General features: G+C 38.4%; 2 protein-coding genes and 1 long non-coding RNA gene across 6 annotated transcripts; 2 read left to right on the forward strand and 1 right to left on the reverse strand.

The window, feature by feature from the left end:
• Positions 1-6034: 6034 nt before the first annotated feature.
• Positions 6035-58265, reverse strand: LOC122642211 (DNA-directed RNA polymerase V subunit 5A-like). 4 transcript variants are annotated; one of them, XM_043835646.1, is made up of 7 exons: positions 58258-58265; positions 48639-48643; positions 28646-28910; positions 22278-22463; positions 12168-12281; positions 6677-6807; positions 6035-6100 (listed from the first exon to the last, which is right to left on the reverse strand). In XM_043835646.1, the coding sequence occupies exons 3-6, from the start codon at positions 28898-28900 to the stop codon at positions 6682-6684; spliced, it is 681 nt and encodes a 226-aa protein (XP_043691581.1). In that variant the 5' UTR covers positions 28901-28910; positions 48639-48643; positions 58258-58265; the 3' UTR covers positions 6035-6100; positions 6677-6681. The 4 variants fall into 4 exon arrangements, with proteins under 4 accessions (XP_043691581.1, XP_043691579.1, XP_043691580.1 ...); XM_043835644.1 differs by lacking the exons at positions 48639-48643; positions 58258-58265 and adding an exon at positions 44245-44262; XM_043835645.1 differs by lacking the exons at positions 48639-48643; positions 58258-58265 and adding an exon at positions 44245-44262 and having other exon boundaries at positions 6035-6097; positions 6674-6807.
• LOC122642210 (F-box protein SKIP5) lies at positions 38299-47230 on the forward strand. The gene is made up of 5 exons (XM_043835643.1): positions 38299-38470; positions 44902-45046; positions 45127-45205; positions 46625-46683; positions 46758-47230. Exons 1-5 carry the CDS (start codon positions 38332-38334, stop codon positions 47086-47088), a joined length of 753 nt encoding a protein of 250 aa, XP_043691578.1. The 5' UTR covers positions 38299-38331; the 3' UTR covers positions 47089-47230.
• On the forward strand, positions 41858-42517 carry LOC122642212. The gene is made up of 2 exons (XR_006330024.1): positions 41858-42177; positions 42211-42517. It is a non-coding gene; the product is annotated as an uncharacterized LOC122642212 (long non-coding RNA).
• Positions 58266-62213: the final 3948 nt, after the last annotated feature.

The following is a 62213-nucleotide window of genomic DNA, read 5'->3' on the forward strand; positions in this document are numbered from 1 at the left end:
ACCTTGAACGCAAAAGGAAGTAAAATTGAAGCTAAACATGGCAAGTTTGGGTGTCTCGGATTTGCACAGAATCAACATTAAAATAGGGTCGAGTCGACATCGAGATAGGGTGAGGTCGACATCGAGCTGAAATCGATGAATAGTTGACATCGATGAAGGTATTTTTGAGTGTCGGTGAGAAAGGTCTAAGTGTCGAGTGTAAATAGACATTCAAAAGGATCTATTCAACATTCATAGGGGGTGTCGATATCGGTGGGAGGCAGGCTTGATGTCAACTCGGGGTCTCTAAGTGTCAGCTCTAGGTTTGAGTATCAACAATGGCTTTTGGGCTGGTTCTGTGCTAGACCAGGCTGGTTCCATAGAGGACTGGGTTGGGTTTAGCCCTTCCAGGGGTAATTTGGAGTGCTCAAGGGCTCTAGTTTTGGCTCTGATAAGGGTTTGCAGGGTTTTCCCTTTCAAAGGTATTGTAGGTAAACGATTTGGGAACGAAGTCGTAAAGTGCACACTTGCATTACATCTACAGATACATCGATTCTATGCTTTAAAGAATGTTCATTATTGTCACGGGAAGCCTCTGGGGGGAAACGACAAAATGAGCTATCTATATATAGAAAATTAATTCTAAGTTGGACTTGAAAGAGGGGAAATCATACGTTGGTGGGAGTTGAACCCACAAGCCCAAACCCGAAGCTAGAAACTTATCAGCAATTGAGATACAGATGCTTCGGCTCCATTTGATAACGTTTCTATTATGGGAAAGTTGTTTTTTGGCAGAATCATCTTTTTCAGATTCTGTGCTGGAAAACTGTTCTTTTGGTGTTTAATGACGTTTGATAAACTTGTTATGGAAATACTCTCAGAACATCAATGGTGTTTGGTAAAACCTGTTCCAAAACACAATTAGAACAATAGTTTCTCCTCCCTTGTTCTTCTCCCTCTGTTCGAGTCTAAGATATGAACAAAGAAATCTGTCTGTCGACGTCTTCTTGTTCGAGCTCTATGAAAGAACCAGTCTTTGTTCAGGCAAGAAGAGAGCCATCCGAGCATGGACTCCTTGGAACCGAATTCTGTAAATGGAACCGAATTAAATTTAGATACTAGTGTATTACAACAAAACAACAACCATTATCCCAACTAAATGGGGTCGGCTACATGGATCCGATAGAGACTATAACAGTAAAAGAAATAAGAGAAGTAAAAGGCAGAAGAATAGAAAATAATAAAAAAAAAAGTCAAGCAATAGTCAAAGCAACATCCCAGGAACATTCCCCTACAAGGGGTCGATTACACAAGTCATTGTCTTCCAAACAATTCTATATGCGGTCATACTAGGATCGAGCCATACCACATGTATATCATTTCTTACCACTTCTCCAATAATCATTTTAGGCATGCCCCTACTTCTTTTAGATACTAGTGTATTATTTTATTGTAATACTAATATATTATAGTATCTTAATACATTATAATACAAATATATTATGGTATATATTACTAATATTAGTATTAAATTTTATAATACTACTATACCATACTATAATATTATAGTATATATATTATAATATATGGACCGAGTAGAGGATTTGGAACCAAACCGTGTAATAGCTTAATAGAATCAAATTTCAGAATCAAAACCGAGCAAGTTCGGTTTGAGTATCGAATTTTAGAACTGGTATAGTTCTTATTTTGGTTCTGGGCCATACCAATACTCCTGGAACCAAATCGAATTTTATAATACTATTGTACTACTATAGTATTCTAGTATACTACTATGATACTATACTATTACTATAATAACAGATTCCTAACCGAATTTTATAATAACGGATTGACAGCATTATCTATACTATAATCACCGATTCCTAAACGAATTTTACCGAATACTATAACAACCGATTCCTAACCGAATTTTAGAATAACGGATTGACAACATTACCTATACTATAATTACCGCTTCCCAACCAAATTTTATCGAATTTTATAATAACCTATTGACAGCATTACGTCATTACCCATTCCAAACCGCGATTGACACTCGCTGGAAGCAAACCGATTGTCCATGTTTCTGTCCTTGCATGCTTCAACGGGTTCAAATGGATTAAATTTGAATAAAAAATTCTAAATTGGATTTGAGAGAGGGAAACCTTGTGTCAAAAAAGGTGCTACACCCTTAGTTAGTAAAGTCGCGTATCATACGCGTATTATACGCGTTCTCGTATTTTTAAACGTATAATACTCCCGTCCCCATATTTTCCCGTATTTTTATAAAAAAAACGCGTTTTTTAAGCAAGCACGTATTATACTCGAATAATACACGTATTATACGTTTTTTTTATAAAAAAAAAATTATCCAAAAGATTAGAATTTAGGGAAACGATTTCACTTTCCCTTTCGTCCCTTTCGATTTGCGTTGAACATCCAACCGTAGCAGGCAAAAGTAGCCGCCCTCCATCTCCAATCATCCTCGCCATCTCCGTTCAACAAAGCGGCACTTAAGTCTTGTACTCTCCTCTTGTTTCTCTGGTCTTTCAATTTGCTCATGTCATTTTCAGACAATCTACATTCATTTCTTGTAGATTATTGATATTTTGGTATGTTAAATGATAATCTTAGAGATGTTATATAGCATATTATATTATTGTGTTTATTTTAGTTAATAAAATCATGATATTATTTTGTTTATTAGGTGGTGACTGCATGTTATATAATGAATATATGTCCGTTTTTTTTAAAGTATTATTGCCGTCTATGCCGTATTATATCCGTATTAAACGCGTACCGTATTATTACCGTATGCATTTTATGAAGCCGGATTTTTGAAAAGTATTATTACCGTCTAATCCGTTTAACTGCCGTACGTATCCGTTCCCGTTCAATTGCCGTTCCCGAACTTACTAACTAAGGCTACACCTGGTGGGAGTCGGACCCACAGAACCAAGGCCGAAGCCTTTAATTGATATAATAAATAAAGATTTTTGCCAAATGCCTCCCTCAAAATGCCCATTTGTACAAATACACCTCTGCAATTTTTCATTTTCAAAACTCCCTCTTATTATCAAAACATTGTACCACTTTAGTTCAGTCCATTAGTTTAGATCGTTAGGCGTTAGTTTTAAGGAATCTAATGACCAAAATGCTCTTATGATAAAAACCCACTAAAATATCAGCTCAATTGGCAAAAGACCAACTCCTCAAAGAAGAGGTCATGAGTTCAAACCACCTTCGGGCATATCCCCATCCCCTATCTTCCCCCCCCCCCCCTTATTAAAGCTCTCTAATTACCAAAAAAAATAAAATAAAGAGTAAGCAGATCAAATTGCCCTCATCTTCCCCAAATCGTTTAGGGTTTGAAATTGGAAATCGAAGGGGTTGTGGAGATCTATTGATATTCCAGAACAAAATCAAAACAAAAAACAATATTCCAGAACAAGGAAAAAACTTTGGAACACTTTCTGGAACAAAAAAAGTGTTCCAAAATTGTTTTGGGAACAAGAGCAGATTCCTAGAACAATTCCAGAATAGAAACAATTGAGTCTGTTCCCAAGATTTCCCCCCCCCCCTTTTTATCTCGATCAACACTAAAAACTCCCACCGCCGGCAACTAGATTCCGGCGGGTCTTAGCCAACCCGACGGGCAAAATTTGGTTTTCGATTCTGGTCTGTGTCAAGGAACCGGGTCACGTTGTCGGGTCAATGAATCAGGCTTTCGATCGCTATTGAGTCGGGTCAGATACACATGTGCGACCCGCACGTGTGTTATATCTGGGTTAAACCGGTTGGGTCACGGTGGGTCAATTGAGTTGATTTGTAAACCCTATCGAGTCACTGTTGACACCTTTTTTTTTTTTTAAAATAAACCACTCGCCACTTTGGCCGACACATTCAGCCGCCGTTGGTGGCAATTCACCCACCGATCTGATTGTCTCTCCGAGCTCTTTTGAGCGGTATATGGAACATAAAATTTCATTGGTGGAAAACTCCAGCAGAGGGCAAAATCTATACCCGTTACCCTAAAAAACCCGATAAAAATTGATTTTCATCGTTCAAAAACTCAATTCAATTGTTCAAACTTGCATACAAGTGGTCGACTTCAGCATCATTCCCCTATGGGTTGCTTTCCCTAGTCTCCCTCTCCATCTCTGGTGTGAAGATGGTCTAAGCATCACCGGTTCAGCCATTGGCAAGCCCCTCTGTTCAGGTCGTAGGCTAATCACTTCCAGTCATTCTAAAAGTATAGAGACGAAAGGTTTCTATAAACAAAACAGATGCAGGCTATCCACAGGAAGTCATTCTGAAATACACAGACAAAGGTTTCAATAAAAAAAACACAATGCGTACCGACAAAAAACATACAAATCTATGGGGAAAGGATTAGACCGATGATGCTATTCCATCTTCACACCAGAGATGGGGAGAGAGGGAGGTGGGGCAGATCATAGGAGAGGAGTCGGACGCAAAATCCTCCCCCACACCAACAGGGACCAAGGAATCCTCCCCTATGCCAACACGAATGACTATAGCCTTGTATTATAAACGTTGTTGTAGGGTGGTGGTGGTGGTAGTGGGGGCAAGGTTGGGAAGGATGAAGGTGGTGGTGGCAGCAGCAACAGTGGTGGTGATGGTGAGACCATCAGGAGGACAATGTTTCATTTTTAACTTGAAATTACTACTTTTCTCATTTAATTAACTATGTATTCATTAAAGAGAAAGAGTAAATACAATTTCAATTTCAAACTAAAATAATTTCTCACCTATTTCAAACTTTCAATGAAATTTGATTTCTATTGCAATGAAATAAGACGCAGAAATGACACCAAACAACTTCCAAAATAAAAATCAGACTTCTCAAAGAAAATTTCTAAAGCTAGGAACATCTTTCCCTTAAGAATCTCTCAATACACCTCTGTCTTCATAAAATAGGGGTATCGAGGATTGGATGTAGCAAAAATAGAGCTACAATGATCAGCAAAGATTTTAAAGATTATAGCAATAGGAGTCAGAAACATAATTACCCTGAGGGTCTTTAACAAAATCTGACAGCCCTAACCCACTGACCACTAGTTCAATTTTATTATTTTTTTTTTTTGTTGTGGACCACTAGTTCATTTCAGTATGGCATATATTGTGTAAAATAAGCATTTATTGCCCATATGTGGGTCCCACTGGAGAGTTAATTACCTAACTGACCCGAAAAGTAGGATGGACCAAGGAAAATTATCACCTCCAGTTTGCTGACCGGCCCAGCCCAGTTCCCCAGTTCCTCTAATAAGGGGATGGTGGACCCCACCCGGGCAAGGTGTTTGGGCATGGGTAGAGAGGTCATTTCAATCCCCCTTTGTTAGAGGAACTGGGGAACTGGGCCGGTCAACAAACTGGAGGTTATAAAGATCCTGGACCAACGTTGGTTAACAAATGTTTGAGAAATCGCCAGCCGGAATCGATCAATTCCAATTCCAGTTGGAAAGCCTCATTGTGAAAGCAGGGGTTAAGCTGCATACATTACGCCCCTCCCCAAACCCCGCAGTGACGGAAGCCTCGTGCACTGAGTATGTCTTTTTTTTTAATAAAACCAATTCCCGATCGACTCCGGCTGAATCAGAATTGGAAACCAAGGAGGCCGATTCCACTTCACTTGAACCATGGCTATGCAAATAGTTCATTTAACTCGGAAAATAACATACCTCATTAATCCATGCAAAACACCGGATATTAACAAAACAGAAAGTGTCAAAAGTACAGAAATATTTCTTGGCACACCGCACATACCAGAGAAAAAACTAACTGGCCAAGTCTCTTTCCCCCCCCCCCCCCTCCCCCCCCTCCCCTTCCCCCTTCTAAAAAAAACCAGAATTATTCAAGTCTTTCCTGGCTCTATTAGCTAATACATATGCACACACATTTAATTATATATACTAAAACTCAAAAGATCCACAAAACATCACTTGAGATATAAGACATCTATCATAGGGGATTAATGTCCAGTAGGAAGGCTGCCCAGTTCCTTGACAATTATATCTTCAATAACCTGTGCTCCATCTCAAAATTATCCCTGCACTTTCTCCTTCCTGTGGTCCTCGTCATTTGCACCACCTCCGAGCTCCTGCAATAAACTGAGTTAGTATCAAAATAATACAGCAATGGCACCACAAATTATCCTGGTAATTGAAGGATACATCACTGTAATATTAATCCAATCCTTATTTCCGTGTCACCCAAAAAGATTTGTGCATATGGACTCTGCAAGATCACGGTTTTGGCAAAGTAGAAGAGTGAAACCAATCCTAATGTAGGTGATGTATTGTTTGGTCTGAAACAGGTAATGTGGATGTTCTGCACTGTTTCAAGGCCACAACACCACCATTGGGTCATCCCTTGCAAAGCATACACAATTATTGAAATACGAAAGTATCATCCTCTATATTCCTAAAATTTCATGCACCAGATTATGGTCACCATAGCTGGAATGTTCCTAGCAATTGTTGATCTCACTTCTGGTCAGATTTACTTTACAGAAAAAAATATATAAAACTGAGTTTCTCCCAAGCAACTAATATAGTGATATGGTGAAGAGACTTGGTAATTTAGGAGTTCATGGATCTACTAGGTGTCATGTAAGTTTATTGTTGAAGACAAATTTGCATAAGAAGAATACCAGGTTCCACAACGTGATTCTTACCAGCATCAAACAACACAACGGTAAGTAACATGAAATCCAGTAATTTCACCACTGTATGAGATTTTCACCACCTGCCCCTTCTCAAGTCCATAATACCGAGCTATAGCATCATTCACCAACATCCGAGGCATCTGGAGGAAAACAACAGTTTTAGTGACTCTGCAAATGATATCACAAATGTGTTGATAGGAAGGACCGAATACACTTTTCTTGGTATCTGAATCTTACAATTGGTCTGACAGATGGGTTTCTGAGCAGAACCTAGGAGCGGATTGGGTCAGCAGTTGATAAATCCCCATATCTTATAATGTGGGGATTCAATTAAAACGTATGTAACAACAGGATTTAAATGAATATGGAAGCCATAATTATCAAGTCTGGATAGGGGCTTAAGAAAGCAAGAAAGCCACATCTTTTTTTTTTTTTTTTTTGGGTCAATAAGAAAGCCACATCTTAATAACCTAGATGCATTCATTATGGGTATCGAATTAAAAAAAAAATATTAAGGGGCAAGAGAATATTACCATGGTGTGCAACATGGCATTGAGAATTTTGAAGATGTAGCAAAAATCCATAATAAATAAAGAATAAAGTGGCATGGCTTAATTGGTCAGGCATTGCATACATTCAAGGTTTTTCTGTTGTCACATTGTCCTACAAGTTCATAGCTTATTCTGGGTGTGTGCCCAAATAAAGATCACATATATCCAATCCAAGAAACACAGAATCAACTATGTCCAAAATGGCAGTGATGATTTATCCAAAAAATAAGTATTTAATGTAAAATGAAGTCCCACCTGTCACAGAATTCAATTAACATAAGAATCTTGCTTTCTGAACAAGTACTCTTATACTGGCTTACATTAATGGTTTCTTAGAACCATAACAACTGTCCCCATTTCTCTTCTCTTCGTCTTTCCTTTGAAAACTGAGCAAATGGAAGCGCTTATGGATCAAGTGAGCCAAAGCTCCAAGTAGAAAAAGGAAAAGAAACAAGACAAGAAGAAAAAAAAAGAGGGGGAGTAGAAGAAAATGAAGAAAGAAGGAATAGCTGACCAACCGAAATCCAACAACCATGCAGCAGTGCCACCACCCCGCCCCAGCCCCAGGAAACACCCCCCTTTGAGGACAAGAGAACATCAGGAAGGAAGCCATCATCAAAAGCACATTCCCTTTCCTCCCTTGATGGCTTGACCAGCATCTTTCAGTAAATGGTTCGTAAACCCTAGTGTTGCAATACCGGCTCATCACCTAGTGGTGCGATCCCAGGGTTTGGAAACCTGTTTGGGTTCACTATGGGACCACCCAAGTAATAGAAGACTCAAACAAAGAGCATAGTGGCAAAGCAGTCAATATTTTGAAGTTTATAAGAGAATGGCAGCTTGGTAAATAGATGGAATCTTAGGTATATTTAGGTAGACAAAAGAGAAAGGATAAGGGATTATAAAATAAATAAAAGGGGTGATCATGGATATTAGAAACAAAATAAGGATGAAGTAGAATAATGAGACAAGGGGGAGGGTAATATGGGAAATCAACATTTATAAGATATTGTTGGGGTGTGATATCTGTTGAGACATGATATAATTTTCGACACCCTGCCCGAAGATCAAGAATCCTTGTTTGGAGATCACAAAGTTCTATTTGCATATAGATTTCATCCATAATCGAACGGAGTAAATCAAAGATCAACTTCCACGATGTAGTAGCCTCAGGTTCAGTTCTGATACTAAATTGGTGCAATCCTGAGGTTTGGAAACCCTGTTTGGGTTCGCTATAGGCTCACCCAAGTAATAGAAGACTCAAATCAAGAGCTTCGTAGCAAAACAGTAAATATTTTGAAGTTTATAAGAAAATGGCAGCTTGGTAAATAGATGGAATCTCAAAGGGGTACTTAGGCAAACAAAAGAGAAAATAGGACGGGATGATAAATAAAGAGAAGGGGTAGCCCTGGAATTAGAAATAAAATAAGGATAAACTAGAATAATGAGACAAGAGGGAGGGTAGTTTAGGAAATCAACATTTAAAAGATAATATCGTTTGGGAGGGGGGGGATCGTCTCCTAGCTCCAGCCGAAAACCAGTGAAACTTGGAGAAAAAGAACTCTCTTCGACACTCCACCGTTCAACCTGAGATTTGAGGTGAGGAATTCCAACGCACAGATTCCTAAGAGGGGTCCAACGAGAGGTTCAAAAGTCAGGTAAATAAACAGCAAGAAATTCCTGCAAATTAGGTTTGACAGGAAAGCAACTTCAGACCAGCAACTGGGTTTCAAACTCACGATGGAAGGGAGTTTAGGAGCACAGGTTTGGGGGGTTTGGGTCGCCCAGGAGAAAGGAGCCTTCAACCCAAATACGAGAGAATAGAGAGAGGTATAGAGATTGATGACCAGCAAATGGGTACTACTGGTACCGTTAGGGAAGAACAGTAACAGGAAAAGAGAAGGAAAGGAAGAGAAACAGAATATAAAGGAGGAAGGAGAAGGGATCTCGCAGGGGGAAGGGGAGAGAGGGGAGGGCACACAAGCACAGGCCAACTCAATATTCCATTCTTCACTGTCCTACGTATTGCATTACATGCCTATTTATAAAAACCAACAAAAGAGACTTCTAATTACTTCCTAAAACATAACTAGCAAAATAGAAACTCAATAGAACCCAAACTGGAAATTTCCCACATGTCTAATAGCTATCCCAAAATAAAAGATAATACCTTTTCCAAATAGAACAAATTCAAATATCCTACTGAAACAGAACAAGGTTGGGAGTTCATCTTGGTCTGGATGCCAGACTGATCAAGCCTGTTCGACCACAAATCTGCATCACTTAGGCTGCCTCCTTGACTGGGATAGAATCTTCAAGAGAAACTAAAGGAATCTTTTTCAGATGTGCAAACAAATTTATTGATTCCGTATGCATTCCATTCCTCCAAACTTTTGAAGTATCAAATTGCTATTTTCTCCTCAACCAGACAAGACCCACTTTCTTACTTATCTCAAAGGCTTGGCTAGGGACACCATCGGGGAGGAGTGAGGGGGAATCAATATCAATGAGGACTGCTTAATACTTATCAATGCCATAATGATACCATGACCAAAATACACTCCACCTCCTCATCTTGGCTACAAGTAACCTAACCATCAGAATTAAAAAAAAAATGCATCGATCTGATTTCGAGGATTTTAGTATAATATTGGCCCAAAACCAGTGTTGTTGCCTTTATCTCTTAAAGATAGGGATTCTGGACTTCAAGTAATGCATCAGAAATATTTACCTGTTTAACATTTTATTCCAAATAGTCGTTTATAGTAACACCATAGCTATTATGATTGTATGGTGCACTCTAGGTAGTGGTGGTCCTTGAGATTGTCTCCTCAACAAAGAGGCCTGTATCTTAGCACCCCAGAGTCGGGTCGAAAAGAAAATAAAGTTCTTCGTGTCCTAATTTACACTCAGAAAGCTTGAACTTGACTCGATCAGGGTAAGCATCTTGTCTCAATGAATACCAGTGTTTGCTGATTTTTGCGGACAAGTAGCAAAACGACTTCAGAAACTCTGTATCCCAAATGCAATAATTGACACAGAAACTGGTAGATTTCTCATTTTTAGGTCCCAGTAGGATCTCATGCCTTTCAGTATACTAATTTATCAGTTTTATGCAAGAAAACAGTTGTTATCTACCAAAAGAATGTTTTACTTGCGCCTTTTCTTCCTTTATTCATTACTGAATTCATTCATGTTTCCTATGATACCCATGACACTGTAGCAGATACAAGAATTCACCATGTCTCAAAAAAATTTCAAAATTTTAAAGTGGATATTTTGGGAATTGTATTAAAAAGTTCTGAGCATGACTTCCAGACATGAAGTTCAACAGCAACAGTTTAAACCTCTTAAGGCGAAAGAACAGAAGTTTCTGAGCAAGAGATAATCAAAAGAGAATAGACTTTCAAACTGGAACAGGAAATATATATACACATATATATATTTGGTGGAGGAGGGACAGTGGTCAACTTTACCACTATATAGTACATTTCACGGTTTCTTTCCATTTAAATTTCATTAGACAATGATATATTATATATCTTATTAGGAAAATTAACAACCTGACATTCATATGTGATACTATACGAAAAAGATCAGAATAACGGCTTGGGAAAATGGTAAATAGACAATGGTTATCTTAGAGTGTCATTAACCTGTCTACTATAATCAAGGTGGCAAGTATCGGTCTTGGGTAGCATATCTGAATGTTGGTTTTAAGAGACATCTCAGAGAAGTATCAAAGAGAGGTGTCGGAGACGTATCAGAGATACGAAGAGACACTAGATACGCTTTGACACGCATGGATAAGCTTATGATATATGCAAAACAAGTCTTTTAAGCATTGTGCACCATAAATAAGCAATAAATAATGATGTCCAACCAATGTCAGGTTATCTCTGTCTTCACAGCATCTATGTGATTCAAATTTTCATTAGCAAATGTAATATCAAACCCTACTAATAAAAAGAAGCAATTAAGCACGAGATTTGAAAAGAAAAATATATTTGCGTATTAGGATACTAGTCTAAAGTAACCCTTAAGGATCCAAACCAAGCAAGCAATATGTAAATATATACATACTACTAGGTATTAAGTAACATACATTTAGTTTATACACAATAAGCATATTACTACTCTATTAGTAACATATTAAACAAATCTGAAGTAGTATGTACTATTGATATAAGTACTTTGCAACAAACATACTTCAACTTGTGGCTTTGATGTTTGATCTCCACTTTAATTAGCTTTAATGAAAGTTTTTGCATGTTAAATCACTTCTCTGTCGTTTTTTAAGTGTAGATGAAATACACTTAGGTTTTGGCAAAAAAATCAAAGTAGGAAGAAATTTTCTTTCAAAACTGGGATTTTTGTGTTTTGGCAGCCAGCCAGCCAGTGTATCAAGTGTGTTGGTCCATATCTATACTGTATCACCCCGTATTGGTTCGGCACAAAAAAAAATTTATGTATCGGTTTTGTATCTTATCAACAGGGCAATCTCGATATGTATCGTACTGATATGGAAAATACGTATCGATTCTTGATACCATTACCAATACTACGCTAAGTGAATGTTAATATCAATCTTACTTTACTAGTCATTCTTTGGAAAGAGATGCCTTGCTACTAAAATTTGAAACGCATCCACATTCAAAAGGTTCTTGAAAATGAAAAACAAATAGTTGTTGCATGTCATGATCTTGAAAATTTGGTATAATGGAATGAATGAGTCAAATTGAACATTGTCAACTGTCTCCATTTTAAAAACGAAGTAGCATACCTCAGATGATTTCACAAAGTTGCACGTTCTAGTCCAGCAGTAATTTTCATAATGCACTCAGTACATTGGAAGAAATAAACAAATATTGTCATCTTTATCCATTTTAAAACCAAAGAGACATAGCTACTAACTTGTATAACAGTGAGGGTAGAACTGGAAAATAAACCTGTTTGTCTTCTAAACTGTACTTCTTCATTAGCTTCTCTTTCTCTGCCGGAGTCAATATTTCGTGTTTCGGCTTTAACACATGTTTTGTGATGTTGATCAACAAGTCGTGAATCTGGAAGAAACAAGCCACAATGAGATTTAGAAACAAGAGATCGAAAAGAAAAACATAAATTCCTCATCATGAACTTGGTTTACATAGAAAAAAGGCTGGACAACCTTAAATTTTAAAAGATATAAAAGCTAAACATAAATATTCCCAATTTAAAAAGAAACATTAGGGATTGTACAAATATCACTAAAGGAGAGGGGGGAAAGAAAGGTTAATTCATAAATTAAAAGAGCCAGCCATAGATATGCAAAATGAAATAGTTGAGACTCAGATAGCCAGTTTTTCTTTTCCATTTGGTAAATAAAATCAGACAAACAGCTTTAATGCAGTTTTAACTCAAGTCAGATGATTTCTTGTTACACCAGTGACCAGACTGAAATGAAACACAACATACCCTATATCATATGATGACCTAGATTTCATTAAGATGAAAATGAAACTTACATTGCAAAGAAGGGGGGGTGGGGGGTGGGGGGTGGGGGGGGGGGGGAAGCAGTCTTTTACATCTAGCAAAAAAAAAAAAAAAAAAAGAAGTCTTTCACTAACTAGCAGCTGTTCTTTATTATGCAATTTTACAATGCAAGTGGTAAGCATAATACATATTTTTAACAAGAAGCTTATATAAAAAGAACATGTAAATATAAACAAGTATTTTCAGTGTTGTCAAGGCAAGGCCGAGGCAATTAGGTTGTCCCGGCGGGTTATGGTGACACACAACCTTGCAAAGTCTGATCAGGCAGTGGTCTAGTCAAAAATATGTACCTAGATACACTTTTATTATTCTCTATTTGTTTTCCTGTATAACTATCACATCTGTGTGATCCATTGTCAGCACATTCAATGTACAAATGTACAAATGTACAATATGTAAGGAAAAGGAGGTGGTTGGTGCATTAGTATTTTATGTTGCCAGTCCCAGGCCCGGATAATGGAGGAGGGTTGGTGCGTCATGTTGGCAGCCAGCATTGTAATTATTTTAGCCAAACCCTTTTGCCTAGATCCAAGAACTTTATATTTTCAACCTTATGCTAGGAGGTTCCTGCGCTGCACTATGACCCAGGTCTAATGAATAGTGAGCAAGGGTTAGCTAGGGCGTCTCCCATAAGCAACGCACCGCGTCAGCGCCCGGCTATGGTGACAAGTGGGCAAGGGTTCTCACACCGTGGATGAGTGCAAATAAAGAATATAGTCCAAAAGCGTAGGATTAGATTAGCATCTTGGAAATTGAAACTTTAATGCGAAAAGTTTAGAATTGAAGGATATAATGAGGAGAAGAAGAAGAAGAAGAATTAACATAAGTTGTTTACAAGAGTTTAGATGGAAGAGTAAAAAGCTAAAGAATTAGATGTATATAAACTTTGGTATGCTGGGGATAAAAATAATAGAAGTGGTGTGGGAATACTAGTGGATAAATATCTAAAAAAAAAAAAGATGTCACAGATGTTAAAAGAATCGGAGTTAGGATAATATCCATCAAACTTGTGTTAAAAAAAGAGATAATCAATATAATTAGAGCTTACACACTCCAAATAGGATTGGATGAAAATACTATGAAACAATTTTGGGAACACATGGATTATGTATAGATTAGTTCAAGGAATTAATCAAGGAGAAAAGAATATTGAAGGGGGAGATCTAAATGGACATGCTGGAAGAGATTGTAAAGGTTATGAAAGAATTTGTGGGGGTTATGGTTTGGAGATAGGAATGAGGGGACTTCAATTTAGAATTTGCTTTGGCTTATGATTTGTCAATAGTAAACACATGCTTTGAAAAGAAAGAAGAATAATTAATAAACTTTCAAAAGTGGGCAAAATAGTAGCCAAATACATTTCTTTCTAACTAGAAGGACCGAAAGTAAAGACTGTAAGGTTATACCCATAGTTCGATCTGGTAATCCATCCACCTTCGTCCTTTGAGCTGATGCCATCTTACACTTCCCTTGATCTTGCAGTTTTAAGCCAGTCTCCCCTGGCCTTTTCTGCACTTTGCCTCTTTGCTTTGCGCTTTGAGTACCTTATCAGGTTCAAATCAGCAGGTACCATCACACACACACACCTTCAGCACAAAGCTTGAATATCTGGTTTTTACTAAATGAGATATTTGCTGGTCTTGCTTGCAGCTCACATAAACTTCGTATACAAGACTCTGTAGCACCAAGAAAATCTTGACAGTCAATGGGCAATTTCCAGGACCAGTTATACATGTCCGCAGAGGAGATGTAGTGTTTATCAATGTTGCCAACCATGGAACTTATAATATCACTCTACACTGGTATGACTCTCTTTGCTTCTCCCATTTAGAATTTAGATTCATAGTTGTCACGGCGATCCAAGTCGGTGGAGGGGTGTCACGTCGATATATCGACATGGCGAGCATGTCGACCATGTTTTATTTTTTATTTTCTTTATTTTTAATGTGTTAATAGATGTATACTCAAGCCATGTTTTATTTTTTCTCTATTGTTTCTCAAGTTTTAAGAAGAAAATTCAGAAATTGAAGAAGAAATCGAAGAGGGAAAGAAGAAATCGAAAGAAATCGAAGAGGGAAAGAAGACAGGAAGAAGAAATCAAAGAAGAAATCGAAGAGGGAAAGAAGAAATCGAAAGAAATTGAAGAGGGAAAGAAGAAATCGAAGAGGGAAGAAGAAATCGAAGACAGGAAGAAGAAATCGAAGAGGGAAAGAGAGACAGGAAGAAGAAATCAAAGAGGGACGCCATGGCGTAGGTCGCCATGCAACCCTCTCCAGCGCCAGGACGCCATGACAACTATGTTTAGATTTGCTAATTTTATGCAACTCTCAGCTCTTTCTGCAACTAGTAACTACTGTTTCGTGATAAGGGCATTTATGGCTCTATCTTAGTAACTAAAGGGTGCAACAAGGACTGCCATTGGAGGTTAAGAACTACTTCACATCAATTAGTGAAAAAAGTCAAAAAGGAAACAGTTAGAAGTTTAGAGGGTTAAGAAAAAGTTGATCAGATGTGTATATTATTGTCATTATTGTTGTGGTGAAACTGTGAAATAATGGTGGCACTGGCAGGCATGGGGTGAAGCAGCCGAGGAATCCATGATCGGATGGTCCAGACTCCAGAATACCCCCGCCCCCCAAATGCTGATTTTTTTACCAAAATCTAACACAACCAAGCTTGGAACAAGTGGATTTTTAAAAAACTAAGGGTTTTACTTGAATATAAAATTTTCATTCCTATTGCTTATTTAAGCTGTTTTACTTGAATTATATGTGTTCTAATACTAAAGATTGGGAGGAATTGCTGAATTGATCATATCAGTATATATATACAGCGTATACTAGCAACCTAGGGTCCTAAGTCAAACTACTATTTTGGGTGTGATTTTAAAAAAACTAACGGTTCCACCATGTTTATAGGGCCTAAAATAGGTTGTCCTGCAAGTTTTATGACCTAACTAAGTCATATGGTCACTAAAACCAAGGGCCGAAATTTGACATAAAAAAAATACACCAACTCGGCCGAGATCTAGCTGAGTTACCGAGACAACTCGGTTTTTTGGCTGACCAAAACCAGCCGAGATACCGAGACCTCGAACCTTGTTGGGCAGCGAAGAAGTAATATATAAACAAACTTAGTGTAGCTGAAATGAGGATATTTATATGGATGAGTGGAAAAACTAGAAAAGATAAAATAAGGAACAAACAAATTAGAACTAATTTAGTAGCAGTCCGATACATGATAAGTTGCAAGAAAATCGTTTGAGGTAGCATGGACATGTGCAACTAAGGCCTTTGAATGCTCCAGTACGAAGGGGTGATCTAACTCAGATTGAAGGAGGTAAAAGAGCCCAAGGTAGGCCTAAAATAACTCTAGGAGAAGTGGTGAGAAAAGACACTCCTAACTTAGGACTAGTAACAAGTATGGCTTTGAATAGAGAAGAATGGAGAAAAAGGATCCATGTAGCTGACCCCATTTAGATGGGATAAAACTGAGTTAGAATTGAATTGAGTTCAGTTTGTACAATATGTTAGGAAGGCACTAGAGATTGGTGCGCTAGCAACTGCCTAGACTACCTATGATCCCATCACCCAGGTCCACCTAGGTGTAGCTTGCCGATTTCCATGTTCCATCTCTTAATGTGAGTACATAACAACCAATGAAAAACCAACTGTCACATACAATTGACATAATACTTACCTCTTACACTTGTTATTTTTGTCCTTCTTCCCCTTTAATTTGTTTCAATGGAAAATATTTTCATGGAAACTCAATTTGTAATATAAAATATAAATCATATGCCTTTTTCATGGAAACTCAATTTATAGTTATAAGATATGCTTCATATGTCTTTTTTCATTTGTCCTTTTTTAAACTGTACATGACAAGGAAGCATGTTTGATAGTAAATCCTGGAGCTAGCTAAGATTGCTTGCTGTTATAGGCTCATCTATTATGAGATGGGTGCTAGATACAAAACAATTTTTTTGGGTGGTGGTGGGAGGAATAAGTAGATGGCTGCAAAGGAGTTTCCAGACTTGAAAGGATCTCCGAAGATGATCAGTGGTTGGAGATATCCATGACATCTCTTTCCTTACGACCATGGTTCAAGATTTCGCGAAATATCGCCGATATATCGGCATATTTAGGAAATCTCGACACTACAGAGACGAAATGGCCATACGAAATGAAAAAAGTACAAATTTCGGCGAAATTTCGTGATATTTTGGGATTTACATGGCAGTTGTGGATGACTACACTCATTTCTTCTCCGAAACTATACCATGGTCCACGTATGTCCTTCAGACAGAGAGCAATGGACGTCGACTCTAGCGGAGCATGAGTGGGGTCGATCTAGGAAGGCATAGCAATTATTACTAAAATTTGTTTTCTGACAGTTGTGAGTTGTGACTTTGTGATTGACTATTGAGTATTGAACTAATGACTTTTATGGAGTTTCTTTTATGGAGTTTATGAGTTATGACTTATGAACTTATGCACTTATGACCTATGAGTTTAAAGTTTAAACTAAAGGCGACTATTGACTTTATTTTTGTTTCATTACTTTGTTTAAATTTGTTATTATGTCTTTTAGTACTTATACAATGTGTATTTAACTATTTATACATCAAGGTCCGACCGTATACTGTCAATTAAGGGTGCAAACCCAAAACACCACTTTGAGTTCACTTTTTTGCAATATGAAGGTTTAAATGTGTTTATTTAGCTTAAATAAGGGTGTACATGAAGTATCAGACCTTAATATGGTCAAAAACCCTGGACTGCTGAAATATGGTAGAAAAAATACCATATTTCGGCAAAATTTTGGATATTTCGGAAATCTCGACCTGCCCGAAATGGCGAGACGAGACGAGATCTTGAACCTTGCTTACAACACAATTGTACATTTCTCTTTTCCCTATATTATGTAAATAAAAATTCTTCTTGTTTTGCCTACCCACCCTCCCGCCCCCCAAAAAAAAAAGAAAAGATTCCTCAAGGTTAGTGAAGGAACACAGACTGGCTCAGTGAACCACTCAACATAAAAGGCCCCATAGACACGTATGATCCCTACCTAAACCTGAAGATCTATCTATCAAATAGTGAGTCCTGCACCAGCACAATTCAGTGGGTGTACTGCCCTTGCATTTATATATTCAACATCCTTACATAGCCAAATATTGATTACCTCCGGACTCTTCTCAGTTCCACCCATTAATATACACTTCACAATCATAATATCAGACATAAGCTGGAACTATTGTTTCCCTAGCAGAAAGCCATAAAATGAAGGGAGAGAGCTATTGTTTTCCAAGCAGAAAACCATAACCGAAGGGAGAGAGTGGATACAACTTAAATTTAGAAAAGCTTCTACATAAAAAAACTAAAAAGGCAAATATCTAAAATGGAATGCCTCCATGCACTGTTTGTATACATTATTACATTTAAGTCAATTTTACAACAAAAAACTGAAATTGTTACTATTACTAAAAAATGGAAGATCTATGCTATCCTGGATGGCCCATCAAGAAAGTACATCCTAAATGGCCCAAATATATACCACGCAGCAGCTCCAATGGCCCCACATTGTGGACAGGTCCACTCCAAGGCCCCTTGATCTGTCAAATTTCAGCCTAAACAGAGAAGACCATACATCTACGAGGCAAAATAAAGCTTTGAAAATCCAGGACAACCAAGAGGGTCCACAATAATGTATGCACTACAAGAGGATGCATGCCAATGCATGGCAGGATATACGATTAAATTAATTTGTGAAATATTCCACATGGCCAATCAAAACCATGCCCTAGTCTATGACTATCCAATGGTCGGAACTGCCACATCACCCTTCCATGCGGCACAACTAGGAGGGCCAGCTAGGAGCCCTTACTACTTGGATTGTGCAGAGAACCTTTTACCTAATTTAAATGGCTCCTTTTTAAAATTTAAAATATGACAACATCCTAAGACTTCAAAATCAGTCGTGGCGGTGGCAGTGGGGTGGCAGGAGAGAAGTAGTGGGGTGGAAGCAGTGGTAGCAACTGATTATTTGTGAAGCAAAATCAATGGATTTTAGATTTTTTGAAGAATCTGTTCCATCCAAGACATACAGGCAACCCCTGGTCTACTTCCTCCACAAATTTAAGTGCTCAAATTCAGCATTTTATAATTTGTGGTCAAGCTTAACGCTAAAAATTTCTCAAGACTAAGTATATGCATCTCAATCCAAAGATCCAACAACCAAATGGCGAAAATTCATGAAAAAACTAACCCTTGCAAACAGGCATTTATGCAAGCATGCAAAATCCCGACTCTTTAGTTTTTTAGTTCCTTTCATGAGGCGTTCATAGAAGAACAATATATAATGTGGTAATTCAAATATAAATGAGGATCTGAACTGTGATGTGACGAAATATACAGCTAAAAAGAAGAGGAAGAAAAGACTTTCCTGCAGTTAGGATTGGCCTGGTTCAAACCTGGCTTAGGTTATTATTCATGGATTAGTTCACATGCTACCGTTCATGTGTTACTGTTCATACTAGATTTTATTTTTTATTTTAATTGTTATTAAGTGTTAGTACTTAGATTAGGGACTTTAAGTTCAGCTTTATTTCAGGGCCGATTTAGTAGGATTTCGATTTCAATTTTGGATTGATTTCATGAAATAGCCAACAAATAGATTTTTGGTCAAGAAATTGATATTGTTGTGGTTGCATCAATCTAAAATATTTCAAGAATAAGAAATCCATTTGGTAGTTTAATTTCTGAGAATAGATTCTCTATATTTCTTTGGGAAAGGGTGGTGGTGGTGGTGGTGGTGGAAGCGGAGGAGGGACGAGGCGGGGCTGGGAAGGAGGGTTAGTGGTGACGGCGGTGGTGGTAGCATGGTGATGGTGGTGGTGGTGGTGGTGGTGGCGGCAAAATAGAGTGATTTTGCTTTTGTTTCTTTTTAAGCATGTCAAATGACACATTTACCCCTGTTATTAACATATGCTCATTAAAATGGAGCACAGAATGGACTTGAAATTGATTTCAATTTCAATATTGATGCAGACACATCACCAAAAGAGGCTTATTTTGATAGGAATAAGTCTAGAGTTGGGTTCTATACATGTTGGGCCTTTGACCCCATGGGTTTTCTATGTAATAGGTCACTTTTATGGACCTAAAGTGTGGGTAAAAGGGTTGCTTACGAGATTAGTTGTTTTAGTTCCATACTTAGTTTTATTTTGGTGTTTTTGTTCATAAATTGAACCAGTTCAACCAATGGTTCAATGTAAGTAATTTTAGTAGTTTTCTTTTTAGTGTTTAGTGGGGCCAGATTAGGACTCTATTTTGAGTTTATTTCAGTTTGCTAGTCAATTTAAGTTACCTAATACGTTAAGGATTGGGTTATGCCTTTCCTTTTTAGTGTAAGAGTCTATTTTTGAATCTTTTATATAAGGTTGTAAGGGGGGCAAGCATTGAACACGAATTTTGATATTAATGAAAAGCTTTTGCTGCTCTACTTCTCCATTGAAGATTTTTGTCTTGTGTTTGATCAAGGCTGGTAGGATTGGTGTTTGATTCGATTGAGACCTTACGGTGGGAAGCCCGGGTGGTTCATTGGGGGGATTGTTGTTTGATCCAATCGACATCTTGCTATATGAAACCCAGGTGGTTCTTTTGAAGCTTTCCTTCAAGTTCTTTGAAGATCTCCTTCAAGTTCTAGTTAAAGATTCAATTTTTATTCAAGTTTCTCAATCAAACAAGTTGCTGCCAAGGGAATTCTGCAACAATAGTGAGTTTGATTCATCCCAACCCTAAACTTTCTTCTTCTAATCCTCTAAACCACCAAACCCTAACATCCTCTCCATCTATGAACATCATCCCACAACCCAAATTCTGCACAAACCAAACCAGCCATCAAATACCTGCATATTTGGTTCAAATTTCCCTCTCACCCTAAGGAGAACTCAATCCAAACCCCTGCCCTAATTTCCCATCCTAAACCCTAGATTCCACCATTATTCTCTTTTCAAAAACCCAAACCTAACCCTAACCCTAAATTGCTGCAATTCCATTCCAGCTCACTTTCAACCATTAAAACTTAACAAGGCCTTCACTGATAGACTCCCCTACATCAACTTGACATAACCCACTCATCAAACCATAACCCTAATTTCACAAAAAAAAGTCTATTTTGACCTAGACGAAGTACCCAGTTCATAGCAGATCCTGGTTAACTGGCTTCTAGTCGGTCTCCTACCAATCTAGAACTACATTAAATATTGAAACAGGTTTTCAGCTATTTCACTGTTTCAGATGAAATTGATTTCAATTTCTCATAATAAGGTGAAAAAATCGTACCAAACACCATAACTTCAATTTATGACCCCATGAATTTGAAATAGAAATCATACCAAAACAGCCCATAGTTTCTTTTATTATTTCAGATTACTAGTTAGTTACTTAGTTAAAGTTACCTTATCAGCTCAGGATTTACTTAGGGCCTTCCTTTTTTGAATAAGAATCTTTTTTAAAGTTGTCTATATAAGTTTGTAAAGGGCTACAGCCTTGGACACGAATTCGATGAATGAGATTATGGCTTCAGCATTTGGTTCTCTGGTAATTCAGTACCTCCCTGTTGTGGTAATTCCAAGGTTGGGTTTCAGGTGGTGATTCCTGAACAAACATCTTCTTCTTATTTTATTTTTATCCTTCCATCAATTCAAACAACTCAGAACTTCTCTATCCTATCCTGCGCATACTTTCCTACTCTGTTAATTAGTTAATTATTGATTTGTTAGTTGCGTTTCTTATTCTAGATTTCAACTCTGTACATCATTGTTAAACTCTGTTTCCAGAATCAGTCTTCAAAATTTGAAATTTTCTTTTGATTTCTAGAATCCTATTTGTACTATGCTTCTTCAAAATCTCTGATTCTAGAACTGGTTCTTCAAATCTGATTTCAGAATACCTGTCTGGATCTGTTGCTGAACATTCTTTCGTTATTCTTGTTCAGATCCAATCAGTGTTTGCCATCGAAATGAACAATCCTACTACAAGTTGGTTTTGTTTAAATTGATCTTTTATGAATTTAATTTTCCAGATTTGACTTCAGGACTTTGTTAAGATTTCATTTTGCTGTCAATTCATTAAATTAGATCAACATTGACTACTCTTTTGCATTCTGAAATTTCCTGAAATCGAATTCTGCTCTGCTCCTGGTTTTTAGTTTCATTGTTCCACTAAGAAACTTCATTAACTTGAAATCTAGTCATTGGATTGGTTCCAAATTTTGATGTTTAATTCTGCTACATAAATTGAACAACCTGATTTTCTGTTTTTTGATTCTCCTAATTCTGGTTTTCTCGGGGATTTCTGAACCTAAACCTTAGGTGACTTGGATTCTCCATCATGATGTCTCCACAAAAATCATTATGTAGGAAAATTACTTATAACTCTCAAACATTTCCAAAAGAAGTGAGATGAATCCAACATCTAGAAGGGTAAGATGTCATGACCTAACAATTACTGGTCATTTACCTTAAAGATCTCAACTTTAAATGGAAACTCAGATAAAGCTTTACGTGCTAGGCTTGTTATTTCATCTTGTAATACCAATATCACCCGGGAGGGCCGCAATGAAATTTCTTTGCTCATTATCTGGGTGTAAATACCACGAATAATTGCAACCCGGACCTTATCAATTCCACAAAAGATCACTAGAATCTGCAAATAAAAAGACAGCACCATTACAGAAAATGTGAAGGATTGCCATGATGGATGTTGTGTAATAGAAACTTCAAAAAGAACTGCTAAAAAGGAACCTCAATGTCATGAGAAACAAGAATCCAGAATCAAGTACATAAAATAAAAAATACTTAAATCACACAATATATAATTTTTTCTGTTCAGAATGAACTGGGCCATTTGGCCCTATGTTATAACTGCCATGAGTCTAAGAACTCACTGGTTAGAGGACCAGCCAGTTGGAACAGAATGTTTGCGGCAGCTGAACCAGATGGTCTGATCATTAGACTGCAAAGCATTATTACTGAGTTCAACATGGAAAACATGTATGCAATAGACTTGAACCAATAGCTCTTATTCAAATGCCAAAACTCTTACCCTACTCCAGCTTCTTATTCACCTCATGAAAAGTATTCTTCCACATACCGTGAACAGCTTTCATATCATTCCGCCATCAAACAAACAAGATCTTTCAAATCGGGATTGTAGGATGAACATATCATTGACCACCAAGTCAGAATGACTCTGTTCTAATCCAGTTTGAAAAAATATTGGCAAATATCACTTTGTTTCAGACTTCATATGCATATAGTATTACTGAACCAGTGAACCCAGTACTTATGCAAACCGCGAACACTCTTAACACTAAACTAGCTGCATCTTCACCTTATAGAAATGATTGTTTTATATATAATTATTGGTGTTTCCTATTCTGATACCAATTAATACAATCCAGGGTTCAGGAAAAAAAAAAACCCCGATTTGGATCCTCCAAATCAACTGAGGTTCTGGAGATGGATTTTCGATCCCTAATCCTCTTATATACAAGAATAATCCCATAAAACAATGATTATTGAAATACTATTTAACTGAAACTAGAACTGGCAGAAACAAGGAGCCAGCAGTAATGTAAGACTAAACCTAGGTCAGATTTAGTCTCAAAATAAACCCACAATAACCAATACATAGCCTCAGGTATAGGGTGTTAACCAACACTGGTTTAGCAATATGGGTTGGTGCTGGAACTGAGGTTTCAGCCAATAGAATGGACCAATATCAAGGTCGAGTTCAAGTAGGAACCACTACAGAATACTCTCAAAGTTTGGGACAGTTTGGATGACCAGAAACAGTCAAACAGGAAATTCACCAAAATCGAAGGTAAGAGAACTTAGCGGTAGAAACCAAACCAGCCGTGGGATTGCTTCAAAGTTTGGATCGAGGGGAGATGAGGGTGAAAGGATCCCTTGCAGAAAATATGAACTAGAACTGATGTTTCAATTGGAAGTTATGAAGGAAACACTAAAATAGAAGCTTAAGGTGCACACCAGATCCAGCCAGTGGAATGGAGTGAAAGTGGGATCGAGTGGAGTGGATGGTGGGATGGTGTGGTGTTCAAAACCCAGCAGGGCTTGGTGGAGGGATATGGAGATATCACACTCAGAAGTTGCAGCAGATATCCAAGTACAGGAACACAGCAGCCTGCACTCGATTGAGAGAAAACAGCAACAGCAGCAGCTTCAGTCAAAGGAGCAATCAGTAGCAGCAGCAGCTGAATGGAAGAGTGCCTTCTGCCCACGATTGATCTTCTCCAGTAACAGCAACACTCACAGCACAGCAGAGGACTCGAACAGATAGAAGAGAAGATGAGATAAAAAGAGGAAAAGGCTAATGTGAATCGGTTTCTCCCAGACAGGCTCCTAACAGCCCTTCAAGTCTTGTTCATACTTGACAAAGGAAGCCAAATTTTGCGGCAAAGCAATCTTCATTAATCTGATAAATCATGGGGGAGGCTTGAAATCCTTGAATAGCCCTTACAATAAGTAGAGAGCAATAACTTGCTTCTCAAGTAAAACAGACAATAGAAACTGACTTAATAACTTAACTGAAAAATCAGAAACTACCTTAATAACTCACTGACTAACTTAGGAATATAAATTACTAACTGACTACACAAGTGGGGACCACTAATAGTAACAATCGGCCCTCACTTGTATTACAAAACTTTGTCATAAAGATGACAAGTATATCCCCCACGATTTTGGGTTTGAGAGACCCAGCAACCCTATGGCCCATGGGGTTGGTCCACCGATTGGTGAAGTGAACCAGCCCTTCTACCATGTGTTTTTGTAGAATACTTCTTGCCAAATAGCTAGGCTTCTTGAAATGTAGATGGTTAAATCAACCTTTAGTTTGTGTCTACTCCTCAATAAATCAAGATGAATGGTCCAGAAATGAGGGAGGTTCAGTTATTTCCCTTGGTCTACACTAGGGTTTCAAGTATTAGTAGGTATCGTATCATATCGGAAGATACGTATCGGTACTGGAGGGTATTGATACAATACTTACCACACAATACTTATTTTTCAAAAAACGTTTTTATCGACTGATACGGTCTGATATGTGTACGGTCCAATACAGGCAAGATACACTTGATACGCCTCCTTTAAACCTGTAAAACAGAAACCGTGACGCAGGTCTATCACCAAACTGGGCTTCTTTCCTTAGGAATAAGTCTAGGGTTGGGTTATAGACATGTTGGGCCTTTGGTCACATAGGTTTTCAATGTAATAGGTCACTTTTATAGACCTAAAGTAGGGGTACATAAGTTGCATATGGGATTAGCCCTATGCTTAGTTTATTTTCATGTTTTAGCGTTTTAAATTGAACCGGTTGAACCACTGGTCCAATTTAAGTGATTTTAGAATATTCTTTTAAAATAGAGTCTTTTTAACTTAAGTTATATTTTAGGGTCCACACCTTTACACGAATTTTAGAGAGGGTGTGTTTTGTAATTAGACTCAGCCTGGGATTTGGGATTTCCTATTCCTAGGCTGCATAGGAATTTAGGCCTTTGGCCATTATAAATAAAGGCAAACCGTGGGGCTCCTCTTTACATCACTGTTTATGAAATTTCTCTCTTGCAAGCTGCTGCAACTGTTCTTCAACTGAAGATTTGCTTTGTGTGTGATCAAAGCTGGTGGGATTGGTGTGTGATCCAATCGACACTCTGCAGTGTGAAGCCCGAGTGGTTCTCTTCAAGTTCTAGTTTCAAGTTCAAGTTCCAAGATCCAATTTTTATTCAAGCTACTGGCATTACAAGCTGCTGCCGATTACTCCCTGCTACTGCAAGTAAGTGTGACAGCATCCCCATCCCCATACTTCTTCTTCCCTCTACAGCCCAACCCTAACTTCCCCCTTTTGTTTATCACTTACAGACCTAACCCACCAACACAATCACTTGAAATTCAAACCACAGCATCCCCAGTACACCCTCTCCACTTGATCCAGACCCCTGTCCCTTTCTTCCAGCCAAATCCTAAATCCTCCATTACTACACTAAACCCCAAAAACCTAAATTACAGTCCAGGAACATCCAGCCATCATCAGACCTCCACAATTTGGCCGAGTGACCTTCTCTACTCCTGGAGAACTCGACCTAAAGCCCTTGCCCTAATTCCGCCTCTAAACCCTAGATTCCATCATTCCATCTTTTCAAAAGCCCGAAACCCTAACCTGCTGCCATTTAAGTTTTCACACTTCCGCTTATCAAATCATCACTGGACCTTCACTGATAGACTCCCCTACACCTGCCTAGCATAACCAACCCTTCAAACCCTAACCCTAGCCCTAATTTTGACCTAAATCCATATTTTACTACCCCAATCGGACTGCCTATTCATAGCAAAACCTGTAGTACTGGTTCCTAGTGGGTCTTCTACAGTTCTACCTACCTAGGACTACATTAAGTGGTATCAAAGCCATGGATGAACATGGTAGAGCAGAGCTGCCAATAGCATCTGATCCTATGGCAAAGGTTATCGAGATGCTTCAGCAGCTACTAATTGATCAGAGAGCTATAAAAGAAAGTTTTCAGCAAATTGAGCAACGACAGGTTACTCCAGTTAGGGACAGCAATCTACCCATGGAAGAGGACAGATATCATCTGAATCCCAAGTTCACCAACCTCCTAGAAGGCACAAGGATTACAGAGAAGACAGGGAAAGGTATAGAGATCACAGGGAAGACAGATACAGAGACTACAGGGAACGGTCTAGACCTCCAAATGCGCTCGGTTGAGGGACTATGATGGCAGACCAAATCCACAGGTATTTTGTGATTGGTTAACTGCTTTCGATGATTATTTTGATTGGAATGATTTATCTGAGCCTAGGAAGATGAGGTTAGCTCGTATTAATCTAGAGGGGCCAGCCCTTGAGTGGTCGAGAAATACTGAGAGAAATCTTCAATATAAAGGCAAAGCACTTAAGCACCTATTAATTGGGCAGAGATGAAGGAAGACCTGGGTAGGAAATATTTACCACAGGCATTTGGAGTTCGACGGCAAGATCAAATAAATTCCCTTCGACAACATCACCAACAAAAGGCCTTCAAATCTGATGACAACCTAAAGCCTCTAATAATGAGATTCAGTTTGCAAGTTGAAGAGTGTTGGAAATCTGACATCACCCGTGTTAAATCAGCGGCTGAATGCAAATTTACATTGCCAAAGGAAATTAAGAGAGCACAAGCTGAAGATAAAGCTGAGGTAATCACAGTGAATCGTGATGAAAAGGAAGAGATCAAAGTAGACCAAGCTGAAACAGCAAAAGATGAAGAGGTGGTTGTGAATACTCCACAAGAACTCATTGACATGCAAGATGTTGTTCTTGAAGAGGTAGAACTTATAGCTTCAAAGACAGAAAGTCAACAAGTAGAAGATTCTACTGAAGAGGTCAATGTCGAAGAAATAAAAGTAGACAAAGCTGGAACATCAGAAGATGAAGAAGTGGTTGAGAATACTCTACAGGAAATAAATGGCATTCAAGATGCTATTCTTGAAGAGGTGGAGCTTGTATCTCAAGTATTAGATGAGAAGGTTACTAACGTTGAAGACTCTATGGATACAACATTCACAACTGATATTGATTCAGAGGTCGACACATAGAGTTTGTTATGCCACCGTAGTTCTTTGAAGAGAAAGCTCCACACCTTGAAGACTATATTCCTAAAGCCTACAAGCAACCAGAATTCTGTTTGGGAATGGTCAAAGTTGCTAATCACATGTTATTTCCCCCTCATCACTACAAAATTCAAAGATGAATTTTTTCAAGCTGGGGAGAGTTGATGCAGGTCTATCACCAAACTGGGCTTCCTTCCTTAAAAATAAATCTAGGGTTGGGTTATAGACATGTTGGGCCTTTGGTCCCATGGGTTTTCAATGTAATAGGTCAGTTTTAAGTCAATACTGTTGTTGAGTTACAAGTTCCTGGAATACTCTACTTGGTTTGGGCTCATATTACATATAATAGCTTCTGACAACAGACTTTGAGATTCTGCCATTAATTTCTGAACTATCTGGTCGAGTGCTTCTGTTCTAGTTCTACTACTATCAGTCCTTGTAGCACTAGGACTCTTGGGAGCGTATCTATTCTGTTTTCAGAATCAGTTCAGACTCTGCAGGTCTGTTTCACTTGCAGAATACACCCGTCAATTTCAATTTTGGGCCATTCTAATTTGATCGTCTTAAGTTATATACTTTCTCTCAATTCTGACTCCGTTCTGCAATCCTACTATACTAGTCTTCAACTATAATTTTCTGGTTGGAGATTGTTTTACATTAGAATAGGTTCATATTTTAAAACAAAAAATAGGACCCCAAGCACCAAGGCCTTCGGCAGTCCACACTGCCAAGTGTGTGTATAAGGATAGCCTACTAGGATTAACCAAAGTTTTACAATCTAAAATACCCAAACGCTCAACATCACATACTCCCACAATTCTTTTTCCTTGTAATCTTTTTGATAATCTGCCACAGTTCATTGCTTCCAAAACCATAGTGGAGTACAGCACAGTTCCTCAAATCACCAAACAGAACTTACATGAGAAATCAAACAGAAATCTAGTCTGCATGCATGTGGATTTATGTGAATTTGTGTAACATACACTTGACATAAAATAGTTGTAAAAATTCAGGGATATAGAGGAAGTTAAAGATAAATGTAGTTTCAGAGACCCATCGGGTTTCCAAACAAATCATTTTAATTTCTGTCGACATTCGACAAATCCAACCAAAACTACAGTGTTCCAGTTTTTCAAATGTAAACAAAACAAATGTCGATTGAAATAAGAAACTGCTCATCAAAAACCCATGGTGTTTATACCTTTTTGGAAGGATCGGTGTCGAGAGAAGCGTTGATACGGATGCGCTCGAGGTCGACGATGTCGTGGCCGTAGATGGAACGGAATTCATGGAGGGATTGATTGATTTCAGAGTCAAGGACGTCATACCCTCTGTCTCTCAGCATCTCCAGCACAGTCCGTCTAGCAAGGTAGTACCTGTGGCTCTCCACACTCCCATTGTCCACCATGTTGCATATGCAGGTCCTACCACCACCACCATCGTTGTTATCTTCCATCTCTCTCTCTCTGCGATTTCCCGAGAAGTAGAGGGCAATGCGAGTGGCGAGTGGCGAGTGGCGAGTGGCGAGTGCTGTGAAGGCTGAAGAGACTGAACCTGTTTACCCAAAAATAAAAGGGTAAATTTGACGGACACCCCCTGTAAGTATTCAATATGTCACGGACTTATCAAACTTGGCCAAAATGGCAATCTTCCCCCTGACGTTAAGCAGAGTACCCAAAGGTGAAATATCCATTTTACCCTTTAGTTATTTAAATAAAAAAACTGTCATTTCATCTTCTTCCCTCTCCGGCTCCGGCGATCAACACCTGCTTCGGCTCCGGCGACATTTACCAGCGGCAATTCCAACTCTGGCGACCATTACCAGCAGTCTTCCTCAGCCACGTTGATTCCATTTTACCCATCGTAGTACTCATCCATTAGATGTCTGAAATTCATTCCAATAGTAGAAAGTTTGGTTCTTTGCCTTGTAAGAATGGCAGATAATTGCAGTCGGAAGCTCATTGTTGAGGTCTGCAACGCCAGAAATGTAATGCCCAAGGACGGGCAAGGAACCGCCAGTGCTTATGTGATCGTCGATTTTGATGGTCAGAGGCGACGGACGAAGACGAAGTTCGGAGATCTGAATCCACAGTAGGACGAGAAGCTCGAATTTCTAGTTAATGATCTGGACACCATGGCCTCTGAAATCCTTGAGCTCAACATCTACAACGATAAGAAGACAGTGAGGCGAAGTAATTTCCTCGGTAAAGTCAACATCTCCGGTGGTGGTTTTGTGAAATTGGGATCTGAAACGCTAGTTTTTATTTTGGAAAAAGTGGGGGGTTTCTTGCTTGAAGTGGCTGAGATCTAGTGGTTTCGTCATTTTCTACAGCTTGATTTGTGTGTTCTGCTTGTTTTGTTGAGGGGGAAACCCTAGGAGCTCCGGTTTGAGCTCAGAATGTGTGGCTTCACTGGCTTGTGGAATTAGAGGTTTGAGTGATTGGTGATTGAAGTGCAAGGGTTTCGGTTGGTGACCATCTGGGACAGATGGGGTTGAGAATAATAGCTTCATGTTGTGGAACTGGTTTTGAATGAAGTTTTGGGGGTGGAGGGGGTGGTTTGGTTTCAGTTGCGGATTAAACAAACTCAGGATTTTGAATATTTTCAGTTCTATATTTCTCTCAATTGGGAGTTAGTATAAATAATGAGTTATTTCGTGTTTGCAACGGATCACGGGTAAGGCCAAGGCTAAGGTCTTATCTTTATCCTTTGCAGTGTAACAAGAGTTTGAGTGGGAATAGAAGTGGAAGAGACTTGGGTCTCTTGCAGAGCGGGAATAGAAGTGGAAGAGACTTGGGACTCTTGCTGATGTGGCTGATCTAGCTGATCTGGTTGTTGTGATTCTATTATCCTCTGGAGAAAAGAAGCGTCTTTTCGCAGATCAAAGGAGAGATGGGCTTGAAGGTCTATTATGTCGACGAAGATCTCCCAGCTCTCGACACTGCCGCACCACCGGAGCGGAAATCGGAAGCTCCAGCGGAAGCTGAAGCCGCACCACCGGTAGAGAAAGAAGAGGAAACGAAGGAGGAGAAGAAAGATGAAGAGAAAAAGGAGGAAAAACCAGCGGTGGCGACAGAAGAAAAACCACCGGAGAATGCAAAACGTGCTGGAAACTCCAGCAGCGGCGCCGCCTCCTCCAGAGGCCGTGGAGAGTCCTCCGATCCCTCACACCGATGACCCAGTGGTAAGGGTAATTTCGCCATTATAAAAAATTTAACAGCAACTTAACTGCACAGTGGACTAAGTTGAAATAAAAAAATAAAGAAAAGTAGTCTGTGATATTTTTCCAAAGTTTGACAAGTCTATGACATATTGAATACTTATAGGAGGTGTCCGTGAAATTTTCCTAAAATAAAAATAAAAAAAGATAAATTATAGATCACCTCCTGATTTTCAATCAAAACTCAAATCACCTCCTGGTTTTTGAAAAAACTTAAGTGTCCCCCTTTGCGGTAACGGTGTTAGTCTATTATTAGTTATTGGTGTGAAAGGACTATTTTATCCTTGTAATAAAACATTAGAATTAAATTTATAATACTACCCTTCCTTCATCTTCAACATTGGTCAAGGGTAGTTTAGGGATTTAAATTTATTTAACTGGCTGACATCATCACTTAACGCATAAAACTAACATTAGGGACAAATTTGTCATTTTGGGTCTAAACTAAAAGGTGATTTGAGTTTTTTCAAAAATCAGGGGGTGATTTGAGTTTTGATTAAAAATCAGGGGGTGATCTGTAATTTATCCAAAAAAGACTAAACCTGGCTAGGGGTGTCAATTTTGGACCAGAACTGGAACCGATCGGAATCGATCCACCCAATAACTTATTGGTCCGGTTCCAGACCAACCAATTAGGAACTAGTGGAATCGGTAGAACCGGAATGAATTCACATCCTAACCTTAATTCTTAGACTCAATGTCATCAAACCCTTTATTTTTTTAGTCTTTCAATTTGGACTGGTACCACTTGTCTCATATACTATTTTACCAAAGGTTTGACTGTAAATTTAAGATCCATTTGGGAATGTTAACTTAAGAATATACCTTAAAATAATCCTAACATAAGAGGATGGTAGTGTTCCTACTTATTGATTAATACAATACAAGAGGTAATATAGACTAACTCTATGATTTGAGAAAAAAAATGAAGCATATCTCACGTGATTGAAATTAATGTGTTATTATATAACAATATTATTAAATATATGTAGCATGTGTTAGGAAATTTTTATTTTTTAATTTCGGACTGCTTGGAACCGTTTAGGAACCGGAACCGGCCCACCCATTAGTTAATGGTCCTGGATCTTAAGTTTGGAACCGATTGGCTTATTGGTCCGGTTCTGGTCCTGAGTCTCCTGGCCCCTTAGGACTGGAACCGCTAAGGAACCGGACCAATAACCCAAAACTAGACCAATTGACAACTCTAAATCTGGCATATATGGTTCCATCGGGATTTTCCTAAGGTGTGCAATCCCTGATCGGGTTTGTATAGTGTGTACAATAAAGTGTGTAGTGGAGAGCAAGGTATTTCTAACAAAAAAAAAAGGATTTATTTCATGATATTGGATCCGGATCATCCGATATCAGTATCGGCATCGATATCACTCAAGAGATACTCACTTTTTTTTAGGTGAATAGGAATTTATTAAAGCCAAAAGAAAACCATCCAAAATAAATCCCAACGATGATTAAAGAGACAAACAAGCAACAAATTACATGCAACAATTAGTTAATTTTTGTTAAAGCCAAATGTAACAATATACTGATTCTTATCCCAATACAAATTTGAAGCTTGAAGTTGATTGACCCTTGTTTTTATCTCGAATTCCATAGAGCTCCAAATATGGTTGACGTTTTGGGTAGAAGATCACTAATCCATTTTCTCATACTAAAAAAAAATTTATCCCACATTCATGTCTTCATCGTAGATTTCTCTACCCATTCTTCGTATTTATTCTAAATTTATTTTGTTAGCATTCTCATCTTTCAAATTCACAATTATGCATTGTGCATTTTATTTTATATGAGTTTTTGTACTCTCTTAATCTCAAATTTTTATGGTGGTTTCCTCATAGTGATTTTTATATGTCCTAGGTGTCTTGCATGGTTTAAGTGGTTTTTCATTTTTCTTTCATGTTGAGTTTCACTATTGCGTGCACATTTTTCATATTTGTATCTTAGGATTCAAGGTTTTTCTCATGCACATATTTTATATTTTCTTTTTATTCCTTATAATGATCATCTTGGTTTTTCTAATGTTTATGATGTAAGAAGATGTTGGAATTCATGTTATGAGTTTTTCTTATTTATTTACATACATTCTTGATGGAGTTAGAGTAGTTTCTTTTCTTCTTCATGCATGACTTGTTAAGCTATTGAGACTGTTGTTAGATTTTATCAATGTCAATATGTAGGCTTGAGTAATTATTGGGTCGGTTATTGATGGGAATCAGGTTGATGTGGCTTGCTACTAGTTATTCTTGAGTTGGACCAAACCGGTCCATTATGAAAGTAGGTTAGAGTTTGAGAGTATTATAAATACTTTTGGTGAGAGTCGTTGCAATCAATTTTCTCTTTTCTCCACAAAAAGATAACTCAGAAAAATTTGGAGATTGTAGAAAATTCTCATCGCGGTTATGTAAGCTTGATTGTGGGTTAGCATCTGTTCTTCATCAACATACGCAGCTGCAAGGTACACATCGGTTCTCTTCTCTTTATTTCGTTACATCGTGTTCTAGTTATTGTATGGAATTCGTTTAGGGTTTCATGAGAAACCCAAGAAAATTCTAATAGTTGGTATTAGAGCCATACCATACAAAACTAGAATCGATGTTTTATATTGTTACCATTAATTTCGGGGTTAACTGATCAACCCATTTAATGAAATAAAAAAGTGGGGGTATGATGAGCACATTTATGTGTGGAATTATTCCATTTAATTCTGTATTTTTATCTGCATAGAATGGAGCTACCTTGGGTATTTTCTGTCTTTTTCAGGATACAGGGGTATTTTATGCGATTTTATGCTATTCTAGACTATCAGGCATGATATCTTCTAATTTACATGTAAAGTAGTTCAGTTTCTTTTCATGCGTACAAAGAGGGCTGAATTCTGAGCAATATGGACGTGTTGCATTAAAAGTACGCATTGGTTTCAGAGTCCATTCATGCGATTATTCTTTTTGGGCCAGAAAAGAATAATGGACCAAAAAATGAGTTGAAATGCAAGCCCGAGCTCAGAACCAAGAAAGATTGACTGACATAATAAAAGTGGGCCCTTCCTTCATTGTTGGACGAATTTCCTCTCCTATTTTCTTTCTTTCATTTTATTCTCTTATTTTATTTCCTCTCTTATTTATTCTCTTTCATATGTTTTATATATTTTATTTATTTATTTTTTCTTCTTTCTCCCATTCACTTTTTTTTTTTTATTATTACTTTATTCAAGTCCCACACGTTTTCAATCCTTACTTCTCTCCCATCTTCTCTCAAACTTTTCCACGGATTCCACTTTCCTAAAGCTAATTTATCCTCCTAATTCCTCTCCACTAAAACCTTTAACTCCCATATGCTGCCCATGTCTCTCTCTCTCCCTTTTAGTTTCCTATTCCAAACCATATTCTATCTCTTTCTTTACCTTTTTCTAATTTTAAAAAGCCATCCCCATCTCACACGTTATCTATCTCTCTTTTACTCTCACATTCCAATTCAATCCCCTTTATCTTTGTCTTTATTTTTAAAAAGCCATCTAACCTATTCCCGTGGAGGGGGGGGGACTGATTTAAAGAGGGACTCATTAAATTATTGAAAAAAAATACAGATTGGGACACATCCACCCACCGAGAGCAAGAGAGGAAATTCAATCTCCCTAATTCCCATCTCCCTCACAGATTCTCTATCTCTACCTCTCTTCCATCTCTCACATTCTCTTTTTCTTTTTTTTATTATTAAATTTTTTTTTTAAAAACCAACTATAAAATCCACGGACAGATTGGGAGATTCATTCCATTGCAGCAAAAGCAATCGTTCTCTCTTTCCTTTCTTCTTCTCTCTATTTTTTCTCTTTCTTCTTTTGTTTTTTGTTTTTGGATCTTGGGTTCAGCAATGAGAGAAGGGAGTGATCACTGTTCCAGCAGCTTCATCTCTATAGATCGTCGTCACCATTGCTACCATTTGTCTCTTAGCACCATGATTGGCTAAGTTCCCTCTGTCTTTAGGTGTAGATGAACTAATAGTGTTTGTTATTGAAAATTCTGGTTTGTATTCTTGATTGCTTGATGTTGAGACCCCATCCCTGTTTGGATGATTTTAATGGATGTATTTAGTTGAAAATTTTTGTTTCTGTGATTCATTACTTTTCATTCAAGCAATGGTATTCTGTTCTTATGTGATTGTACCGATGATGGATTATAGTTGAACGAACTAAGTGTGCCAAGCCCTATAAGCGAAAGACGATAGTACTCGTCAAGATAGTCCATACCTAGGAGGAACCTTACATTTTGTGGTATTATTAGGCATGTAGTTATAATAAACCGAAGCATGCAACCGAATTGAATAGCAACCCATTGGAGATTCGAACCCTAAAGATAGTCTTCTCCCATATTTGCATATCGTTGTTAGCTTAGATTTGTTTCTTTCGTTCGTAGTTTAAAATCATATTTATTGCAATTTAATTTTTATCACTTTCATCTAATCATCATAGTAATTTAACCTTCCAGTTTCCCGTAGATCGACCCCTTACTTGCTACTTACTAGATTGATTTAGGGTTTTATTTTTGACCGATTAACGATAAGATCAGGATATTTTATTGCAAATAAATGGCTGGTAATCTATCGTCCAAAGCAGGCGACGATGGGCCTCCAAAAGGTAGCGTGGTTGAAGCTGTGATATTCAATCAGCTGTTGTCGTTTTTTTGTTTTAAAATCAAGAACCTGTTAGGGTTTGTATATTGTTTTGCGTGTTAAAGGCAAAGACATGTAATATTCCTTTGGTTTTTATATACATTAATATACTAATAAACTTTCACGTTCAAATGCACGTGTGATTATTTGTCTCTCTTATAGTGGAGAGACAAAATGTAAGTGCCGAGTTCAACAATACACTCCTTAAAAAGTAACTTTAAGTGTTACCAGAAAATAAAGGTGCAAGATCGCATGGTCATGTACATTCACTATTGTTCATTTTCTACACTGTTATCAATGTTGTGTTACAGCACAAACTCTCACAAAAAAAATCAGCATGAATAATTGATCTTTTATTATTTCATTAAATTAATATTATATATATTAGTAGTGCTCTATAAATATTTTTTTGTTTAAATAAATAAAAGTTGATGCAAAAAATTTAACATGAACTACGAATTTAGGAAATCTAGGTACGTTATCATAGACTCATGTTTGCCACATCAGTGACGTAGTTGATTGGAGATGCCACATGTTACTATAAAGCTGTTCTAAATGAAGTAAAAGAGGGTGATGGTAATTTTTTAAGAATCTACTTTTTCAATTTCTCCATCTAAGAGATGGAAGTGGCAATGGATTTGAAAGTATGCTTGATCAAAATCTTAATTGAAACGTAGATTAATTAAGTTAAACCAAGTACGCAATGAGACCAATTCTATTTGCTATGAAAGAGGAGATCTTGAATTGAGACCACTCACCATATAGAAGGAGACGGAGATCTGATGAATGTGAGAAAGGGAGGATGAGGGAAGGATCAGGAAAGGAAGGGTAATCCACCACCAAAGTCCCAACTTCGAAGAGACTTTAAAACATTTTTTATCAGGAAAAAAAGTACAAAAACATATATATTAAGAGCTCAATTAAGGATTTCCATAATAACAGTGTTGGCATGTGTAACAGACAGAAATGTTAAATAAACCTTCCCATCGTTTTTGTGTGTGTGTGTGTGTGTGAGTGTATGTAACCTAGTAAGGCTTAACTAAGCAAGCTCATGTAAGACACTAATACAATAGAAAATGAGAAAAAAACTTTCTTGATGTATTCCTCAAAATCGATAAGCCAGCCCTAGCTCCCATCTTGTATTTCACTTTCTATAGTACCCTATTCTTCAATAGTAAGTCTCATTTTCACTTCTCAAACTCCAATGTAGTAGTTTCCCCTTGTTTAGCTTTTCGAGCCTTGGCTTCTTCCTTAGTTTGGAGTCTGAAATTATATTTGTTAGATCCCTTGCAACTGAATCAAACAAGATAACAGTATGTATTAAATGTAAGAATAATCATCCCAGGTAAAAAAGGTGAAAGGAGTATTGGAGAAGTACATATACGCATCTTTTTAAGGAACAAAAAACAACACAGACCTCTTACCAGTAGAAAATAAAAGAGGTTTGGTGGCCTTAAATCTTTGTAAACGCCCTTGCATGGCCAAAGAAAGAACAGCAAGAGAACCAACTCAACCAAGTGCCCTCAATGTCAAGTATATCCTCCAAGACCTTGATCTGTGCAATATACAACAATGTTGATGTCAATTTCAACCAAAAAAAAAAAAAACAAAAGAGTTGATGTCAATCTCTGGTGTGGTGCTTAAAAAAGGAGGATTTAGGTAATTTTTTGGGGGTAATTTGAGCATGGAAGAAAAACTCGACCGAAACCCGTTGAAACCACCGAGTTAACTCGGTTTCGCAAGTTTTCGAGACGAATTGAAGGGGGATTTTATAAAATCCCTGGATTTGATCGGGTTTCGAGGAATTCGACTGGTTTTCGACCATATTTCGGTGGTTTCAACACATATGCCCATCGAAACTAGGGGAAACTTGGCTCGAAACTAGGACCGATAGGTATTTATGCCAGAAACCAAGACAGACTCTTAGTTATGTTTAATATCATTTAAGTAAATATTTTTGCATTTGTATTTCATAAATAAGCAAATACCCCCTATTTGAATCCAATAAAAATAGTTAAAAAATCAATTTCAAAAGGAAAAATGTCAACCTTCCAGTTCGTAAAACTGGATTTGTGATGGTAGATGCAATTTTCAACTTTCTAATGCTGGGGTTTTTCTCAAATTTAAAAATTTTATAAATCTTAAAATGGTAAACATTGCTAAAAACCAAAAGTGCAGTAAAATATTCATTTGTTTTGATGTCCAAAATAATATTTTCATTCAGATCGGTACATAAATCCTTCAATATAAATCACATTTAAGCAATCTTGGACTTGTTGAAAAGCTATCAAAACGAAGCTTTCTAACAAATCCAAGATTGCTTAAATCTCATTTATATTGACAGAGTTATGTTCTGGTCAAACCTTATTTGATACCATGTCCAAGAACAATATACAATATTAAACTAGGATTAAAACCACAAGTAATATTTTTAGTGTTTTCTATGTGAAACTAATGCATGGATTGAGTTTAGAATGTCAAAAACAAGTAGCACAATAAGAATCAGGACAAAAAAGAAAAACTTTTGGGCCTCGAAACCAAGGTTCGAATTAACGTGAAAAAAATCCCAGGTTTTAATCGAGATATGGTTGAAATCGAGACGAACTCAATTTCTGGCTGGTCGAAACCTAGTTGAAACCCAAGTTTTATAACCTTGAATTTGAGTAATCGAAAAATTGAATAGGTATTTTGACAATTTGGTAAATCAAATTCATTTTTAAATAATCTTGTTATTTTTGAAGATGGTATCTCGAGGTCACTAAAGATTCCAATCAAACGTTTATTCCATCACCCACTCCCTTTCCTTTCGTGTAGAGGAGCCGGATCCATGTATAGTGTTTCCTGAATCGACTTTGGTCATGCGTGTCGGTAACCAGGCAGTTGCTTGTTCTCAGGGGCAAAAAAAAACGGGACAGTGCTACAGTAGTCCGTAAGCGCACGTGACATATATAACGGAAAGCGCATGTGGTCCGGGCGCCGTTACCATGGAGGAGAGACGAATGAAGAAGCGCAGAAGCAGCAGCAGTAGCAGCAGCTGTGGCGGTTCAGACTCTCTTTCGCCAATTAACAGTCTCGACGATGGATGTCTCATGCACATCTTTAGCTTCCTCTCCCCAATTCCAGGTTTCTTCTCTTTTCCTTCTTCCATGTTCCCAAATCCTAATTTTGCAGCAGCAAGATTGCTGGTCTATTGTTTCATCGAGGGTTGTTGATTCAACTCTCTAACTATTGAAATTTCATTTGAAATTTGTTCTTTCCTTGAGCTGCGTGTTAAGTTCTGGATAGAATCTCTTGTTTGAGATCTGTTTATTATTGATATGCGTGTTCTTGTTCGCTTTACGAGCCACTGAAAAAGAATCATGGAGTAGGTTTGGTAGAAGATTTGAAATTCAGGACCTTGGTGATGGATAAATCCTAATGTACGAGTTGTCTTTCTACTCCTGTTTAGCGCTCTTGATGTGTTCAAGATGTTGAATTTGCTTGCTATACGTCTCTAATGGAGAATATATGTTGCAGGGAAGCTATAAGATATTTAATACTCTAGCTTGGAATCGTTGGGGTCAACAGGTTGGTTCTAGTTTCTAGATTTTCTATGTATCCAGCAGCCAGTGAACCACCTTGCTAGCCCACCATGTAATGCCGATCTGTGGGTCTTACGTATTTGGGCCTTTATACCCATTTGTGAGTTTCATTAATCACTGCCTGTTCCCAGTAGCTGTAGCTTTCCGTGACTGTGCCTGGTAATGTAATCCTAGATAGACAAAGGGTCTACTAGGAGCCAAGTAACCAGGACCCTCCTAAACAGCTGGCCGATTGGGGCAGATTTGAGGAATTAGGTCAAAACTAGGGTTAGGCTTAGGCTTAGGATAATAGGGTTGGGTCTTATTTGGTAAATCTAAGCAGGTTTATAGGAAGCTAACAGTGAGGGTTTAATGATGTTTGATAGTAAACTAATGGCTGGAAGTGATGGATCTGTAAATTCTAGGGTTTTGGGATTAATGGAGGTTGAGGGGATTTTAGGGTTTGATGTAGCAATGGGGCAGAAGCTACAGTTGAGTGGAGGGGTTACTGTGAGGATGTTATATTTGAAATTTGAATGGATTTGGATGGTAGAATAGGGCTGGACAAAGTTTAGATGACCTAGGGTTAGGTGGATCGATGGGGGATAACGATAGATGGGGTTTAGGTTAGAGGATTAGAAAAAGAAGGATGAAAGCTGTAAGCCTGTAACAGTAAACTACTTACTTGAAAACTGATCTTCAATGGCAGCAACTTTGAAGATAGAATTGAAGGTCTCCCGATCTACAAGATGCAAGGAGATGAGAAGAAGATCCTCCCGGTCAACAAGACGCAAGGAGTCGATTGGAGATCCACCAATCTCTTCACCTTGATATTACTTACAAGGCAACACTCTCAAAGGAGCAAAGCAGCAACAACAATGGCAGCAAGCATAAAACAATTTTTTTAAAGTCTGAATTGTGGGGAGCCTCCCATGATTTATTTATTTATAATATGGCCATAGTCCCAAATCCTAATACAAATCTAAATCACTCCCCTTCTTAAATTATGGAGGGGGGTGGGGCACTTAATTTAAAAGCTAATATCTTAAAAGTTTCCTAAACTACCAATGGGAAATAAGCACTAACAACCAATAGGAATTAATCACTTAAATTGAACCATGGTCTGAACCGGTTCAATTTAAGTTTACAATTAAACTGAAAAAAAATAAGTATGGGAAATAACTAAAGCTGAAATAAACTAAGTATGGAAATAAACTAAGGCTCCAAATACTAGGCCCTAATCTTAGGGCTTCGTCTCTTGCGGGTGCTTGGATCTGCATCACTTGGACTATGGACTTTAGAACTTAATTGAACTGGATTCCTTGTTCGACAATTTTGGCAGATGTGTTTAGTTGTGTACATGAACTTTGATTACACAAGCTTTTGAATTCCACTTCTTCAGGTCATTATTCATGTTATTAATAAACATAGGCACAAAAACTCTAGTTATAACTAGAGTAGTTTTGGGCGTTCTTGAATTCTGAATTCATTCACTATGAATTGAGAACCAAGTCAGGTGTACCCATATTTAGTCCATTGATATATGGGTGAATCTGGGGACTACAATCCAGACCATCTATTAGACATTATCACTGTTTTGTAGTTCACATGTGCTCTATGTCCAATACTGTTTGTACTCGTTCTCAAGGAATGCTAGCTGTTGATATTTAGAAAGTTAAACTAAAAATTCCTAGAAATAGAGGGTTTTTGCTGCCATTTGGAAGAGGCTCCAAGACATTGGATTGAGGGTTTTGCAGCAAATATGTGATGAGGCTTTATATGTGAGGCACTAACTGATGTACTGATGTAGATCTTAGCCTCCTTGAATTGAAGAAGCCACCCTAAGCCTAGGGTTTTAGTAGGAGCCTTAGTTTAGTTTATTTTAGTTCTATACTTTGTTTTTATTTTGTGTTTTTAATTGAACTGGTTTAAATATGTTGCATCCAATTGGTTCAATTGGTCTAATTTAAGTGAAGTGATCCTATTGGCTAAGAGGTTCTTATATCCCTGTTGGCTAGTAGGGAATCTTCTTTTATTTTAAGAAGTTTAAGTTGTTTTTAAGTCATTAGGACTCTATTTTGAGTCTATTTCAGTTTCCTAGTCAGTTTAAGTTAGCTAATAGGTTAAGGATTGGGTTAGGCCATTCTTTTTTAGTGTTTAAGTCTAATTTTGAGTCTTTTATATAAGGTTCTAAGGGGGCCAAGTATTGAACACGAATTTTGATTAATAAAAACTCAGCTTTATGCTTGCTGCCTTTACTCCATCGTGAGTGTGCCTTGTGAGTAATCTCAAGGTTGCCTTGTGAGTAATATCAAGGTGAAGGGTGAGTGGACTCTCACGACTCCTTGCGTCTGTCTAGTACCGGGAGGTTCTTCTTCTTCTTCAATCGAGCTTCTTCAAGCTGCTTTGTTGCTGCTGCTGCCTTTAAAGGAGATCAAACCAGTAAGTAACTTTAATTTCCTGCTTATATCCTTCCCCTCTTTATCCTCTAACCTAATCCACACCCCCTCCATCCATGAAACCCTAATTTCCATTAAACCGCAACTCCTACCTTAACTAGGACTCCTTCATAATTTCAGATCTGTCCATCAATTCCAAACCAAACTTCTAGCCTATATCCCCCACACCTCTCCCCACACTCGATCCAAAATCCAGCTCATAATTCCCACTCTATCCCCTCCATTCCTCCACTCCATTAAACCCAAAACCTGCAACTCAATTCTGTCTAGAATTGCTGGATTTTAAAACCTTCCAAAACCCTATTATTTATATGCCGTAGGAAGGCACCCTAGACCTGCATATTAAAACCACATAAACCCCATTACCATTATTCAACCCTAACCCTAATTTCTGCCCTCTGATTAGCCTAAGCTGTCCCAATCGCCAGCCTTGTTAGGTGATCTTATTCCCCGGCTCCTAGTGCGGCTTCTCCTACCTAGGACTACATTATGTACAGTTTTGTACTTTGCTCTTAAGTTGTTTATTTGATAACCCTGTTTCTGGTTAAGGGCTCTAAAGATGACTCGCTTATCAGGAGATAAACTTATATTTATAATAAGATAATGCACTGCTTTTCCCAGTGCTTGGAGTTTCATTAAACTTTAAACTACTTTGAAACTCCTTTTTACTGTTTATGCATATAGTTACTCTATAGCCTTTTGCCTCTCAATTTGCTCACTTCATATTCCTAGCATCAGGTAAAGACAAAAATGATGATTCTTATGCCACAAATGGAATGCACATGCTCTTTAAAATATAACACAAGAGCTAGTCAACCATTTCTATTTTTTTTTTGTTTGGTAGAATAGTCAACCATTTCTACTTCTACACATTGTCAAGAAGTGATTGAACTGAAATTTGCCATGTGTGTTGAGAATATGGTGTCAAAACAAGTGTACCTTTTTTGTTGTCACTTGCGTCTAGGCGACCAAGGCTTTGGAGGGAGCTGGACGCAAGAAGACATGAACAAGGCGATGTCTTGATAACTATGCTTTTTTGGATTCATCTGCTACCATGTGGCACCAATAATTGTTAAAATATACCTTGAACGATTAACTTTAATGATATTTTAGTTTATTCATGACTATATGTATTCTTAGCAGTCATCAACCAGAAAAAATCATTCTTTGCATTAGGCCAATGGTTCCACAGCTCTGAAAGAACTATAATTGTTGAGTTGTGGTTCCCTTTTTGATATCTTGGCCCGCTGAAAGTTGCAAAGTTTATTTGCTAATAGATCGAAAGAGAGAAGAATAACTGTAGTCCATCCCTCCCTTCCGTCTTCCCCCTCCCCCCAACCCAACAAAAAAGAGGATGCTAGTTCAGAAGTTTTGCAACAACATCACATCATTTCAAAGGTTTTCATAAACCTTCAGCCAGGACTACAGTTATGCTTTATGGTTGTACTCTTTCTATCCACTGTTTCATAGTAAAAATGTTAAATTGGAATACAGGGAGGTCGGTTCTAGACATCAGAATGGACATAAGAATGATAAAGGGAGAACTGTATTTGTTGTCACAACCATTAGATGGAAAATCACTTCTACAATGTAATGTAGTCCTAGGATTGAAAAGTCAAACTAGGAGCCAAACAACTAGGATCTGCTATGAACAGGGTAACTCGGCTAGGTCAAAATAGGTGAAAATAGTGAAATTAGGGTTACGGTTTGATGGGACCTAGGGTTTGATGGCAGGTTTATTCTAAGTTAATGTAGGGGAGTCTTTCAATGAAGGTTACGTTAAGTTTTAATGGTGGCGAAGTGAGCTGGAATGAATCAGCAGCTAGGTTTGGTTAGGGTTTTGGGTTTTTGAAAGGAGGAAGAAGATGGATTTCTAGGTTTTAGGATGGTCAACTTGGGATAGGGCTTGGATCGAGTGTTCCCTAGTATGAGAGGAGAACTCGATCAGGTTATGGTGTGTTTTGGATGGCTGATTTGGTCTGGACAGTATTTGGGTTGTGGGAAAATAGAAAAACAAAAAAAGGGGGAAATTTAGGGTTTGGTCTATCAGAGGATTTGAAGAAGAATGGGAGGGGTTGGGGATTATTCAAACTTACTAAGGTTGCAGAATTCTTTGGCAGCAGCTTGTTTGACATTCGATCTAGAATAAAAATCAAAACTTGAACTAGAAATTGAATGAGAGCTTCAAAAGAACCACCCGGGCTTCCCACCGCAAGTTGTCAATCGAATCAAACACTGATTCCTTCAAACGATCCACCCGGGCTTCACACCGCAAGGTGTTGACTGGATCAAACGCCAATCTCACCAGCCTTGATCAAACACAAGACAAAAATCTTCAATGGAGAAGAAGAGCAGCAAAATGCTTTTCAATATCAAAATTCCTGTTCAATAGTTGCCCCCCTTACAGCCTTATTATATAAAAGACTAAAAAATAGACGCCTACACTAAAAAGGAAAGGCCTAACCCAATCCTTAACCTATTAGGTAACTTAAACTAATTAGGAAACTGAAATAGACTCAAACAGTGTCCTCCAGCCCCACTAAACACTTGAAAGAAAACTACTAAAATCACTTAAATTGAGCCATTAGTTGAACCGGTTCAATTTATGAACAAAAACACCAAAATAAAACTAAGTATGGAACTAAAACAACTAATCCCGTATGCAACCCTATTACCCATACTTTAGGGCCATAAAAGTGACCTATTACATAGAAAATCCATGGGATCAAAGGCCTAACATGTATAGAACCCAACCCTAGACTTATTCCTAAGCAAACAAGCCCTATTTGGTGATGAATCTGCATTACAATGTTTGCGCATGTTTCACATGAAACTTTCTGGTGTTAATGAATTTGAGAACAGTGGGATGTAACCTGACCTCTTTCTCTCTTTGACAAGAAGACCTCTATATTTTCTTCTCCTTTCTGTCTCCCACAAAAAAAATCCATGCAGTTCTCCTTGTTTTGGCTTCCCAATGATGGGTTATAGTAACTGCTTGAAATGATTTTGGACCTGATCTATCCTGGATTCGGCCTCCAGATTGAATATCTTCCTGATCAATTCATTGTTGAAAAAAATACTTGTGCTGTACAGGACAATGAGATCTAAGCTTTCCATAGATGGAAACTGGAACACAGTTTATGATCAATTGCAAAATGCAGACTTGATTAGTCATGGAACCATAAAAGCTAAGAAGAAAATATTCAAAGAATATGTGGGTGAGCTGTAGGCTGTGTTACTTATACTTTAGTGTGCCTAGCTAGCTGTTTGGCTGATCTTGTACAATGAATGATGGTGAAATGAATTCTGAAGGGATGGAACTGATTAGATGTATGATGCTTGTGGACCTCATATTTTTATATTCGTTTTTCTCAGCATGTTTTTGTTGACATCTTCCAACTGAGTGAAGTTTTTGGTTTTCTTTCTGCAATATCTTGTGCTTGTCAAATTTTCTTTTCATTTGAAAATTGGGTCATTGGGGCAGTATATCATAATGCTATGCTACCTCTATCACAAACTTATGTTGGGTTTGCAGATCGTTATAACACCGCCCTGGTTTGCCACAGATGGTGTTTCCTAGCATGCCATCCTCGCCTATGGCTGCGTGTGGACAAATCCATCAAGGATCCATCTGAGCTTGGAGTTTTCCCTAACATTGAAACTGCTATTTCTGCAGCTAGGTTAGTTAAGTTGCATTTCTTAGTGTGATTCCATTTGGAAGAGGAAAATTAAAATCTAGTGAAAGTTCTGTTTTCTACAGGCCTGGTGATACTATTTTGATTGGTCCTGGCATGAAGCATGTTGTTTGTAATATACAGATAAAGAAGCCACTTTGCCTGGTATGTCCAAAATTCCTTTCCCTAATGTATTGTCCAAGGTCAATCATTTGCCTGTTAAAATCAGGGCTTCCAAATTGGATGATTTTTTTTTTGGGGTGGAAATACCATTTGTATGCTGCCAATATTTGTGAAATCTGTGGAGGTTTTTTAACACCATGAACAGTAACATCTTCCTTTATTAGTATCATTATGTTCTGTTCTTTATCTCACAAAATGACTTAATATAAGTTTTTTGTGCTATGTTTTCTTTCTTTTTTGTTTTAGTTTGTTTGTTTGCTGATACTGAACAATTGATGGCCACTTTAGTTATCATGAATCATGCCACCCAGTCCCCACTTCCTTGATTTTCACATTCTTGAGCTGGCAAGTGAATGCTTCCGTTAGCAATTTGTTATGTTGTCCAATTGATTGCTGGTTCTTTTCCTGTAGGTAATCTAATCATAGTGGCATCAAACCCAAGATTGGTCAAGTGGATTGGAAAAGTTAATCGCTTATATCTGAGGGAAATTTATGAAATTATCTGATATGCATGTCTAATCTCATTGATGTTGTTTGGGAATTAGTTTCTTGAGTGTGCAGTAAAAGGCCATCTCTGTATTATTCATGATACTCAAAACCATGTTTTGGGGGAGTTAACCAATGTTGTGCAGCATGTGTAAGGACGGTTGGGTAGTTGGGTGCACAATGGGAGTGGCAAATGTAAATAACATATTATCTGTACTACTTGTACCAAACAACTCCTACAACATAGTTGTCAAGGCGACTAGGTTCCAAGGCCTAAGCATGCAATGTATGACTATATGTAATGGGAATGGCAAATGCAAATAACATATTATTTGTACTCCTTGTACCAAACAACTCCTCAACATAGTTGTCAAGGTGACTAGGTGATCCAAGGCCTAAGCATGCAATATATGACTATATGTAATATAGCAATGATAATTTTGTAGAATTATGCTTATATAAAACGTAGAAGCCATATCAATGCAATATGATATAATTATGCTGGTACTGACCTAATATTAGAAAGCCAATATATAATAGACAAAGCATTAGATATAATATAAGCATATTCATAAAAAAATTAAAGCAATAAACATAAATCAACGTAAACTTGTGAAGCATTAACTATGCATGTTGTCGCATTGGACCCAAGAAAGAGCCTGGACGCCAACTATGTCCTACAATACTGCCCCATTCGCATCAGTGCTGCACAACTAGAAGTTGACAAACAAACACCCCTCTTAGGTTGTTTCTTGTAGTAGTTTTTGAGGAAACAGGAAAATTCCCTTAGTCCATATAACAAAGGATTTTAGTCTTCCCCACCCCCCCCCCTTCCCCCCTCTTCTCTCCCCCTTCTCTGCCCCAACTGACCTCTGCATTTTTTGGGCTCTTGTTACCACTACTTCTTTTGTTCAGATTGGAGGAGGTGAGCTTCCTGATGAGACAGTACTGATCTGTTCTCGGGGTTCTAACAGGTTTGGAGGCTTCCATACTTCTACTTGATCAATGCAATGTCTTTTTGCTTCTGCTAATCATTAGTTTTTATTAGTGCCTTGGAGTTCCTCTCTACCTGTAAGGTGGCAAATCTGACAGTGAGAGCAGAGCTTGGGTGCTGCTTGCTTCACAGGAGTGGAAGGCTGACCATAGAGGGTTGCGTACTTCAATGCGAGGACAACCCTTTAGACTACCTTTCATGCCCAATTGTGAGTACAGCATCATCGGCAGTGAAGGGACGGGGTGATAGTGTCTCTGTATCACGGACTCGGATTGAGGGGGGAGCTAAGGCTGTTTTGACCAGTGGAACCCTGGTGTTGCAGCGAGTTCGGGTCATTTGTGCTCGAACATCCCTCTTTTTTTGGTTTGATGTAGAGGATCAGTGACGCGCTTCACTGCTTTGAGCTTGGTTGTAAAATTATCGACACATTGTGTATACCAGGCCATGTACTTAATTTTAATGTTAATTAATTTAATACTCAGCAAATTTGCGAGTTTAGTGGACACACCATGTTTAGTTTCATAGTTTCAAGGGCAACCTTTCTGTGGGAGTGTGTCTAAAGCCTTTGTCGACATTAATTTGTTGGCTATTCAGTCATCCGCAAAATTTGAAAGATTCCGTGGAGTATTTTTTTTGGGCAGCATAACTGTGGCAGTGTCATTCTGCAGTTACCTGGAAACCTTTCAATGTACTCAGAACTTGCAGTTTCAGACCTTCGGTTGGTTTAAAGGTTTAATTTTCTTTGTTGAATTTGTCAAGAAAGAATGACTGGTTTGGTTTAGACTCATTCTGGTAATTTTGTGGCCCAGCAGGTAAGATTATTTGATAACTGGATTGACCTTATGATCAGACTATTTTGGGGCCAAAGTCTGAGCTATGCACAAATTGGCAAACAAGAACGTGGTCAAATCTGAAGCACAAAGGAGACCCAAACCAAATTGCTGTGGTACGTTCACATAGAATAAGGCATGGGTTGATTCGTCTCCATCTCCCTGGTGCGAGGACTTTTATTCTGGTAAATGTGGAAGATTTAAACCTTTTTCTCTCCCCCCCCCCTCCCTGGCATGCATAGAGATTTTTACTTTGTTGTCTTCATGAAATTTTATGCTGCAAAACTACCATTTGCTTCCTTGGAGAAATTTCTATACGGCTCAACTCCCTTCACTTTTTGAGGGTTCGATGATTTAATCACTCCATTGGCTGTCCCAATGCTATTAATGTTATGTGCTTAATGGGGCCCACTCTAGTATATGAGTGTTAGATTGGATCAACCTAGTATGTGATAGGTTAAAGAGCTTGATTTAATGCATTCCATCAGCTTTGGAGTTTTTGGCGTATCGATCAAATACCTAACAATTAAATTGTGATTAAGTTTTCTTCCATTACAGGTGCTACAAAATGGCTTTCAGTATTTTTCACATTCTTTTCTTATTGATAAACATCATAAATTTGTTTCATTTTTCCTTTTGGTTGTGTATCTCTCGTTCTAATGGTTGACCTGCATCAACTTCTTCAAAGTTTATATATGATTCTCATTCCAAACACAGTTCTGTGAGTACTGGTTGCTCTTGATCAATATGAATCAAAGTTGTGCCAGCTCTATGGGGCATACCATAGCCCCTGTGGATTAGTAATAACTGGTAGCACTAATATCTATTATCTGGTGTCTTGAAGATATACTAATAGTATATGTCTTGAGGGGAACTCAATCTTGATTATCTCGCTATTAAAGGCTTGCCCAATGCACAATGCTTCAGCCATTGCACGTTTTGGGTAGGGTCATAATGTACAGTCTTACTGATACCTTCCCGGTGAAGGAGGAGAGAAAATAGGTGAAAATAGAAAAAATAAGAAAAGAGATTAGAGAGAAAGTAAGGAGTGTTAGCTTTATTGACGAAGCTCTTGGACTCTTAGCTTAATTTGGAGGAAGCTTACCTCTTCTCTTTTGGAGATACATTAGGAATTTTTAAAGACCAACTTCATTACTTCGGATAAGGTTTAAATAAGATTACAAAGAAATAACTACCCACACACTAAGTGACCCATGTCTAATATAACTCACCCCACTATAATAATAACTATTAACAGATAATTTTCACCAAAAAAAAAAAAAAAAAAGATGATTACTTAGATAATAACCATCTAAAAGACCTTGGAATTGGTGTGTGGTTTATGTGATTACATTTTCATTGGAAAAAAACAGAAACCATCTAAACCACCTGACTATTCATTTATTTTTTTTTTTGGTAGAACCACCTGACTATTCATTGCTCCTTATCAGTTGGGGTCCCTATCTCTTAGCAATCTATCTTCTTTAAATTTCAAGGCCATTTTCTAAGAATTGAATTTTCAGAGCATCTAAATACAAATAAAAACTTAAAATTATTCTACCCGGATCCCAGGTCTTGATAAGGAGAATCCCAGTTGACAAAGTAGATATGGTCATCTCACAGCATGACAATCTCATTGTAGGGACTGATATCATTTTGAAGAAAGTGGTACATGATCTGCAATGTTTGGGATCCCTTTTCTTCCTCGCTGTCTTCTTCTTCTTTGGCTGCTTCAAGTACACCGTTTTATCTTCAATTGGCAACAAATCAATTGCATTGGTTACTAGCTCTTCCTTTAGTTTGTTCAGCTTCTTATTCCACAACAACGAAAGCAAATTTTCACTCTTTCGTATATTAGGGATTTCACTTGGAAAAGAAAATGTTCCATACTAATGGATTCGGTCCATAACCATGGGTTCCAATGCACGAGATCTTGTACAACTTACCAATGAAGCCCTATTTGTTCATTCATGCAATTGAGTCGAATTTCTTAAACAAGGCTTCCAACTTTTTCATGATTTCATCAAACAAAGTCAAATTTTTTGTTTGAATATCACGAATCGTGTTGCAATCTTGCTCTTTAGTGTGTGAGCAATTTCCTAGTTCTAATGCCAAATGATACCTTCATGGTGAAGGAAGAGAGAAAATAAGCGCAAAAAAAAAAAAAAAAAATTAGAAAAGAGATTAGAGAGAGTAAGAAGTGTTGGCTTTATTGACGAAGCATGCATATTGGCTTAATTTGGAGGAAGCCTACCTCATCTCTTTTGGAGATAAAAATTTTCAAAGACTGACTTCATTACTTCGTATAAGATTTAAATAAGAATACAAAGGGATAACTACCCACACATTAAATGATCCACGTCTAATATAACTCACCCCACTACAATAATAAATAACTATTAAGAGACAATTACTAAGAGAATAACCATCTAAACCACCAGACTATTCATTGCTCCTTGTCAATAGGGGTCTCTCCATCTCTCTACCACATGTGCACGTAACACTATGCACAAGGGAACAAAGTTGCTGTTCTATTAGTTGGTTTTGTTGTTAGTTCACAGTGTAAAGTTTGATATAAGCTTGAATTCCTCAGTACCTATTTGGTATGTGAGGCTTGCATTTATATTGTATTTGTACAAGAGGTTTACATTAAGAAGTAACTTGAGGATCACTCAAGATGAGATAAGGATAAGAGCTGTTACAGTTTAGAGTTTAATTAACGATGACTCTTGAGAGTTTGTATTGTGTAAGGACTCCTCTTGTGGCTTAGAGAGGTTATCGTGAAGAGTTACGCTTTCACACCCCCTCAAGCGCAACGGGAGTTCTTGAACTGTAAGCTTGCTTCTAATGTCCTTGAATCTGGAGTGGGACAGCGGCTTGGTCATAACATCAGCTGTCTGATCTTGTGTACAGATGAACCGAACATCCAACATTTTCTTGGAGACTTGGTCACGGACAAAATGATAGTCGATTTCAACATGCTTAGTCCTGGCATGAAGAACTGGATTGGCAGCCAAGTATGTGGCTCCTATATTATCACACCAAATCAAAGGTGGCTGTTTCAACTTGTACCCAATATCACGAAGTAGAAGCAAGCGGAGAATTTCTGGCCGTATTAGCTAAGCCTTTATATTCGGATTCGGTGCTAGACCGAGCCACGGTCGGTTGTTTCTTGGAGCTCCAGGAGACTAGGTTTGGACCAAAATAAATACAATAGCCACTTGTGGACTTCTGTCGTCAGGCAACCAGCCCAATCGCATCGTGAAGGCCGTGAGGGCTAAGCTAGTCGAGGACGAAGAACGATGCCATAAGTCGTGGTTCCCTTTATATATCGCAGATACGTTTCAGACCATCCGGTGTGTCAAAGTAGGAGCCTCGCATGAACCGCGAGACTTTGTTGACGAGAAGGAGAGATCCGGACGAGTCAACGTTAAATCTGTAGGGCGCCAACCGTACTCACGATAGAGGGTGGCATCGAGAGAATAATGGGCCGAGTCCTTTGTCAACTTGGAGCCAGACGTGGCCATTGGCGTGACACAAGGCTTGCAATCAGCCATGTCACTCGGTGAAGGAGGTCTCTCATATATTTGGTTTGAGTAAGAACAAGACCAGTAGAGGATCTATGGGCTTCGATCCCAAGAAAGTAATTCAGATTCCCCAAATCGAAATGGCAAATTCGTCCCTAATGTAGATATCAAGGATCATTGCAGCGCGCACCGCCTGTGACTATAATATCATCAACATAGACCAACACCAACAAAATGGACTGCATATCCTTCTTAATAAACAAGGAGGAATCTGATTTTGAAACATGGAACCCGATGTGAAGGAGATAAGAGTGAGCCGATTATACCAGGCTCGTGGAGCCTGTTTTAAGCCATAGAGAGCCTTGCGGAGATGGCAAATGTGATCCGGATGCCGTGGATCACTGAAGCCCCGAGGTTGAGCCATATAAACATCCTCGAGATAGGTGGCCATTCAAAATGCGTTCGGACATCTAAGCGACGGATACGCCATCCATACGTGACGAAAGATAAGACAAGGCGTATGGTTGTAGGCTTCACTCTTGGACTAAAAGTCTCATCATAATCAAAACCATGCTCCTCGATTATACCCTTTTGCAACAAGACGGGCTTTATATCGTCTATGGTTCCATCGATTTGGTCTTAACCCTGTACACCCATTTACAACCAACCACATTCATACAGGGTTTATAGGGAATCAAGTCCCATGTCCCATTGTGCACTAGAGCATAAACTCAACAGCCATTGCTTTGCGCCAATTTGCATCCTTATTAGCCATAGTGAAGCATGTAGGTTCAAGAGGCAAAGAGATTTGGGCGAGGGTGGAAGGTGGTGGCATAGGCCTTTGGTTTGTGGATATTACTGCGAGATCGAGTCTGCATTGGGTGAGTCGAGGTGCTAGGAGGATGTGGAACCTGCTCGGCTTGTGTATTATGTACAGGTGTGGGAGCTGGATGGTGAACAGTGGTGGTGGAGCCGGTGATGGTGGTTCGGGTGTCAAGTAGGACTGGGAACTACTGTTGTATGGGTGGAGGAACCGAGAGGAACGAAGGCTGTGTAGGTGCTTGCACTAGGACCCCTTGGGTTATAGGTGAAACCGGTAAATATAGTGTAACCGGTGTATTGAGTTTTGGGTGAGGGGAAGCCACTGTTGAAGAGGCCATAAATGGGAATTGGCGTTCATTAAAAAGAACATGGCGTGAAACATAGATGCGACCAGTGGGAACATGGAGACATTGATAACCCCTATGGTGAATGGAGTAGCCTATAAAAACACATTGGAGTGACCTGGGATCCATCTTGTGCTTTTGGTAGGGTCGTAACCAGGGATAGCAAGCACACCCGAAAACCCTTAATTCAGTATAAATAGGTCTCTTTTGAAAGAGAACTTCATAAGGAGACTTATGCTGCAATACTGGCGTGGGCATTCGGTTGAGCAAAAACACAGCGGTACGGAAAGCATGTACCCAGTATATTTTTGGAACACCAGCCCTATTAAGAAGAGTAAGGCCAGAATCAACGATGTGCCTGTGTTTCCTTTCCACAATCCCATTCTGTTCCTGTGTATGAGGACATGAATAGCGATGAAGAATGCCATTAGTATCCAAATAAGACTTAAATTTTTGAAACTCGCCTCCCCCATCAGATTGAAAACTCTTTATATGGGTACAAAAATATTTTTCCACCTGTGTTTTAAATGAAATAAAAGTGGAGAGTGCCTCAGATTTAGTAGTTAAAGGAAAAAGCCATGTGTAACGACTATAGGCATCAATAAAAGAAATATAATACTTAAAACCATCAATAGAAGGTCCGGGATGGCCCCCATAAATCCGAATGAGCGAGCTGCAATGGTGCATTACAAATACTGAAAGAACTAGTAAAAGGTAAACGATGAGACTTGCTCAAAGTGCAAGGTTCACAAAAATTAAAATTAGAGGACCGGGCCACGGGTAGAGCATTTTGTTTGATGACGAGATGTCACCACACGTTGAGAAGGGTGGCCAAATCTGTCATGCCAAACGAAGGTGAGACCCGTTCCCAATAAAGGCTGTGGAGAAAGAAGATGTGGCTGCAGAGGAAGGTCTTGAAGACAAGGAATGAGCTGAAGCTGAAGCACCATTGAGTACGTATAAACCATTCTTATTCGGCGCGAAGAAGGATGTTCCCAGTATGGATCCTTGACAAAACAGAAATTTGGGTGAAATTCAAAAGCACAATTATTGTCTTTGGTAAATTGAGAAACATAAAGAAGATTCTTTTTGAATATGAGGAACATGAAAGATATTATTAAGACGAAAAGAGGACACGGTGTACTCAAAATTGATGAACCAATATGAGAGATTTTCAAACTCGATCCGTTTGCTCGCGAACCCGATCGGTGCCATGATAAGTTGATGGAATGGACAGATTGGCCATATCTGCCGAAGGTGATGAGTCGCACCCGAGTCCGGATACCAGGAGTCGCGTCTGCGGTCCGAGATGGGGCACATACATAGCGTGGGATTGTGGTTTCGCTTGGTGATGTTGGGATTAAACCGTTGGTAGCACTGCGATGCGAATGCCCGATTGCGAAGCAGACTTGACAAATTACCTTGGCACGATGGTCATTGGTGTACCGTCCACGTCCTCGATAACGCACCACGACCTCGGCCACGGTGAAGATATGGGCTGGTATTTGAACTTGGAGTGGTCTCCTTCACGCAACATTAACAACAGCGTGGCTGGAACCACCTCATTGTGCGACTAGTTAAAACAACCTCCGATTAGTGAGAATGCCCAAGAAGTCATCCAAGCCAATAGGCTCTAATCGGGAAGTGATAGAGGAGACAAAGCCATCGTATTCAGGCCCAAGGCCATGGAGAAGACTAAGAACCATCGGCTATCGAGAGATGGGTGGAGCACCGCGGCAAGGCGCTGCAATGGTCTTCGCCTTTGAACATATTCGCGACAGAGAGAGTGCCCTTCTTCAAGGACCTGAGTTGAAACTCAAGCCGCATGATACGGCTCGAGAGCGAGAGGAGAAGTGGCGCTCAAGAGCCACCCATACGGCATGAGAGGTATCTAAACCAACAACCAGAGAGAAGACAGACTCAGGAGAGTCGAGAGTAAGCAACACAAGAACATCCGATCTTGTCACGCCATGTGATATACTCGGGGTTGGGTTACTGAGGTGTAGCAAAGGTCAATGGCATTCGCGGTTGCAGCAACGGTTGGCGATGGGCACAGAAGGAACCGTCGACATACTTGAGATAATCATGAAGCCGAAATAAGGGCGTAAACCGAGCACGCCATAATAGATAGTTGGTGTGATCCAACTTAATCGCAAAATGTGCGAGATGTTGCCACCAAAACCGAAGGGAGTGGTAGCCGAGATCACAAAAGCGTGGTTGTCGGCGACGAAGAAGAAGAAGTCGCCATAGCGAAGCGTGAAAGGAAGAAAAGAGAATAAAAAGTGGATCGAATCGCTAATGGTTAGCAGTGCCGATACCATGTAAAGTTTGATATAAGCTTGAATTCCTCAGTACCTATTTGGTATGTGAGGCTTGCATTTATATTGTATTTGTTCAAGAGGTTTACATTAAGAAGTAACTTGAGGATCACTCAAGATGAGATAAGGATAAGAGCTGTTACAGTTTAGAGTTTAATTAACGATGACTCTTGAGAGTTTGTATTGTGTAAGGACTCCTCTTGTGGCTTAGAGAGGTTATCGTGAAGAGTTACGCTTTCACACAGACCTATTGCTTGTTAGATGGATAACCCAACTGCTTTTGTTTTATACAATAATCCATATAATTAGGACGTAATTTGGGGGGCTAGAAACCGAATTACGGCTTGTTAAGTTTTAAGGATGATAAAACTGGAGAGTCAATATTCATTATACACTCTTTAATTTGATTCCAATCATAGGGCTTTCTGAAGCAATCCAAGCTCATTATACATTCTTTAATTCTATTATTTCCTTAAGATTTCATTACATGACTTGGCTAATTTGTACTCTTTAACACTTTGAAAATGTGAGAGGTTACGTATGATCAAGGTAGGAAATGATCACACACACAAAAAAAAGTACAATAAGGAATCGATTCGCCTCCTTGCAACTACAAGTAGTAATTATTGTTGATGAAGATCCAAGAAGGGCGATGGATCGCGAAGTTATTGTAACACTTTCTATGTTTGGAGAAACACACTTGCATTTCTGGCCCCATTTGTTTAGAGGGGACTTAGGTAGGGGTGCATGGGAAAATACTGATGTGACATTTTAAAATCCCTTCCCAATCTTGTTTGATTAATTGGGAGTGGTGAATTTACAAAAGCTTAGCGGACATCATTAATTACATTGTTTGCTGATGTGGCATTTCAAATTCCCACCCCTTTGTTATATGGTGGGACTTTGGGTACTCTTCATGGGAAAAATAATTTTACCTTAATATTTTCAATCCAACAAAATTCCACCAATATGTGGGTCCCATCTTCCCAACAATCTCACCCCATCTTTCAAAGCTGGCGTATGCGTGCTAGTGTGGATGTCGACATATGACAGTTCGGACATCCAACAGTCCCACTCATTGACTATGTTGAGTTTGGATTGTTGGATGCCCGAGCTGCTACATGTTGGACATCCACACTCTACCTTCTCCTCTAAACTTATGCGGCCTTAGGGAAGGATCAATCCCATTATTAGTGAAGCTTTCAGATTTTGACTGATTTTGCTTTCAATAACATCAACAAGGACATCATAAAAAAAAAAATAAAAAAAAATTAGGCAATACTTTACATTTCTAGGGAAAACCAAGAAGGTCCGAGATCCTGAAGATCGAATGGAGTTGGGAGAGTTTTATTGATAGAGATAGACATTACACCTACCACGCCTACAAATATGTGTTAGGTGACATGTTAAGTTTGAGGTTTCCAGCACAACTGTTCACAAAAGAAAGGGTGAAAAAGGGAATTTCAACAGATATGAAATGGAGAAAACGCAATTGCTTTGTGTGCTTAGCTATAAATCCGTCTGAAACTCTTTCTGTGATTCCAAATTAGGGATTATGTTTTTAACTAAGAGAAAGCTTTTCTATGTGTGTAGTTCAGATTACCAATAACATCCCTTATCTCATGTGTCAACCAACCACTTGAATGTGGTGATTTGGCATTTCCATATTGACTTGCCAAACCAAGTCAATAAAATTCAAAATTTGATTTGAAAGTGACTTTCTTTTTGCCAAGTGTCAACCAACCACTTGATTTGAATACATTTCTTTTAACCATCAAACTCAAACCATTTATCGAAATGATATTAAATGTTTTGGTTTTGATTTAAAAAACATGAAACCGTCTATTTAAACGGTTCAATTTGGCTTGAACCGTTTAAAATCGTATTATATAAGACTCTTGAATCTTCAAGAATTGTGGTATACTAATATAATGATAATATAAAGATAAAGACAGAGAAGATTGTAGTTTGTTTTTTCGTTTTTGGTAGGATAGAAGATTATTTTTTTTTTGGTAAAAGGTAGGATAGATGATTGTTGTTATACAATATAATATAAGATTAAGAAAACTTTAATAATAATATAAAGTCATTCTACAACACAATATAATGTAACATTCACAATAAAAAATCAATGTCCATTGAAGATGGTCGTTTGAGACTCTTCTTCTTCTTAGATCCAACTTCTTTTTTTCTCGGAGTAGTGACACTGTTGAAGGGGGACGGGATCAGGGATTGAGAGGCCGGCCAACTCGAGGGAGAGGCAAAGGCCAAAGGGGGTGGATGGGAAGAAGGCAAAGAGGTCATTGTTGGGGAGAGGGGTCAGGGGATGAATACCTGGATTGCACAATTTTGCAGGCAAAGGAAGTCGGCCTGAGAAGAAAAACAGAGAAATTGGTGGTAAATGGTTCGATTTTGGTTTTTATCTCTGACATCGTGAACTGAATCAAATCATACCATTTAACCAAAATCGCACCATTTAAAACCCTTATATTTGTATGTCAATTGTAAGAACCATACATATTGGTAAAACTAAACAAAGCATTCACACCAATAAGTAGTTGATTTGGTGTAAATCCATCTCCCTCTCATTCTCCCTCTCTAATTTTTGCTACAACTTAAGACCAAATCTGCACTAGAAGAAGTTGGTCTCTCAACGACCAAATATTACCGATCTAGAAGTCCCTAATGCATAAGATATATATTTTCATTGCCCCCCCCCCTCCCTTTCTATTGTCAAAAGTCACATGGGACAAGTTGGGATTGGTTGGAAAAAATAAATCTCTCTATCATCCATTAAGAGAAAAAGTTGACTATAGTCTTCTTCTTTTTTTTTTTTTTGATTGAAAAAAAATTGACTATAGTCAACTTCTAGAATCTCTAGTCTAAACTAGGGTTGTAAACGGATCGGATTCGGTTTGGATCTGATTCGCATTTCGCATTTGCATCCGATTAGCTATCGGACGGATTCAGATAGTGCTAAACGGATACGGACACGGATACGGATCGAATATTTTATCCGTTTATATGTAAATATAGTTTTTCGAATAGCTATAGCCTATCCATATCCGCATCCGTGTAGCTTTCAGACGGATTCAGATAGTAATAAACGGATACGGACACGGATACGAAAACGGATTTTGACTATTCATTTACACCCCTAATCTAAACTGAAAAAAAAATAGAAAGGAAGTAACCTTTATGGTCCAATCTGAACTATATGAAGATTCACCAAATATGGTCCAACTTAATTAACAAGATTAAGTTGACTTTTCATTCTCATAATTTTGCATGGGAAAATACATTTTGGTTGAGATTTATCAAATGGATAAGTGGGTGATGTCAAAATTCCCAATAAAAAAGTTAGCAAAAAATGTCTAATAAGATTTCCAAAAATTTGACTTCTCCGTCAATATTTAAAGGCTTTCTTCCATATGTTTTTTTTTTGTTTTTTTGAGGAGGATCTACACACTACTGTTATATAATGGAATTTTATTATTGACCTTTGTATGGAATGGGTAACATTTCAACGTTCAATATATGGAAATTTATCTTCTTAAGTGCAGTGCACCGTCCAATGCACCACACTTAAGAATCCAACCACCCACCTAACACTTGAAAGGATAAAAAGACACCACTGCTTTTGTTTTTACAATTGGATTCTTAAGTGTGGTGCACTGCACTTGAGAGGTTGAAAATCCTCAATCTATCCATACTCTCTCTCTCTCTCCTGGTCTCAAATTACGATGTAATGATCTATGCGCTTTGCTCTAGGACCATTAATGACCTCCACGAAATCGCCAAACGAACGGTAGCTACTAGGTTGGGCAAGGAGAACTCCCATGTGTACAATAGCTGTTGCACCATAGTTAGTAAGTTCGCGTATTAATTGCCGTATCCGATTGTATAATCCAATAACCTAACTCTTACCGTATTCTATGAGGTAGCATAATTTTGTACGCGACTCTTAAGAACAACTGTATTAAGTGTCATATTAATACATATTTATGTGTTTTAGTTTAATTAAACAAAAAAAAAAACTAAAAGCTTAAACCTAAAAACCCAAAAATCGGTGAGAAAACCCCCAACACTCGAAGACTCTCGTTTTATTGCACCCAAAAAAAAAGAAAAAAAAAAAGGACTCTCGTTCTAGGCTTCTAGCAAACCATCCACTCTCAAGCATCAATTCTAGGTATCTTTAATCTTTCTTGGTAAGATTTATATAGATCTGCAATTCTTGACAAACTAGGGGTTTTTTTTTTATTTTTTTAATTTGTGTTAATTGTTTTCAATTCATGGTGTAGGGTAATTCCTTTGTTCTTCTATTTTTTTTCTTTTGCTTTGTTGCTTGTGACCTTATTAGTCTGGAATTTGCATGGACCCCATTTGTCTTCAATCGCTTCCGCTGCTCAACTTTCTCAGAGAGTTCTTTGTGTTTTGCATGTAATAGTTCTTAATAAAGCCCTCGCTTCTCTCTATATGTTTTTGAACAATTACAAATAGTCAGATTCCAAAAAGATGTGAGTTCATTTTTTTACTTATATTGTGATAAAGCAATGACTTGGTATTTAATGGTCCATGCTCTAGAAAAGAGGCTACAACATCGAGATTCACTTTGAACTTTGCCGCGAGGCAACCATCTATAGACTGAATTATTCCTGGTATATCAACTTCTTTATCAATTATCAATTAACCCTTCTTCTAGGAGAAAGTTTTCTGTTGTATTTTTTATGTTTTTTAATTAAAGATTCAAAATACATTTTTGTTGGGTTTGCTAGAGAGTTGAGTCCTTTCCTAATAGACACCTAAATAGCCAATGAGTGTGCCTATTGGAAGACTTGTTTGAGTGTTTAACAAATAAGTCTTGTGGGAAAAGACATGATTTGAGGTATATCTTTTGGAGATGTCATTTAGTGGTGTCTTTTCCTCTCCTTGTATAAAGAGAGGAGGTGTTGCTCATTCTCAAACAATTGTTTTTGAAAACAACATCTTTAGAAGCATTTTTAGTTTATGATTTCTTCCCCCATCGTAGTCTGTCAGTGTTGATGAGTTAGTGAATATAGCCTTTGGTTTCCCTACGTAATTTCATTTGAAAATGCAACCTATGGGATTAGAGAGTTGTTTTATCTTGGAGGTATTGGTGCATGGTCAACTCAGATTGCAGAATTGGGGCATTTAAAAACCTTAAGGAATGCATCGTTTGATGTGACTCAACTCTTTTTTTTTTTTGGTAAGAAGATAATTTATTTAAAAAATGGGCATGAGGAGCACAGATCCTGAAGCCAGGGAGTGGAAATAGGCCAGTATGTCTTACATGCCAAAGACATAGCCTTCCGAGCTAGGGAATGCGCCACAGAGTTTACATCCCTAGATATAAGAGAGAAGAGACATTCATAAAATGAGGGACCAACTGGTGAATATCCGACATAATTCCAGTGATGGAAAGAGGAATGTTGCTCGATGGATTCTTCAGGGCCATGACAAGGGTTGAATTATAAGATTCAACCATAATGAAGGGGAGCCCTTTTGCCTTGGCCTCCAATAAGCCCCTAGGAACTGCAGCCGCTTCTCCTTTTAGTGCATCTGAGATGGAACTTGGCTTAGACATAGCCATTAACAGATGACCTGAAGAGTCTGGGATCACCATCCCCAGTCCTCCTTTAGGGGGATCTGAATTAAAAGCTGCATCACAATTGATCTTCAGGTAGTTTAGAGGTGGTTTTGTCCAACCTCTACTAACGTGCTGGTCTATTGTATAGGTAGAACTGAAAACTGGAGCCTAAATCTTGGACAAGGACCAAAATTCATCAAAGGCCTTCTGAGCGGCAGTGACCACCTCCATTGGAGACCAACCCCTCCTACCAAAAACCAAGTCATTTTTGGCAGTCCACAAGTGCCAATAGATGAACGTAATTAGGCACAAGCTTTCCGTTCTGCTCGCTTTTTTAGGGAAAGGAAAGTGACTCCAGTTGTCTAACCAAAGAGAGATCTTAGGGGAGACACCTTGTGGCACAATGTATGCAAGGTGACTTCCAAACCAGGTAGCTTTGGCGAAAGGACATTCCAATAATATATGATCAGCCAATTCCACTTCACAACCACACCTTCGACATCCTGGATTGATGGGAACTTGTCTCTTGGCTAGGTTACTCCCGGTAGCAATCCCCTGAGCACACACCCTCCATAAGAAAGATTTGATTTTTGGTAAGGAGTTGCAACTCCAAATTCTCTTCCAAGTCGTAGTAGAGACATCCTCCCACTCATGACGCCGAGATGTATGAGATTGAGAGTTCATAAGTTGGTCTCGTTGATTTGATAGTAGATGGTAGGTAGATTTAATTGAGAACCTCCCATTTTTGGCCACTCCCCAAACAATTCGATCTTCCCTCGGCGAAAGGCTTAATTTAATCTTTAAGATCTGCTCCTTGTCTGTTTGGTGAAAGTATATGTCTAGCAGGTTCATCTTCCATGTTCTGTTATTTTCATCATTCAGTTCTGAAACCAACACTAAGTTATATCCCCTCGGCTTTGGGTGTTGTACCTTGAAGTTCAATGATGAGGGTAACCAGTTATCTCTCTAAATGTCTATCTTGTCTCCCCTTTCGACATCCCAAAGAAGCCCATCTTGTAAGACCTTCTTTCCTATGAAGATACTCTGCCATGCCCATGAGGGTTTATTCCCCAGAGAAGCATTAAGAAACTCTAAATTGGGGAAATAGATTGCCTTAGTAAATCTGGCCCATAAGGATGTTGGATTTTCAAAGAGTTTCCACGCGACCTTTGATAGGAGAGTCCAATTCTGTAGTCTTGGATCCCTCAAGCCAAGACCCCCTTTTCTTTTGATCTACATAACCTCAACCAGGAAATCCAGTGAATCTTGTTTTCCTCTTCTTTTTGTCCCCAGTAGAAGTTGCTAATAGACTTCCTTATAGTATCATGGGTGGAAACTGGAAGGAGAAAATGTGATGCTGTATAGTTTGTCATTGAGCATGCCACATATTTGATTAGAACCTCCTGGCCAGCATGGGATAGAAGCTGGTTCTTCCAACCCTTTATTCTCTTCCCGATCTTTAAAGCAAAGTTTATGAAAAGTTCCCTCTTAGAAACACCAATTTCTGATGGTAGGACTAAGTATTTAGATGGCCCGTTGCCATATGGAACTTTTAAAATTCGGGAAACCATTGCTTCAATTTCATAGGGGTATTGGGACTAAAGGTGAGGCCGAACTTTTTTAGGTTAATTTCTTATTCATTGGCTCTGCAAAAGAGATCCACGCATGCCTTTAAATTGTTCACTTCTTGAAGCTTTACTTCTGAAAAATTAGAGGCAATCATTGGCAAATAGGAGGTGGGAAATCGGGGGGTGTGATTTTGAACATTAATCCCTCTAATCAAATTTGTACCTTGAGCTTCACCATTAATAGAGCTCAATACCTACGAACACAAAATAAATATGAACAGCGAGAGGGTGTCACCCTACCGAATTCCCCTTGATGGGAAAAAAGACCCTCTCTCCTCTCCATTTACAAGAATAGTATAGGAAACAGAAGAAATGCATTTCATAACTAATCCCACCTATTGGGTACAGAATCCCAATTTTCGAAGAGCATACTCTATAAAAACCCATGCAAGCCTATCATAGGCTTATTTCATAGCACGTTTAAGAGTAAGTA

Source organism: Telopea speciosissima, chromosome 10 (assembly GCF_018873765.1).
Source record: "Telopea speciosissima isolate NSW1024214 ecotype Mountain lineage chromosome 10, Tspe_v1, whole genome shotgun sequence".
In the NCBI taxonomy this organism is placed as follows: Eukaryota; Viridiplantae; Streptophyta; class Magnoliopsida; order Proteales; family Proteaceae; genus Telopea; species Telopea speciosissima.

Excerpts from the sequence above, each read along its gene's own strand:
- LOC122642210 (XM_043835643.1), top strand. The coding sequence starts at position 38,332 with ATGGAGGAGAGACGAATGAAGAAGCGCAGAAGCAGCAGCAGTAGCAGC. Across the intron at positions 45,047-45,126 it reads ACTGCTATTTCTGCAGCTAG|GCCTGGTGATACTATTTTGA; the intron begins GTTAGTTAAGTT and ends TGTTTTCTACAG. Across the intron at positions 46,684-46,757 it reads TGTTCTCGGGGTTCTAACAG|TGCCTTGGAGTTCCTCTCTA; the intron begins GTTTGGAGGCTT and ends AGTTTTTATTAG.
- LOC122642211 (XM_043835646.1), bottom strand. The coding sequence starts at position 28,900 with ATGGAAGATAACAACGATGGTGGTGGTGGTAGGACCTGCATATGCAAC. Across the intron at positions 12,282-22,277 it reads TTAAAGTTGAGATCTTTAAG|ATTCACGACTTGTTGATCAA; the intron begins GTAAATGACCAG and ends TGTTTCTTCCAG. Across the intron at positions 6,808-12,167 it reads ACAGTTTAGAAGACAAACAG|ATGCCTCGGATGTTGGTGAA; the intron begins GTTTATTTTCCA and ends GTTTTCCTCCAG.